Source organism: Biomphalaria glabrata, chromosome 5, assembly GCF_947242115.1.
Source record: "Biomphalaria glabrata chromosome 5, xgBioGlab47.1, whole genome shotgun sequence".
Classification (NCBI taxonomy): domain Eukaryota; kingdom Metazoa; phylum Mollusca; class Gastropoda; family Planorbidae; genus Biomphalaria; species Biomphalaria glabrata.
This window is the reverse complement of record NC_074715.1, coordinates 51,789,388-51,842,038: the sequence shown is the minus strand read 5'-3', so window position 1 is coordinate 51,842,038 and position 52,651 is coordinate 51,789,388. Positions and strand designations below refer to the sequence as shown.

The following is a 52,651-nucleotide window of genomic DNA, read 5'->3' as shown; positions in this document are numbered from 1 at the left end:
CAAAATAGATAATTCTCTACCCTAAGATCCATTATTTTTCTAAATGTCAATTCTAAGTGATTAGGATCAACCTTATTATTTTGTAGGGCTTTGAGCCAGCTAACCCAAACGAGATTCCCGTGCAGACTCTACATTCGTGCATCTGATAATACATTGTTTATCCTGACCCTCTGTAGCCTTTAGGTAGAGGGTAAATAAGTAAATGAAATTGTATTCACTAAAAGCTGATGAGAAAACAGTAAAGAACAATCTTACATCAGTGTTAGGTAAGTTTAGATGTTTGTAGACAGTCTTCGATATAATCTTTACATAATATTTTTTATAGACCTACTATAGCTATTTTTCATTTCCTATCGCATAATTCTCTACACAGAGCTTATCTCCCCTTTCAATGTACAAAATTTCAATAACCATATCCCATACTCTTAAGCGAGCAATTCTTGTATGTATATATAAATTTTAGTTCAAAAACGGCTCTAACGATTTTCTTTAAAATTTCAAGGTATGTGCATATTAGTGAGAAAAAAATTCTCAACTCATTGGCCACATCGGGAAAACTCTTTTGATTTAATTATAAACTTCGGTAAAAAGCTTGGAGTTAGGGCGTGTTGACGGAAGGCCCAGGAGAGATCTGAATGGAGAGATCTGTAAAAGCAGGCCATATCCCTCCACGGGCTGTAGCACCACTGGGATGGATGGATGGATGACAAAAGCCGTTATGAACTTCTTATAGTCCGACAGTCAGGCTGGGCAGGGCACGTATCCCGTATGGGGTACGAACATATTTTTCGGCTTAACAGAGGTGCCCCACGGAAACGTTTCTTTAGAAAACTAATGCAATGATTTAAGTCTATTAAGAAAAAAATTTGCCATTTTACTTTGTCACAAAGTGCCTGTTTTACCCTATAACGTAGAGATTTGCGTCACTTGGTGTTTCGTACTAAAGCCATAATGAATGTATACTAATTCCATAATTAAATGTCTGAACGTAACCATCTGAGAAGTAACACTGCAAAGACTTTCTTCCAAGCCTAGTAGGCCTACAATAGTTTTACTCAAAAGATGGATTGTAAAACTATAAGACGGATGTGATCTGTGGTTGGTCTAGACTATAGGAGGACTTTAGAGACCTTATAACAGAACACTAAAGCAACTCTTCAGATTAGTAGTCTTTATCTGATTGTTCATTTTCGTAATTACAACAATAGCCCAATAGTTTTACGCGAAAGAAGCAATGTAAAACGTTAAGACGTGAGCTGTGGTTTTCTATAGGCCTACTGTTGGGGGGGGACTTTCTATTCTAATCGCCATGTACAATTACATTGAGAACTGACAGAACGAAAAGGCAACTCTTCGGATTGATAGTCTTTACCCGATCGTTCATTTTCGTAATTACAAAAATTATCCCAAAATGACTTCGGGTATATATCCTTCCTTAACAAATAATTCTTCCGAGCGAGGCTCGGTCACCTGATATTATTCTTTATAAAAACAAAATTAATTATTTACAGCTAATCACCATATGTTGTCTTCGAGCATAAGCTTGCACAATTGCATTGATGACGATTGGACGATTAGAAGTTATCAAGATTAAAACATCCAAGAGATCTTCCAATGGAGTTAATATAAATGTCAAATTGAAGATTTCTTTTTAGTTTCTATACTTGCTATTCTATTCATTAATCGCGGTCAATTACCCAATTGACCCATCAAGTGTACGTAGCAGTAGCATCCGTGAGAGTAGACTGGGATATAGACCTTATTTGCCTTCCTTGTTCTGTGTTTATCTCTCAGATTAAACCGTGTCTGAGATTTATAAGCTGTGTGTGTACTGTGTGCTCTTTGTGTGTGCGTGTCTGTGTGAATATGTTATGTGTCAATAGTCTGCATATACACGCCCTTTATAAACTCATTGAATTGCATAGCTATAGCCGCATACTCTGCTATTTGGTATGGAAGAAAAAAAAAGAAGAGAGAGAGAGAGAGAGAGAGAGGAATAGTGTTTGTCTGTATGTGTGAGTGAGAGAGAGAGAGAGAATTTATAAAAGAAAGAGAGAAAGAGAAAAGGAGAGAGAAGAAAAAAAAAAAGAACAGGTCGAGGGCCTTGAAACAGCTCCAGCCTCAAGGAGAAAACTTAATAGAAACTACATCTTTGTCTACCTCGGGAGCATTATAAACAAAGAAGGAGGGGGAGGGGAGAATTAAACCATCGGATCAACAAGGCTAGAGACGTACTTTTACCCCCGATCTGGCGGTCAAAAGCACCGACCATACACAATAAAATCTGAATGTTCAACAAAAATGTGAAGGCAGTTCTTCTGTATGACACAGAGACTTGGAATGATACAGCTTTTTACTAGATGTAAATGTCAATAGCTCTCTAGAAACTACGTTCGTTTTTCTTTAAGCCTAAGTGTCTCTTGATTCAGCTTTAATTACACCAAACACTTAACAACACCATCAAAACACAGAAACTTTATTGCGCTGCATGGCACATATTACAAGCTGGTCTCTTCTTGTCTCTAAACTAACACACTTCCGGTCATTCGCGCATACGTTCTAACTGACATAGATCTGTAAAAATAGATTATACACACACAAAGACATTCATCCGTGACAGAGTGGAACAAGTAACAATTCATGCAAGCTCCAGACATTCACTAACAAAATGTAGAATCATATAATTATTGTCAGATGGTCAAACAAAATCAAAAACACCAAAATAGAACTAGATGAAAATGAGGCTGGTTTGTATACACCTTGTTTCTCCCACATCTATTCTCGGATCTAATTGAAACTTTGCACAATTATTCCTTGGTATAGCAAAGAAATGTATCAATTAAAAAATAATTAAATAATCGTTATCCATAAACCATGAATCACTAGTTATTAGTTATTTGTGTCATACCAACAAGGGAAATTAACCCTTTTGTAAATATGTAGGGTTTGGTTCCCTTACATAATTGTACACTTTATTTCTCCATAACTCAAGTTGAAACTTTAAACATTTTTTTTAAATTGTTCCTAACAAAACATGAAAGAAAAAAAATAATAACCAATTAGTCAATTAAATATTTTGTTTGATATAGAACAAGGGAAAAATTTCTACATTATTGAGAGATAGCCTATAGTTGTGAGTGTGGAGTTTTTCCCATTAGATAAGCTTTTTTTTTTTTTTTTTTTTTTTTTTAAAGAATATCTTATATTTTGCTTGTTCCTCTTGTTTCTTTCTTGTCTCGCTTAGCCTGAGGAAGCGTCTTCGGTCTATTTAAAACGATCCTGTCAAGTTATAACAATTATCTTTTATCTTATCTTATATAATACAGACGTTACTTCAAAAAAGAAGTACTGAAATAATAAGCTAGTAGGTCACCACGTGAATTAATCTCTAAAAAAAAAAATAAGCAAAGTATTCCGCTAAATACGCAGAATGTGCGAATTGTTCCGTGAAGGAAAAAGTTTTGGAAGTTTAGATGTTTATGCAATTTAATGCCAACATCCACAACACCCTTATGTTTTCTACAACGGATCGGTAAGGTACATTAGATTTTATGCCAGAGGTTCCACATATCTGATAGTTCAAAGTAAAGTACAATTCCACAGTCAGACCATGAGATCTATAGACAGATGTTAAGATCATCAGTTTCTTTGACCAACGGTTAACGAGCAGGGTGTCATGTGGTCAGCACAACGACCAACTAATCAGGGACCCATTAGAGTTAGGTGAACTCAAGGGCGCTCTAAAAGTTCAGAAATAAAAAAATCCCAGTCTTCATCGAGATTCGAACCGAGGACCTCAGGTTCGGAAACCAAGCTCCTAACCACTCGGCCAGCGCTTAACGCATGATGTTGGTGATAAAAAAAATCTATCACACGACCTTCTTAGGTTCGGGGCCTAGGGCGATCGCCCCTGTTCTCTTTCCTCTATTACCGCCTCTGTTGATATTTTTGCAACGCAGGTCAACCTCCATGTCTTCACACTCGATGAATTCATGTTTACATTAATGTCCCACATTCGAGGAATCGTTTGGAGGCTATCAGAGCACACCGTCGACACAGTCATCTTTTCAAAGTAAGTGATTTATTAATAACTAAGTTGGCTCCCCTGTTCAGTTCCACACACCACGCTTGCGAGTACATTTCAATACAGTATAGCCGAAGAATCAAACAGCAGACCGGTTTGGGTACATGCTTGATTGAAACTGGTTCAAGCTTCCCGGAACACACTCAGTGCACGACACGTTCCGAGTTAAAGCGGAAACAAAAATATATAACAGCTAACTAACTAGAATGCTATATAGCTAGGGGTGATAAGTAAGTTGTCACTTATCAATCAAGTGCATTCATCTCATTGAAAGTAACGGGTCTACACAGTGGGTTAAATGTTTTGATTCGCAAAGATACGAATCAAACCAATGAGTTTGTAGCAGACGTGATAGTCTCGTGATATTGAAGATTCATAAGACATTATGTTGAAGTAAGTTTTAAAAAATATTTGATTCCTTTATAGGCATACTTTCTTATGAATATGAAGTATATTTGATTTTGTGATGTATTCTTTTATACCAAGTAATCGAGTATTGTTATTTTCATTGATTTATACATCCCTGCAATGAGGCGTGGACTAGTAGGCCTACTGTGTCATCTATTTATAGCTTCATGAATAGTAATAATGAATAGTAATAATTATATGCCTAATAGTTATAATGGACGTTGGTCAACGAAGTGAATTAAGTCTTCTCTAAATTCACCTAGTCGTGCATGTTAATTAGGGACTTAAAATTTTTTGTTACTAAGTTATTGGTTTTCCTAGCCGATTCAGGCAAACCGTTGCATTTTCGAAAGGCAATAGGAAAAAAAAAGAGTACTTATAAGAATTCATCCTAGATTATGGAATAATAAATATGCCTTTATCTTTGTGTTTTTCCGAGTATTTTATTAGTTGTTTCTTTTTTGTATCAGTGTGTTGTGTAGGCTATTACTGATTCTTTTGTAGTCTTCTGCCCTGGAGTGTCTTTAATTTGAGTGAATTTTCTAATGGTGTCACTCAAGTCAAACGTGAATATTCGCTTGTTATAAATCTCATGGCTCTATTTTGTTGCGCCTGTGGTAGTTCCCTTATGTTTCCTTGAGTTGATGGATCCCAAACAGAGGATGCGTATTCTAATTGGCTTAACCAAGATTTAGATCTAGTAATAGCATTTCAGCTTTAATCTTGTTTGATGCTTTCATTGATTAAACAAAAATACTTTCGTCAATGTGGTGACTCAATAATAACTTTTCATTTATTATAAATTATAACACTTATTTTGAGTATTTAGTCTGTAACTGATTCGCTATCAATAAGAAAAATAGTTTTAACTAGTTTTAGTATTTTACTCTTAATGTTCGATTGGTTTGCGAGTCAGCCAGAAAAACCAGTGACTCGGCAGAATTTAAGTCATTGGTTAACATGCATGACTAGATTGACCTAGCAACACGCTTAGGGCGTAATCATCTTCTTTTTTGAAGTAACGTCTGTATGTTATAAGATTTGATTCAAATTTCTGTAATTCTTCTAATTCTCTGTAAAATTTCAGCATCTTGTGTGTATATATATATAATCTGCAAATGCATCTGCGATTGGTCGGTTAGGTAAATCAGAAAGAGTAGAGTGCCCATGACTATTCCTTGAGATACTTCTGAGTTTACTGTCATTATACTAATACCTAATTCTTTTTAAATAGTGACTGAAGGTTTGTTCCATCTTCCTTCACAACATTCAGTAAATTTAACTTCTTGAAATGCAACAAGCTATTTTTAGCTATGACAGGCAACAAGATCATGTTGCAAGAAACTAGGTGTTCCCAGATAACGTTCTTCAATAAATTCTTCCCTCGTATCTACACATCATTTGCACCTGGGACTAAAAGGATCAGTTCGCACTGTACTGGTTTCACCACCTTCATCTGTCCCTTAGTCTGTTGAACCCGTTGGGGCACCACACAATGTCTGCCTGGTCGTGCGGTTTGCACGCTGGACTGTCGTTCGGACTTATCGATGGTCCCGGGTTCTAACCCTGCCCCCCTCCCATCCCGTCGTCCTGCGGGAGGTTTGGACTAGGAAGTAAATTATCTTCAACTCTGAAGGAACACCCGAAATAAGTAAAACATTTTACATTTTACACAAGATCTGTTGATCTTTCTCCATTCCTCCCTGTCTTTGCCTTGGATAGAATTTCTTTCATTGGCATATATATATATATATTCTTTTATATTGTCTTCCTATCACTTTCTCTACATGTCTCTTCTTCTTTTTTCCTGGTACTGTTCCCTGAAGGAAGGTATTTTCGAGGTATGAAGACTTTGTAAAATGGCCCAAGAGTTTTAGTTTGCGTTTTTGACAGTAGTTAGGTCATCTTAGGGTCCAATGGCGGTACTAACCGTCTCTAATCTCTTTGTTTAGGGGGAGTCTTTAGGGGACCAGTGAGGCCGTCCACTCCAAGGTGCAGCATGCTGGACCATCAAAGGTACAACCCCTCATTAGTGCCCCCCTATGCCGGGAGAGATTGTAATTGTTTTTTAAAATTATTCTTATGAAATATGAGACGGGCCGAATTGTAATTTTAACTGAGTCGGAGTTAACCCGCGGGCCATAGTTTACCTATCACTACGCAGTCACATATGACATCAGTGTTTTCACTGAATCTGTTTTTTAAAGTACATTTTTTTTCCTATGTATAGCTTTTGGGTCCAATGCTGTTCAATAGGTTTGAAAAGTTAGTGCGGTTATCGTTCTTGATACAATTAATGAAAGATAGAGAAGCACTTACAAAGTGAATTGGTTTCCCATTGATATATTATTTTTAGAATCTATGTACGCATTTAAAGCTGTGGACAAAACATACGATTGAAACATGAAAGCTAAACAGGAAGATTGATAAAATCTCAAGAAAGAGCTATTCTGTATGCCAAAACGAACTTTCAAGAACTTGCCTGTATACCATCATCCTAATAAATCTAGTTAACATATCCACATTTGGTGAAAAAGTAGTCGGCCTTATAACGGAAAGGCAAAATATTATGTTTTTGAGTCCTGAGATTAAAAAAGAATGCAATATTTCAAGTAATTAGACACATAAGAAGTAATTTCAGTATTTAACTGTTACATCGATGGTTGAACATGAGCCAAAAACTTGAAAACTTTCTTACAATCCTTACATAGGCACATTTTCTTTAGAGAACTTGGCAGAATACATGACGTGTAGGACGTAATCATCTTCTTTTTTGAAGTAACGTCTGTATTTTATAAGATGGGAAGGATAGGAATTTAAGTCATGCTTAGGACGGACGTAATTATCTTTTTTGAAGTAACGTCTGTATTTTATAAGATGGGAAGGATAGGAATTTAAGTCATGCTTAGGACGGACGTAATTATCTTTTTTGAAGTAACGTCTGTATTTTATAAGATGGGAAGGATAGGAATTTAAGTCATGCTTAGGACGGACGTAATTATCTTTTTTGAAGTAACGTCTGTATTTTATAAGGTGAGATAAGAATGCTAAGCGAGCAGTGCTAAATCTGGCCACATTATTTATAATATTGTCTTTAACTTGCACTACTGACTAAATTATAGTACCTTGTATAAGCGCAGTTTGTATTAACTACTATATGCCTACCTGGCATTGATGGCAATAGAGATTGCCCTAAACAAATTTTTTACCATATTGTTTATTACACACATAATAGTGAATACTTAACAGTTAATTTGTTTCAAGTGACTTTTATAAATTACAATTTAACATAGCAAAGGGCTTAGCTGTCTTATTATAAGATACGAATGGGCGTTCACTTTATGAGATCTATACTTTTTAAAAACCTGAGATGCTTAAGCTGCTTGGCTACATATCAAGGGGGCTAGGCTAGCTATCAAAGGGGCTTGGCTACATATCAAGGGGGGCTTGGCTACATATCAAGGGGGCTAGGCTAGCTATCAAATGGGGCTTGGCTACATATCAAGGGGGGCTTGGCTACATATCAAGGGGGCTAGGCTAGCTATCAAAGGTGCTTGGCTACATATCAAGGAGGCTAGGCTAGCTATCAAAGGGGGCTTGGTTACATATCAAGGGGGGCTTGGCTACATATCAAGGGGGCTAGCCTAGCTATCAAAGGGGGCTTGGCTACCTATCAAGGGGGCTTGGCTACATATCAAGGGGGCTAGGCTAGCTATCAAAGGTGCTTGGCTACATATTCAGGAGACTAGGCTAGCTATCAAAGGGGGCTTGGCTACATATCAAGGGGGGCTTGGCTACATATCAAGGGGGCTAGGCTAGCTATCAAAGGGGGCTTGGCTACCTATCAAGGGGGCTTGGCTACATATCAAGGGGGGCGTGGTTACATATCAAGGGGGGCTTGGCTACATATCAAGGGGGGCTTGGCTACATATCAAGGGGGCTAGGCTAGCTATCAAAGGGGGCTTGGCTACATATCAAGGGGGGCTTGGCTACATATCAAGGGGGCTAGGCTAGCTATCAAAGGTGCTTGGCTACATATTAAGGAGACTAGGCTAGCTATCAAAGGGGGCTTGGCTACATATCAAGGGGGGCTTGGCTACATATCAAGGGGGCTAGGCTAGCTATCAAAGGGGGCTTGGCTACCTATCAAGGGGGCTTGGCTACATATCAAGGGGGGCTTGGTTACATATCAAGGGGGGCTTGGCTACATATCAAGGGGGCTAGGCTACATATCAAAGGGGCTAGGCTACATATCAAGGGGGCTAGGCTAGCTATCAAAGGGGCTTGGCAACATATCAAGGGGGCTAGGCTAGCTATCAAAGGGGCTAGGCTACATTATCAATGGAGCTTGGCTACATATCAAGGGGGCTAGGCTACATATCAAAGGGGTTAGGCTACATATCAAGGGGGGCTTGGCTACATATCAAGGGGGCTAGGCTACATATCAAAGGGGCTAGGCTACATATCAAGGGGGCTAGGCTAGCTATCAAAGGGGCTTGGCTACATTATCAAGGGAGCTTGGCTACATATCAAGGGGCAGAATTTTGTTTGCTGAGTTCTAAAGGCAGAACAGAAAACCTTCTCCTAGATAACCCATTCCCCTTCGGGTTTACACATAGCGCACTGAGCATGCTAAAAGCATGAAAGTAGTAAAAAAAAATATTAATGTTTCTGAAACATATTTATAACACGAATTTCAATCTCCGAATGCTTAAATTTCTAAGGTAAAAAAATTACAGTTTTCTTACTGTTCTAAGCAATCGACCATGGTAAGACTTGCAAAGCAGAGATCACAGAAAAAAAATGTACAGACTTTTTTCTTCTTGTCCACAGAAATGTGATAGATGGTGAGATGAACATTCCTCAGCTTTATGACTCCAGTACAAACGAGTTCTTTAGTACAGTAAGATGTTTGATAATGTTGCCAGAAGTAACAAAATAATGAAAGATTTCAAAATGGCTAACATGCGGACAACGTCAGGAACAACTGATAACATTTCTGTGGAGTCCCAGTCACCTAATATTAACCAACTGAAGTCTCTCTTCATGTCACCCACAGAGTTGCAGTCATCCACCTCAAAGAAAACAGCGACAGAAAGTTCTACCTCGGTGCCTGCACAAAACCTGCGAAAAAGTAATACAAAGAAAGTTTCAGAAACTTTCAAACCGAAATTAGAAAGTAATGACTCTACAATTGTCTCTAAGAGTTCTTTGATCAAACCGAAATCAGAAAGCAATGGCTCTACAACTGTCTCTAAGAGTTCTTTGATCAAACCGAAATCAGAAAGCAATGGCTCTACAAATGTCTCTAAGAGTTCTTTGATCAGACCAAAATCAGAAAGCAACGACTCTACGAATGTCTCTAAGAGCACATTGATCAAACCGAAATCAGAAAGCAATGGCTCTACAAATGTCTCTAAGAGTTCTTTGATCAAACCGAAATCAGAAAGCAACGACTCTACAACTGTCTCTAAGAGTTCTTTGATCAGACCAAAATCAGAAAGCAACGACTCTACGAATGTCTCTAAGAACTCTTCGAGCGAAACTCCTGATAGAGGAAGCGTACTCAACATGATTAAGTTATTTAATGTTCAAGATCCCACAGAAAACTCTAATGCTAATCAATCAGAAATCCTGATTGAATTTGGAGACGACATCACGGACACTTCCAAAGTTGGTGTCAGAAAACTTATAGAAGCTACCGAGAGCAAGAATGTAAAACCGTCTAACAATAAAATCAAACAACAAGACAAAAGAAACAATAATTGTTTATCTAAAACTAACCCCAGCCAATCAAATTCAGTTCCAGAAACAAATGTCAAGAAGCCTAAAATCTTAGAGAATTCGCAGAATCCGGTAGAGTCAGGGGACGTAACTACTGAGACCACCATTTTAGACGTACGAAAACTGATAGAGGCTTCAGAGTCCAAGAATGTCAAACCCTTTGATAATAAAAACAAGTCCAAAGATAATAGCAGCAAGAAACAAGTTCAATCCAAAACTGGTTTAAGCAAAACAAATCTGAACTTGGACATAAAGACTGAGACAACTGCTAATGTAGTGAAATCTAATATCAAAAACAACTTCGAGGCGAAAAAAGATTCTACTAAAGAAATGTCTCCGTGCAGTGAGCCAATGATAAACAACAAAGCGTCGCTTCTTTCCAATTCTCAGCTTGAACTTTTCTTGACATCGAAAGACTCTGAAGATTCAACAATTATAAAACCTTCCATGTTAAAAGGTGGGTCACGACCTGCAGCTAGTGAACAAAATGTATCCTTAGAGTCCAATGACGTAACTGTTTTGACATCTGAAGATCAAAAGACTGTCTTTGACAATGAAGTACCAGCAGACACAAACAAACAGACTAAGTTGTCCGTATCGTCTGATGAAAGTTATGATGATTTGACGGATGATGTCCCTTTGACTAAAGCCACTTTGCCGCTGTATATCAACTATCCTCCAAGTGCAGACAAGGGCAGTGTCATGGTACTCTTGTTTCATCAGATGGACCTGGACATTGTCGTCGCAGCCATCAAGAACAAGACGAGGAAACTGGTCAAGGTTGGAGGACAGATCCTAGCGTACAACCCACAGGTAGCTTTATATATCATTAAGTATTTTATATCCGCCTTCATTGGACATACACTAGCTTAAAAACCCACACTTAGCAATATACGTCATTAAATACTTTCTCTAGGACATATCACTTTCGCCTTCGTTTAATCAAGAATCTGCTAAACCGTTTGGGCACCTCACATGATCTTTCGATCGGTATTTCCCCATTCTTCTCTGTCATTTGCCTTTGCCTTGACTAGAATCTCTTTCGATGACATGCCCGCCCATTCTTTGATAGTGTCTTCCCATCGCTTTCTCTGTTTGCATCTTCTACAACAGTGCTTCCAAAACATTCATTAAATGCGTACCCCTTCAATCATTTTCTTAACCCCTCGCCCATAAAAAAGAACAATTATCGAAAATAATAAACAAAAAACGCCTACCCCCTACAAAAGGGTACGCGTAACCCGCTTTGGGAAGCACTGTCCTACGACATATGCTAACTTACTTTTCAGATAGCATGAAACGATATTTATTGATATACATAACTACTTATATCTCTGTCAGTTTTAACTTTCTCATTGACCAAGTCATTGTTTTTTTTTATAGTTTAGTTTTAAAGTTTGAACATTATTCAATATACAAAATAAGGCACTCTAATGACAAAACTAGAATAACCTCCTGATAATACATAACACCACTCTAAATCAAACGTAAGATTGTGACATTTTGTATTTTTGGTGTAATTCAACCTCTCTTTACAAGTTATCAACTCCAACAGTTTCCTATTATCGGTCCCCAACTCTCTGCATTTTATCAACCTTCCAACAATTCAGACACTTCAGTTATAGCATGTGAAAATACTTCTTAAAATGTAAATACAAAAATTAGCCTATAAAATCAAAAGTTATTTCCCTTTCTTACTTTATCTCATTATCTCTTCTCTGCCTGTGGGTCGCATCTGGTGCATGGGCCAGCAACCAGCTTCCTCAAGGTGTCTCGGTTCTGGGCGAGTCTTGCCCCTCTGCTCGGCATGAGCTTCCAAAACGCAACTAGCTCATTATCTCATCTCTGCATGTGGTCCCGTCTGGTGCATGGGCCAGCAACCAGCTTCCTCAAGGCGTCTCGGGTCTGGGCGAGACTAGCCCCTCTGTTCAGCATGTGCTTCCAAATCGCAATTAGCTTATTGACTTCCAAACGTACTTGCCATCGTGATTACCCACGTGATAACATAACAACAAAGTTATGCCACTAATTTACACATTCAGGACGTTCCTTCAGAATTAACTCTTTCTCTCCTAACTGACGATACCAGCGTTGATTCCACCAGAATATGGTAAATAATTACGGAGAGAAAAAGTTAAAGGTTACTACCTTCTAGCCCAAACCTCCCACAGGGCGGCGAGGGTGGCGGCGGGCAGGGTTCCAACCTGAGACTATTAAGAATATAATTCAATAGCCAAACAGTTAGCGACTCGGCTGGGGCAGTCATCCATGGTGAGAAATGACGATTCATCCCAAATTTGCTTTGACCTAAATACATACTATTATTATTTTGAAGTCCTAGTGGCATGACTTAGGGAACCAAATGTGTATTTGTAGAGATAACTCCCTGGACATAAAATAAATTTGTTTCACTATGTTCATTAGCAACATTTATTTAATTCATTTAAAACATGATAGTTATTTCATGTTTTTTTTTGTTTTTTTTTTTACAGTTGTTTATACTTCCGGAGGAGACCGACACCTCCGCCATCTTTATTTACTTCGCGTCCACTGACTCAGGCGTCACTTGGCTCGAGTCAGTAAAGGCTCGTGACTCACAGATCAAAAGTCTCTGCTGGGCCATGATTGGTGAGAACTCGGTCATCCGAGGTCGGCCCGCTCCTCCTTCCGCATACACGGCCTTGAGCATCACCCTGATGAAACGTGACGACACTTTCCAGGCCAGCTCTTCCTACACGGAGAAGTTCCAGAAGCTGAAGGAACAAGTTGTGGCTCCCATGAAAGAAAAGCACGGAGGCCGGACGCTTTTGTCGGCCCGAGGCGTGACGTTCGCAGCTGGAGACTGGTCCAGCCTGGGAGTCCAGGCGAACGAATTAAGCTTCGTGGTGACCCAGTGGCCAAGTCTAGAGAAGAATTTTAAGAAGTTCAGAAAGAGTTTCGAAGCCAATAAAGATTTGAGTCGTTTCTGTTCTCTCCACGAGAAAAGATTTAGAAAGATTTTAACCGCGGAGTTTGATATTGGGCAAATACAATTGGTTCAGTCGGAATAAACCGAATTTAAATGTTTTAGACGGAACAAAGTACATCTATTTCAGATGTTTTAGATGGAACAAAGTACATCTAATTCAAATGTTTTAGACGAAACAAAATATATCTAATTCAGATGTTTTAGACCAAAAACATTATAATTGGATAGTTGTGTGAAGTTCTAGAATTGCTATGAATTTGGTATTAATCTGGATGACTATAAAGGCCCAACATAATCCAACGATGTACTTTTGCTCTTCGATTAAATCAAACTCCTGAAGTGAAGAGTTTTTATGGTATGTGTAACAATTCACGGCCTGGTTCAACGTTTCACAGTTCATGTTGCACACCCTACCATGCGTGGAGGAACTCGCAACTTGATAAAATTTCATGTCTAAGACATCGACAGCCATTATTGACAGTTGTCAAGTCAACGTTGTTGTGAGGTCAATGAGGTTAAAAATATTCGTGTAGGATATCAATTACTTGTGATAAAAAGATAATCAAAATACGTCTTTTCTAGCTGCCACAGAGAGTTACAGGCAACAAGATTTTACAATCATAAGCAGCATAAAAATGCAGAGAAAGTTAAACAGAAAAAGACCTCATGTTTTTTTTTTAAAATTTCAATTTATTTGCAAACACCAAAGTATTTTTAAAGTAAATTTTCTACAATTAGATTTTACTTTTTGTTGTTACTTACAGAATCAATTTTTCTCTCTCTCTCTCTCTCTCCTTCTCTCTCTTTCTCTCTCTCTCTCTCGCTCCCTGTCTCTCTTTTTACAGTAAAGTCGTTTTATTATTATTTATATTATTATATTATTTATTTTAATATTTGTCACATAATCATGTCAGCTTCTTCATTTTTACAACTCTGTGGCCTATGACGTCTTCAGAGACTTCTTGTGTGACTAAGGTGGCCAATCCTGCGAGAGCTGCGAGCAAAGGTCTACAACTCATCTAAAATAAACAATACAAAGGTCTACAACTCATCTAAAATAAACAATAAAAAATCCAGTCTCAAGAAAAAAAAAAACAACTACAAAAATATAAATAACTAGAAAAATAAAGAAATATAAAAATATGCAACCGATAGAAAACGTTAAATAATAATTATACTTTATAATTTCCTTATATTTTATTCAATAAATGCCATCACTTGTAATACACGCAATGGTCACTTTTTCATAAACAAGACCTGTTCAAATTTAAACTGTAAGTACTCTATAACATTGCACACTATATAAGTAACTCACATTCCACACATATTCACTCTCTCAGTACCTCATAGCATTGCTCTACACCAGAACCAGTTTTTTTTATTACAAAGCTTATATCAAGTCACTCTGTCTGTCTGTCTGATCAAAGGTTTATAGACCTTATTTCTTCCACACCCAATCTCGGATCAAGTTGAAATTTCGCACAATTATTTCTTTTACTTGACAACACAAGAATCAATGGAAAAAAAGTTACCTATTGTTAATAAATTATTTTGTTTGGTATCTGGAACAAGGGAATTCCAGATCCCACCTCATCGTGGTTGTCGCGTGAACACCCCATGTGGGGGTGGCCAAGTGGAACTGGTTTTTGATTACAGGTTTTAAAGGCCGGGTGATCAATGTAAAATAAAACAGCCACACGTCTCCGCCCCCCACCGAGTGGGGGAGCATGGCTAACTTAGTAGCCACTGTATTCGGCTCACAAGGCTGAGTACGGGGGTGAAAAGACCGGAGCCCAGCGTGCTACGATACGGCGCGCCATAAACGTTGGGGGACCTCGGGGCCAGTGTTTCCGGAGACACCGGCATCGCACTAAGCCGCCACGCCGACGGCATTGGTAACGAACGTTGAAAGAGACGGTCTCCAAAATTTCCCCTCTCTCGAGGGCAAGCTCGCAGTGCCGACAATGGGTTCAGCGGTCTTGGACACCAGTCCAAGACATTCAGCTACTGTCTCAACGATTGGGACAGCCTATGTGTCTTACATGCAACCAGTCCGCCCCCCCGGGGCAAAATTTCTCTCTATCTATGCAAAAGTCAAGTGTCGAAAACGCGGGTATGAGCATTACCGGTCTAACAGGCTCCGACCACACAACGGCAACGATAGGTTTGTGGTCGAAAAATGTGCTACTATCGGACAAGAAAACGCGGGAGGAAACGGTTTCCTCTGGATGTGAGACAGGTGGCCAGCATCCCTCGGGTACGACGCCCGGGCCCAGCCCACTAACACAGAGCGCCACGATGGCCTCAAGCACATACGGTAGAGTCGTGCCCCACCAAAAGACCGGCAATATCATAGGATGTGAGACAGGTGGCCAGCATCCCTCGGGTACGACACCCGAGCCCAGCCCACTAGCCCAGAGCGCCACGATGGCCTCACGCACAAACGGGGGAGTTGTGCCCCCCACGAAAACCCGAAAGGTGACCGTACTAGGAGGCAAGACTAGAGGACGTGGTACACCCTCATTCACCAGAACCCGAAAGGTGAACGCACCAGGAGGCAAGGCAGGGGGGAGTGGTGCCCCCCCCACCCGGTTACGACCGAAGCAAACAGCTACGGATTATCCACCTCAATCTGAATCGGCAGTTCTCGCTGAAACGGATCGAGGTCTATACGATAGCAGAGCAATACGAGGCAGATGTCCTATTGTGCCAAGAGACTTTACGCTCAGACGAGGGGCCACCTCTTCTTTACGGCTTCACAGCCTACCGGTGTTCCTGCTCGAGGTGCCAGGTACTTGTAACGTTCGTACGTAATACGCTTACAGCCCGAGTAGTGGAATCCAGCGCCCCTGCGGGACCCGGTGGGACTGACACTTTGACAGTGGAGGTGTACAAACATGGTCAGCGATTCACATGCGTAAACCTATACAATCCACCTAAGTCTGAGTTGCAATTCAAACTGCAAGAGCCTTTTGGTACAAGGATGATCGTTGCGGGTGATTTTAACGCTAAGTCCCCAGTGTGGGGATGCGCGGACTCCGATATCCGAGGGCGCCGACTACTTGAGATATGTGACGAAACAAATCTGGTTGTTTTGCAGGGCAAAGACAGCCCCCCGACCTTTCTGCACACCGGGCATGGGGGTATGTCGCGGCCAGACTTGTCCCTGGTGTCAACTGACTTAAGGTCACAGTCAAGAGTGGACGTGCTCAACGACGTCGGGAGTGATCATCTGCCGGTCTTGGTCACAATCGAACTCGGAAAGCTCAGCGTGAGTACCCCATATACAGAACCAAAATGGGTGTATAAACGTGCTAACTGGGATCTGTTTAGGAGTGCATCGGATGTAGCTCTGGACGGATTGGATATCCAAGCAGATTGCATTAACCGGACTTACGGACTCTTTGTCGAAGCCATCTTAGGTGCTGCTCGAAAAGCTATCCCGAGGTCCTACGGGGGGCGCAAGTTTAGTCACTTTTGGTCTCCCGCACTGGCACGCCTAATCCGACTAAGGCGGGCTGCACGCAGGCAGCATAGTCGTCGAAAAACCGATGAAACCAGAAGAGCTTACAACAAGCTAACGGCGGAGGTAAAGGAAGCCATTGCGGAGGGTACGAGACAGAAGTGGGCGAAGACATGTGCTAACCTGGATCTTGCGGACGGACGACAGGCATGGAAACTTCTCAATAACCTAACCAGGGCGAAAGAACCAAAAGCAGCTGCGCCCCTGCAAACGGCTCAAGGCTTGGTGGTCACTGACTCTAAACGGTCGGACGCTCTAAACCATGCCTTTCCGGCCATCTCTAGGACGGGTGAGAGGAGCGAAGTGTCGAAAGCTCTAGACAGCATCAGGAAGGCGAAAGCGAAACGCAGATATGTCTATGGTGAGGATGAGACGAGCACATTCATCAACTCTTTTACCTACGGAGAGCTAGACATTGCACTTCGGAAGTGCAAATTGCGCAAGGCACCGGGGCCAAATGGGATCAGCAACGAAATGCTGAAACATCTCGGTCCCATAGGCAGAAGGAAACTGTTGGATTTGATCAATCGTACTTGGACTAAGGGGGATTTCCCCAAGGCTTGGCGAGTGGCAACGATTGTTCCCCTGCTCAAAAAGGGGAAAATCCCAGATCGTGCAGAAAGCTACCGACCCGTCTCGTTGACGTCCAACGTCGGGAAGGCGGCCGAACGCATGGTCAACAGAAGGCTCACATGGTTTCTAGAAACGAAGGGTCTCATTGCTCCTGAACAGGGCGGGTTCAGGAGGCAACGAAATGCGATCGATCAAGTGACGTTATTTATGCAGAAAGTAGCGGATGGCTTCCAGTGGGGCAACACAAATCGACCTGGTCAGTCGACGCTAGCGGTATTTATCGATCTCAAGCAGGCCTACGACAGAGTATGGAGGCCCGGCTTGTTGTTGAAACTGATGAACTTAGGTGTCGGTTCATATATGCTTAGGTGGATCCAAAATTTCCTCACGGAAAGAACGGTACAGACTCGTGTTGGTAAGCACTTGTCGAGGAAACTTCCACTTGAGCAGGGGGTGCCGCAGGGATCGGCACTCAGCTGTACGCTGTTTTTGGTCTTTATCAACGACTTGCCGGCTCTTTTGAAATGTCAGAAGCTGTTGTTTGCAGATGATATCGTGTTGTGGGAGTCAGGGAGAGACCGTCAACAACTCATTGACACTCTCCAGCAGGCATTAACAACTATATCCTGCTACGCCAGAATGTGGAACCTTGAGGTAAACCACTCGAAGTCGGTTTACTCATGGTTTACGCTGGGCCGTGATATATTGAAGGAACCTGTCGAGCTTAGAATGGATGGCAAGATTCTGGAATGGGATAAAAAGCCCAAGTACCTTGGAGTAATTCTCGATCAGAAACTGACTATGTGCGATCATATCCAGCAGGTAAAAGAAACAGCTTCCGAGAAGCTGAATATCGTAAAGAAACTAGCTGGAACGAAGTGGGGAGCGAGAGCTGACGTGCTGAGAGGACTGTACATGGGTGCAGTACGCTCTCACATGGACTACAGTCTTCCTGTTCAGGTCTGGGCCTCGCAAACGACCTTAGCAAGCCTAGACTCTGTTCAGAACCAAGCCTTAAGACTAATCTGTGGAACCTTTAGGACAACGCCAATTGCCGCTGGCGAGATTATGGCAAACATCCCACCGTTGAAATTGCGCAGAGAACGAGCCGTCATACTAGCTCACGAGAGATATATGCGGCTGGAAGATGGATGCCCACTCAGAAGTCTGGTCGACAACTGGGAGGGTAGGAGACGCCTCAAAAACCGGCCTTGTTTCATGCATGTGGCACGCGGGCTGGTCAGAGAGGCGAATCTGCCGGTGGAGCGGGCTGCTCTTTCCCCGTCCGGTTCTATCTTCCCGATGGAGGCTCTCGGCATGCCGACGATACGGAAGAGCCTACTTGACCCAGTGGTGACGAAGCAGAGTCCAACCACACGGCTACTACAAGCAGCCAGAGAGACTATCGCATCATATCCAGCCGGAGTAACCACCATCTACACAGACGGTTCTGTGCGGACGCTCGAGGGAACTGTGAAAGCTGGGTACGGAGCGGTAGTTCGACTCTCTGGCAATCCCGAAAGTGACGAGCTCAGTGGATCCTGTCAGCAGAAAAGCAGCCTCGAGGCTGAACTCGAAGCAATGTTCCAAGCACTGGACTGGGTGGCTACGATGGTACGTAACGGGACTGCGTCAGCGCACGACATAGTCCTTTTCACGGACTCGGTGGCCGCACTGGAGGCCATAGAACGGCTGGATGAAGGTGCTAGAAGGGTATGGGACGTCCTAACGGTCGGAGGGCGTCTCCTACGATTCGGCGTGAACGTTACTTTGCAATGGGTGCCCGCCCATTGTGGGGTGGTCAGCCACGGTTTGGCTGACCAGCTCGCGAAAACCGCGGTCGCAACGGCGCTCGAAAATGATGAACCGTACTCATATGAAAGTGTACGATCCCTAGTCAACCAGCGCATGTTGACACTTTGGCACGACGGCTGGGATTCTTCGGACAAGGGGCGTGAGCTTTATCGGGCAATGAGGAGACCAGACAGAAGAGATGCATGGTGGCAACTTAATCGTGCGGAACAGGCAGTCCTAGCCCAGTTCCGGGTCGGCCATTGTCCAATTGGTGCTTACCTCGGACGATGGAAGGAGAACTACGACACACGGTGTCGCCACTGCATGGAGGACGATGAAACAATAGAACACATTCTTTACGAATGCAGAGTTCTGCACGAAGGACGATTGGGACAAGCTATAGATAGAGAAAATACTGGTTCATGTACGACACAGAGGCTGTCCTTGTACGGGGACAAGGCAACCTTAAGACTCACTGCTCGCTTCCTCTCACGTGCTCTAAGGGAGTAATTCTCAGCATGTTTTTCGTTGTCAATGGGGTTTCTGACTCGGAACAAGGGAAAGAAATTGTAAATTGACTGAAGTTGTGGTGTAAGCTGAATTAGTTCCCTTTATAGGTCGCCGTCTTAGTGAATACAAACCTGAAAAATAGGTCGACACTAGAGAAAGAATAGATAACTATACCATCTTCATGTTTAAAAGCTCTCCACTAACAGAGTGGTTACCGTGTTGGCTCGAGAATCACGAGAAGGCTTGAACCATGACTTCGAATTAAAAAAGCAGTATAAAAAAATAGTTACAAAAAAACAACAACCTACTTACAAAAAAAAAAAAAAAAAGCAAAATAGAAAAAAAAAACTTAGAAAAAGCGAAATATAAGAAAAACTAACAAAAAAAAAAAGCAGAATAAAAAAAATACTAACAAAAAAACACCAAAATATATAATAAGAAAAAACATCAACCAAAATATAAACAAATAATTTAAAAAAAAAGGAAAATATACAACAAAAAATGCTAATAACAAAGTAGAAAATAAAAAAAAACTTACAACCCCCCCCCCCAAAAAAAATACAAACAAAAAATATTTACAGAAAAAAACAAAACAATAATAATAATTAAAAAAATACTTGCACAAGAAACAAGCAAAGTAAAAAAACAACAACTTATAAAAAAAACAAAACAACTTAAATAAAGGAATGTTCCGCACAGATAACTCCCTTCTTCCTCTAACCAATTTACTACTACTTAACCGTTAGTTCTTCTGCAGTCTGTGTTTTTTTTTTTTTTTAGTTTTTCAACACTGCAGAGTGTTAATTATGTTGGGCTGTAGTGGCAGTCGTCTGTCTGGGGTGTACAAATTAAAGAGGATGTGATTCACACTTTCGTGTCAGGCTGGGCGCGGTGTCTACAGCTGCCTGGGGGACTGTGATTACTTCTGTTGAGGTGATAATTTACAGGTGTACGCCCTCTCTGATGAAATATTATAATTTGACCTTTGCCGGGGGGGGGGGAGAAAATTGTTACTATCCTCGTTTGTGATTACGGGCTATATTGATTCGAGAGGAAGGATGGCTGCCTGGTCTTGCGGTTTGCGCGCAGGACTGTCGTTCGGTTGTCTCGATGGTCCTGAGTTCATACCCTGCCCACTACCAGCACTACCACTACTACCCCTACTGATAGTAAGTGTGTATGTGTTTTGAGTGGGCGGTAGTGCAGTGTGTGTGTGCCTGTGTATGAAATGACCAGTGGACCTTGAGTGTACATGGTTGAGTGAACAGCAGTGTGTCAGGGCTGTGTGTCAAAGGAGGTCAGTTTTAGAGAACAAGTGGCTGGAGTAAAGAACACAATGGACCTCATTCACCAATCGTAAACAAACAACATTTAGTCACGTGATCTTAATGATAAAACAATAAAAAAAAAAACTGTCACGTGACATCATGAGATCGTAAATTATATAGAAGAGATAGAGCACCACGTGGCTAAATGTTGTTTGTATACGATTGGTGAATGAGGTCCATTAGAGACTAATAAATGCATTGGAATTTAAGTCATTGGTTAACATGCATGACTGAATGCATGACGCGCAGGACGTAATCATCTTCTTTTTTGAAGTTACGTAAAGGCACATTCCTCGTCCCATATGCTAGGACAAATCTGTACAAATGCTCCTTCTTCCCTAGTGCTATTAGAGCATGGAATGGGTTGCCTGAGGCAGCCAGGAAAACCAGTGGCTTGGCAGAACTTAAGTCATTGGTTAATATGCATGACTAAATGCATGACGAGTAGGGCGTAATCATCTTTTTTTTTTTTTGAACTAACGTCTGTATTATATAAGATAAGATAACGTCTATATATTATATAAGATAAGATAACGTCTATATTATATAAGATAAGATAACGTCTATATTATATAAGATAAGATAACGTCTATATTATATAAGATAAGATAACGTCTATATTATATAAGATAAGATAACGTCTATATTATATAAGATAAGATAACATTGTGTTCATTGAAGTTCATATTGTTTTAGTGTGTCTACTACAGTAGTCGTGCTGGAGATTCGGGCTAGGAAGTCGAATATCTTGTTCCATAGATGACTTCCGTTTTTGAAAGTCTATCAGCCTTTCCCCCCATAATTCCTAAGCGGCCAGGGACCCGCTGTAATGTGAATGTTATATTAAATTTTGATATTCTTAATGTATTAATGACCACTAGTTGATTAACGAATTGGTTATATTTTTAATTAATGTATGCGTTGTCATCAACTATGCATAAGTATGCTAAATATCAACTTGATCCGAGCATGGGAAATGGGAGAAAAAAATGTATATAAGATTTGTACCAGAGACGAAGTGACTATAAGCTTTGTAAAAAAAAAAAAAATCATTTGATGTGTCGCGTAACATGACCCTAGGTGACGATCAGGTCAAGGTAACCCTACTAACTTTAAAGTTTTTATTTTAGGGCGACAGTTTTGTCGATTTAGGTGGTAACCTGTTGCCTATGTGACGTAGCCACTTCGACGGTCCTTGGTTCGAGTCCTCGGTGAGGCTTATCCAGGTTTCATAATAGTTGTTTCACCTTCCTCTCAATAACTATTGTTGTACCTTGGTGCTGCTACAATATATTCTCTATATGCAACATGTCTTTCACCAAATTTGTTCTATATTCTTAGTTCAATAAGTATTGAAACTTATATCAACAATTCTAGTCGGCTACTACCCTGCGAAGCTAATCCTATATAATTCGCCATCCCTCGTTTCATACTGGTTAGATGTCACTTCAAGGGCGCCAACTCTTACACATGAACAATGAGACCCTCTACAGTCATCACAATGTTCGCTGGCTTGACTGTGAGTTATGCAGCAGTTATAGTGATGATGGGTAAGCTAATTTTGTTAGTCAGGGATTAGATCTAGTTAATATAATATTTAATTGATGGCAAAGCCTACATAATGAAGAAGTGTAACGAACCCATAATAGCCAAATACACAACTTAGCAGGGCGGAACTAGAACCGATGAAAGCGTAGCATTTTATTTCCTCTGCTAGTTACAAATACCTTGTAGGACAACCCTTAAGTCTAACAAGGTTACTGTTACGTTTTGTTATATGATGAGACTCTTTTAACAATGTAACAACATATAACTACAATGTCATTGTTTATAATTAATTTAATCTTTATTAACAAATATATTATTTAGTTTCCTTGTTATATGGCTCAATGATCTATGGCTCTCTAACCTATGGCTCTCTGACCTATGACTGTCTGACCTATGACTATGTACTATGACTCTCTGACCCAGATTTCGGGGCCCTATGCGAAACGGATTGCGCGGGGCCCAATCTGGGTAGGGATAAGGATAATAAGTGAAAATTAAGATTTTGTATTAGAAAATAAATTTGTCTTTGCATTTTATTCATACTTTACTAAGAAAAAACATCACAGTCAAATTAACTCTACGAGCCATCTACAGTAGATAGTAATGTCTTAACAAAAAGCCGATATAAATTTAGATATGCCTTTCAGATTTACTATCGACTAGCAAAATATCGCTTTTGATTTTTTTAAAGAGATCGAGATAGATTTAGATCTATATTTGTATGCCAGTGACTATTAAAGTAAATTGAGTATTTCAACTTTTTGTTTTTGTTAAAATTCGCCTTATTATTACATTTTTATTAATGAAAAGCAGACGATGCCCTTTAGTTTTAAGCGCGAGTAGGATTGGCGTTTTCCATATAGAATGACACCTCGAAATGACAATTTTGTCTGTTTCTCGCACGAGTTTTCAGAAGATTTTAATAAATTCAGGTGATTTTCGTAACTTTTTCGTATATTTTGTAATTTCACGAGAATTCCAGGAACTCTTTAATAATACGTTAAAATGGTTTAATTTAATAATTGACACCTAGAATTCGCGCGGGCCTATGAAAGTGCGGGGCCCACTGCGGCATAGGTTGCAGTGGCCTAAGACCGGCTCTGGTCTTACCTATGACTCTCGGACCTATGAATCTGACCTATGACTCTCTAGACTATAACTCTGACCTATGACTCTCTAGACTATAACTCTGACCTATGACTCTCTGGCAACTATATTCTTTCTTTGTTTCACTGGCAGATCAATGCCAAGATGGCCACAAAAAGGGAGAGACGTGGTATCTAGCAAATTGTGAGCAATGCGTATGCTGGAACGACTACTATTACTGTGAAAGGTAAATTCTAGCATAGGTCTACAGCATTGATAAACACACTAAACATACAAACGTTCTGTATCCAAGTACCGGTATCTTGTTCTGTAGTGAAATAATGTACCCAAGTACCGGTATATCTTCTTCTGTAGTGAAATAATGTACCCAAGTTCCGGTATCTTGTTCTGTAGTGAAATAATGTACCCAAGTACCGCTATATCTTGTTCTGTAGTGAAATAATGTACCCAAGTTCCGGTATCTTGTTCTGTAGTGAAATAATGTACCCAAGTACCGGTATCTTGTTCTGTAGTGAAATAATGTACCCAAGTACCGGTATCTTGTTCTGTAGTGAAATAATGTACCCAAGTACCGGTATATCTTGTTCTGTAGTGAAATAATGTACCCAAGTACCGGTATATCTTCTTCTGTAGTGAAATAATGTACCCAAGTTCCGGTATCTTGTTCTGTAGTGAAATAATGTACCCAAGTACCGCTATATCTTGTTCTGTAGTGAAATAATGTACCCAAGTACCGGTATATCTTGTTCTGTAGTGAAATAATGTACCCAAGTACCGGTATATCTTGTTCTGTAGTGAAATAATGTACCCAAGTACCGGTATATCTTGTTCTGTAGTGAAATAATGTACCCAAGTACCGGTATCTTGTTCTGTAGTGAAATAATGTACCCAAGTTCCGGTATCTTGTACTGTAGTGAAATAATGTAACCAATTTCCGGTATCTTGTTCACTCTCTTATTTCTACAAGTATTTTTCACCCTTCGCTACGGATGGCTGCTTGGTCGTGCGGTTGGCGCGCTGGACTGTCCAGCGGGACAGTAAATCATTTTAATCATTTTACTATCAAACATTTTAAAAACATTAAATAGCAGCGCCGGACTTAACCATTGTGACCAAGAAATCATGAAAAGAGAACAAGTAATCTACTATGCATTTTTACAGGTCACAAAATAGCAGGGCCGGACTTAACCATTGTGGGGCCACTAGCGGATCCAGAACTTTGGAGTGGGGGGGGGCGATTTTTTTCCAAACCTTAACCCTAACGCCCAGTAAACCCTAACCCTATGCATAAACGTGCGTACAGCATATATATATATATTTACTAGTGGGGTTCGGGGCGAAGCCCCGACGCTAAAAGCTTTTTCTTGCATTTTTCACTGAAGAAACGTTTTCTACTGACATCTACAGCTCATTATTAAGTAGTGGGGTTCGGGGCGAAGCCCCGACGCCAAAAACATTTTCCTGCATTCTTCACTGAAAAAAAACGCATTCTCCTGATATAAAGCTCATTATTCATCCAAAAGACCTTTTGAATAATGTTGAAAAAATATTCTTATATGAATTTATAGGCCCTTAATACTTTGCAAATAAAACCGATTTGTTCCTTGAAAAGATAAGATACCCCCAAAGCAAAGTCTTTCTTAAAATAATTATGATAAATTCATGTGAAATTACATAAACTTTGTCTGGAAAGGGGAGGGGTGGTAGAGTGAAAATAATTAATCCTCGCTCCTTTTTATAATTTCTGCTAATGATTGCATTTGGAATTCAAGAATAGGGGTGGGGCGACTCGATAAAAGAGTTAAATGTATAGCAGAGATAAATTATATTAGTGACAGATTTTTCTTATTTTGTAATTACTTAACTATAATGCAAAAGAAAAAGTATTGGTTTGTCCAATGGGGGCAAAGCGATTGCATGTATCGCCCCTCCCACCTGGTACAACAATTTTTTTAATTTTATATTTATTAATCATAAAAATTTGAGTTTAAAGTGTGGTGCGACAAAATAACACAATGGGTTTACATTTGAATATGTAGTATATATTATATAGATATTAAACTAATTTTGTTCACAAACAATGATTTCTCCGTAAAAGTAGGACCGCCTTTCCCCACTCAGAGGGCTAGATTGGGGGGGGGCAGTACATGCAATCGCCCTCCCTTTACACCACCGCATCGGTCAAAATACCAGAAGGGGAGCGACATAAGATAAAATTTATATATTAATTCAACTAATTTTGTCCCAAACTATGATTTCTCCATAGAAATAGGACCGCCCCCCAGCTCAATAACAAGTTTTAATCATGTAGATATTTAATTGGTTCTGTTAGCAAGCTGTGATTTCTACAAATTGGATCGTCCCCCCACTCGAAAGTTTATGTGGGGGGGGGGCGGGATTGATGCCATCGCTCTCTCCCGACCCCACCAAATCGGCCAACATACAAGAGGCGGGGGCGAAATAATCTAAAAACAGGTAGAAATATAAATAATTAGTATATATTATTAACATAAGTAATACATTCGTATGCAAATTGTGTGAATTCTATACTAAATTTCGTCCGCCCCCCCCTTGGGAGGGAGGAGGGTTGCGTTCGGCCGAGGGGGAGCGATCGCCCCTACCGCCCCCCTGGATCCGCCAGTGTGTGTGGCCCTATGCGAAACGGATTTCGCGGGGCCAAGTTTGGGTAAGGAAGCGGATAATAAGTGAAATTTAAAAGTTTGTATTAGAAAATAAATTCGTCTATGCACTTTATTCATTCTTTACTACGTACAGAATTACTTTACGAGCCTTGCGTGTAGCAAAGTCATACAGTATATCATAATAATTCTGTTTCCTACATAGATCACGATCAATAGCAAGAATTACCAAACTGTTTCAATATATCTTTGAGAATAGATGACCTGAAGTAATTCTTCATTAGTTTGAGGCGCGAGAAGCTTCTTTCACCAGATGACACAATTACGGCTAATGCATTATTCCGTATTAATTTATCGCGCGTAGAATTGGGGTTTTCCAAATTGAATGGCACCCCAAAATGACACTTTTTGTCTAAATAATTTAATGACTTTTTCTTATATTTTGCAATTTCGGGAGATTTCAAGGAGCTCCTGGAGGGTGCGGGAAATCTGTTTTAAGTTATAAAATGGTTTAATGTAAAAATTTATACACCTTGAAGTAGCGCGGGTTCTATGAAAGTGCGGGGCCCTTGAAAGTGCGGGGCCCACTGCGGTCGAATAGGTTGCAGTGGCCTGCAAAATAGCGCCGCATGCTACGCCGCCGGTCGACTAGTTCTCATTATTTCTCCCACACTCAATCTCGGATAAAGTTGACATTTTAAAAAATAATTTATTGTGCCTAAAAAAAACATGAATCAATTAAAAAATTAAGCAATTATTCAATTAATTATTGATAATTTTTTTTTGATAGATATAAAAAGGGAAAAAAAAACTATACATAATTAAGAGATATAAATGTCAGTACGGAGTTCTTCACTTAGCTTTTTTTTTAAAGATTTTTTTTTAAATTTTGCTTTTTTTCGTAAGTTATGGTTCATTGTTTAGGTATAACTGCTAACTTCCTCTTTTATCTTTTGTCATGAAGGTTCTCTAAATTGAGAGACTTTGCCAATGCTGTTACTCTAGAACAGTGTTTCCCAAACTTTGGACTTATTTGTACCCCTTCTAGAATTTTCGTAACATTGATTTCCCTCCCCCCCCCCAAATCGATTTAATTAATAACACTGCTCTAGAAAGTAAAAGATTAAATATGAATATTTGTTTTAAATATCACGACTCTATTTTGCTTTTAGTTATGTTTTCGTGAGTTGAAAGTCGTAAAAAGAGGAAGCTAATTCTAATAGTGCCCTAAAGCTTTAAAGCAGTGATTCCCAAAGTGGTCTATATAGACTCCCAGGGGTCTACGAGACAAAAAAGTTTGGGAACCACTGCTTTAAAGGCATCTTACTTTAGAAAATACATGTAGTCACAGAGATAGTCTCCACCGCTGATGTTAAAAAGTCAACACATGGCCTCGTTCAGTCGCCTCGCTACTATGGATCATCTCGGTGAGATGAATGCCTGGGCATTAGTTGTGGTCGGAACGATGTCGCCCACACATCAGTTCCCCCCCCCCCTTTCCACGCTGCTGATGTATCCAAAGGAACGGCAGTGCCGATACAGTTTGGGGTCAGCGGCATCGCAGGTTTTGCCAGAGTGTAGCGCTGGGTGCTGCAAACTGCCTTAGGGTCGCCAGCTCCTGATTTTTCCTCAGGGTTGACTCCCAAAGCATTTCCCATGATTAAATAACAATATCCGATTTATTCACCTTTATTCCCCTTTTCATTTTAAAGCGTCATAATGTCCGTCTGCCAATCCAAGTTCAAGGATACATATTAATGTGTATAAAAAACAAACACTTCCGGCTGACATTTTATTTTTCTATTAAAAAGTATTGACCTCCAACAGCTTGCATGGCTGTCGCTGTATTAATTACAAATGTACAGAAAGCGTGTTTGTATTGGTTCTCATATTAAATTAAGAACAATTCCTGATTGATATATCAGTTAAAATAGAGTTTTGTTAAGATCTGAATATTACAACAAAAGTATAACACTATTTGCCACAAGCTGTATTATTATTCTGTTATCTTATAAATGCACATTCCTCGTTCCATATGCTAGGACAAATTTGTACAAATACTCCTTCTTCACTAGGGCTATTAGAGCATGGAATGGGTTGCCTGAGCTAGCCAGGAAAACAAGTGACTTGGCAGAGTTTAGGTCATTGGTTAATATGCATGACTGAATGCATGACGCGTAGGACGTAATCATCTTCTTTTTTAAAGTAACGTCTGTATCATATAAGATAAGATAAGAAAAGATAAATTACAGACGTTACATGAAATGAAAAGATAATTATGTCCTACGAATATTTGAACAAGCAGCTACCAAACACATATTGCCCCAATACTTAATCCTATCTTATCTATTACAGACGTTACTTCAATAAAAAAATAAAGTAATAACAAAAAATAATTTCATCCTACACATTTCATGTGCCAATCTAGTCATGTATGTTAATCAATGACTTAAACTTTGCCAAGTCGTTGGTTTTCCTGGTGGATTCAGGCAACCCTTTCTCCAACGCCCTGTAGATCTATACTGAACTAATGTGTTTTGGAGAGGCAATGTACAAACAACGCTTATATAGCAACTAACATGAGGAATACGATATCACAAAAGATGAACAAAATATTACACTGACAATTTATTTTTTTGCCTACAGTCAATCTAAAGAAATAACACGCAAACTATAAAAAATCCTTTAAGAAAAAAAAACAACTAAATCTAAAGGGGAAGAACTCCGCCGTTTCAATTACATCTATCAATAATGTACAAGTTATTTCCCTTTTTTGATATTACACAAAATAATAAATTACTGTGACATAATGGAGGATTTAATTATTCTTGAGCTATTGTAAAGACACGAGTAAATCCCCTTAGAAAGTTTATATAAGGGTCTGCGACGTGTATTTCGTTGCTACTTGCTCCTGAGTTACCAGTTCGACCACTTGACCTTTTGATCGTCTTTGAAGGCTCTTCGAGCTCTAAGTTTGAAAAAAAAACCTGCTTGGACGCCAAACAGTAAAAAAAAAAAACCTGTGAGAACACAGTTCTGTTTGAGAGAGACCCGAGTCAATGCCTATGTTAAGCATTGCTGTTTCCAATGCCTATGGCCCCGGACGCATGCTTGGCTGAACATGGCCGAAGGTCGAGGACACCGGGAACCTCCGCCATTTTCCTTCGTTATACCAAGCTAACCGTGGGGGACTCGCCATTTATGTAACGGTCCCTTTAGGAACAGCGCATGGATGTGTGACAGGTTTATGGGGACTCTTTTGCAACTCCGCCCGTGCAAGAGGTGGATTCTCGTCTACCCGTGGGCATCCCACGGGAGTTATGTTTCGCTATTCATTTCGCCTAGTTACCCCCTCAAGTAACCGTTTCCACCCGGGTGCCACGATGAGGCAGAACAGCGTACCCGGGGACTACTGGTCCTGTGTTATGTACTGTATATATTTTTTTTCTGTTAGTTAGTGGTCGTGTGTCTTGGGATACTCGGCAAAAGTGTGCCCTGCTCTGGAGATCTTTGGGCTAAGTATATCTTTAGTCAATATTGTATTTTATATAATGTGATTAATTAGTAGATATAGCCTCAAATGATTTCCAGGGGCAATATATTGTAACCACGTTGTGGCATTTTTCTAGCCTTGTCTCTGAAGGATTCAACTCTGTATTGAATCATCAGATAGGCTTTACCGAACGGATAAGTGGATTCTATGAAGCTTATAGGCTCATAGGTTTTCCTAAAGCTTATAGTTCATCGTGACCCCCTTTTTTTATGGCTAAAAGTGAGTGTGTTGGCCTGAAGCCTGTGACCTTGTAGGATGGCTGCCTGGTCGTGCGGTTTGCGCGCTGGACTGTTGTTCGTATTTATCGACGGTCGAGGGTTCAAACCCTGCCCGCTCCCATCCCCCGTCGTCCTGCGGGAGGTTTTGGACTAGGAAGTAAACTATCTTCAACTCCGAAGGAACATCCGAAACATGTAAAACATTTTACAAACAAACATTTACCCCGGAGTGGCCAAAAGTGGTCGTGTTTTGACCTGAGACCTGTGACCTTCATTTTGATTTTCACTGATGTGTGATTTCCCGGATTTGACAACAGATTGTATATTTAGTTGTAACATATGACTAGGGCGGTTTGCCATACTCTTTTTGAATGTGTTAACTTTTGTTTATTTTTGAAGGCCTGTGATTTGATGGCGGTTTAGTTACACATTTATTTTACTCTTCATGTAAATAAACTTTGTATATATGATTACCTGCGACTTTGTTAAATTTTGTTTTGCATACTTTAGTTTAATTGTATAACAAGAGGTTATACTTAACAACCTGGTGGGAAGCGTGGTCGAGAGGCTTGGCTTGGCTACCTAGAAGGGGGCTCGAGGTTCGACACCCGACTCGGGCAGAGTTGTGTTTACTGAGCGCCTAAAGGCAGCACGGAAAACCAACTCCTAGATACCCCCTCCCCTCCCCTCACCGGTCCACAAATGAGATTGGACCAAAAGCGCTCTGAGCATGCTATAAGCATGAAAGTAGCGCTATACAAAAGCTAGAATAACCTAGGAAATACAAGTAGGGCCAATATGCCAATGGACAAACGTGCCAGCACACCTTTAACACTGATCTGTTGATCTAAAACACCTAAATGTAGCTATAATTCTAATTGAATCTTTTTAGCTATAGGTCAATTAACTGATCAAAATTGTGTTATGTAGAATGGGGTGCTCTTTTAGAATCAATCCCCATTATTATGTAACCTGGGGATACTCTTACAAGCAACCTCATTCCATATGTAACAATTACCAACAATTAATTGGCTAATTGATTAACACAAACCTAGTGCAATGTACCCATTAGAGCTGGGTGGACCTCAAAATTTCTGAATTAGAAATCTCAGCTTGGACTCTGAACCCCTCGGTTCGCAAGCCAAGTGTTTTACTACTTGGCCAGCACACGACTTATAGAAAATTCAGATAATATTTGATTTCTTGAGGCTGGCAAAAAAGAGATGGCGTACACATTGCATCTAATTTAGAGAATCATTGTTACATCATGCACCGAGAATCATTGTTACAATTTGCACCGAGAATCATTGTTACATCATGCACCGAGAATCATTGTTACATCATGCACCGATAATCATTGTTACATCATGCACCGAGAATCATTGTTACATCATTTTTGAATGTGTTAACTTTTGTTTATTTTGTGTTGAGAAGGCCTGTGATTTGATGGCCGTTTAGTTACACATTTATTTTACTCTTCATGTAAATAAATTTCGTATATATGATTACCTGCGACTTTGTTAAATTTTGTTTTGCATACTTTAGTTTAATTGTATAACAAGAGGTTATACTAAACAACCTGGTGGGAAGCGTGGTCGAGAGGCTTGGCTTGGCTACCTAGAAGGGGGCTCGAGGTTCGACACCCGACTTGGGCAGAGTTGTGTTTACTGAGCGCCTAAAGGCAGCACGGAAAACCAACTCCTAGATACCCCCTCCCCTCCCCTCACCGGTCCACAAATGAGATTGGACCAAAAGCGCTCTGAGCATGCTATAAGCATGAAAGTAGCGCTATATAAAAGCTATAACAACCTAGGAAATACAAGTAGGGGCCAATATGCCACTGGACAAACGTGCCAGCACATATTTAGCGCTGATGTGTTGATCTAAAATACCTAAATCTAGCTATAAGTCTAATTGAATCTTTTTAGCTATACCCGCGAATAGGTCAATTAACTGATCAAAGTTTTGTTATGTAGAATGGGGTGCTCTTTTAGAATCAATCCCCATTATTATGTAACCTGGGGATACTCTTACAAGCAACCTCATTCCATATGTAACAATTACCAACAATTAATTGGCTAATTGATTAACACAAACCTAGTGCAATGTACCCATTAGAGCTGGGTGGACCTCAAAATTTCTGAATTAGAAATCTCAGCTTGGACTCTGAACCCCTCGGTTCGCAAGCCAAGTGTTTTACTACTTGGCCACCACAGAATAGAAAATTCAGATAATATTTGATTTCTTGAGGCTGGCAAAAAAGAGATGGCGTACACATTGCATCTAATTTAGAGAATCATTGTTACATCATGCACCGAGAATCATTGTTACAATTTGCACCGAGAATCATTGTTACATCATGCACCGAGAATCAATGTTACACCATGCACCGAGAATCATTGTTACATCATGCACCGAGAATCATTGTTACATCATGCACCGAGAATCATTGTTACATCATGCACCGAGAATCATTGTTACATCATGCACCGAGAATCATTGTTACATCATGCACCGTTCACATACGAATTTCTTAGAAAACCTCTGTTGAAAACCATTTTACTTTGGACGTAGCCAGGATTTTTTTCGGTTGGGGGGGGGTTTGTTTTACTATACCCTAGAATAAGTTTTTCTTGGAGTTAGTGGAAAATTTGTAGACTCTCCGCCCTTACCAGTAATGGGGTCTCAAAACCCCTTTGGCTACGCTCATAGCATTTTCAGTGTGTGAGTGTGTGTGGGGAGGGTTATAGTAAATTTCAGAGGGGGTTTTAAAATCAAAATCTTCCTCAGCTATGCTCTTGGAATTTGGGGATTGTCGTTTGCATTTTTTGTTTGTTTGTTTTGTTTTATAGAAGAGGGGAATTTAACTGCAAAACCCCCTGGTAGGGCTTTTAAACTCAAAACCCCCTTGGATGCGCTGGGGCAAATGATGGTTTAGTATTCAAATCTCACCTAAAAAAAAAAACGAAATCAAAGCAAAAAATCAGTCACTAAAGTCTGTCTCTCTTCCCTCTGCAGGGAGGGGATTTCATTTCGGGAAGGGGGGGGGGGTTGACTTTGGAGTCAGTCCGTGACCATTAGCTCATAGCCTCCTGTTAATGTTACTTAACACTACATCTTTTTATTCATTATGATTTGAGGTGTAAACAGACAAAGTACACCTAAAGCTTTCTCTTTTATTTCGCAGCTGCGGTGTTCAAACTATGGTCTACGACCACACTACATGTTACACTAAGACCAACGACACTGCCAACTACCCAGAATGTTGCACACCACATCTGTACTGCGAGGGAGATACGGACTTTAACCCAGCCAATTTAAATTTAGAAAATCCAGCTCAGTGGGAACGCATTTCAGCCCATTAACCCTTAAAACGCGTGTGGTAGTTTAGCCTCTAAACATCAGAATTGTAATTCCGTTTTGTATGCACTCATTTTAACGCAGCTCAGCACTTTAAGGGTTAAAAGATACTCTGTTAATTATAGATTTTTAAAATAAAAAAAAAATTATTCACATAAATGTCTTGTTGTTTTTAAACAATTTGATATTTAATTTGATTCTACACTCCTTATTTGGAAATACTGCGTTACACATTAATCTTCGGACTCGAAGACAAGTCTTATCATTATTATTATTATTATGTTAGAAATGAACGAGTAGTCATTCTCTGGCGCTGGTCGAGTTTCGCTAAAGAGAAACAAAATTCATCGTAGTTCCTATTAACAGTTTCCACTGAGGAATTTTCTGGTGATGTGACAGGTCTGCAGCAGTACCGCCCTCTGACAGGCAACGAAGATGTTCCTAGGAATGTTAAGGGCCTTGAAGGTGTCTGTGAGGTCAGTTGTTATTATCCCCTCGGTTGATATAACAATAGGGTATATTGTTATTTTGGACAATTTCCATAGACGCTTAATCTCCAAGCCTAGGTTCCCATATTTTCTTTGTTTTTCTATCTCAGTTTTTCTTAAATTATGAGACAGTGGTACGGCGATATCGATAATGGTAGCGGTTTTTTCTTTTTTATCGATGAACAGCAGATCCGGGCGATTGAAATCTACCGTTTTGTCGGTCAGAATAGGCCTATCCCAGTACAGCGGATGTTCAGTAGACTCGAGAACCTCTTGCGGAGAGTATTTATAATAAGGGGGTGTCCTTACCGTAGTTATTATTATTATTATTATTATTATAAGAATTGCGGAGAAATAATTATATGGCTTTGAAAAGTACAGTTTATCCACACTTCCGTAATCTGTATACAGGATTTTAAAAAAGATGAATATGAATGAATGAATGAATGGGTCCTACCTGCGGAAATACCCGAAGGCGTAGTCTGTATCCGGATTAAAAAAAAAGATGAATATGAATAAATGGGTCCTACCTACGGAAATACCCGAAGGCGTAGTCTGTACAAGATGAAGATTTTCTAGCCCTCTAGCCAAATTTAATATTTTTACAAAGCTTATATCAAGTCTGTCTGTTTGTATAGTAAAAAGTTTGTACACGTTATTTCTCCTACACTCTATTTCGGATCAAGCTGAAATTTAGCACAATTATTTCTTTTGCCTGACAACTTAAGCATCAACAACAAAAATTAACCAAAATAATTAATTAACTGTTAGTAATTAATTGTATTTTTTGGTATCAAACAAGGGAAAGTAATTGTACTTGACTGATGTGATGGTATAAATTGAATTAACCCCCTTTATACTTTGTAGGTCGCTGCTTTAAAGTTTGAAGCTAGCCTTCGATTTTCATTAGCGATTCGCTGGTACAATGGTTAGTGTGTCGAATATAGGTCTTTCATTTTTTTTTTTAATAAGCATTTAAAAAGCGATTACGGTAACATTAACTTAGATACCCTCTTCTTATTTCCATGTCCCCTCATTTCCCAACTGATCCAGATATATGATAAGTGATACCGTAGTGAGAAAGCTAAAAGCATGAAATTGCAGTAGATAAAACGTTCTCTAATCGCAAAGACTTTTATTGTTAGTCTAGATCTATTACACATTTAATTACATCTCTGATCTAAACTAATTGATAAAACTTGGCTTAATATAAGCTTTTTTAAAAAAAGTATTTTTATATTTTCTTCTTTTATATTTTGAACAATAAAAATAAAAAAAAAACATATCTCATCTTATGAAATATAGACGTTACTTCAAAAAGAAGATGATTACGTCCATATATATGTAGGCCTATATATGTTAATATACTCATAAATACAAGTAGAAATAGATAAACGACAAGGCCGATTTACAAAACACACACACAGGCTTTACTCCACCATATTAGATAACGAAGAGCGACATACACTTCCTAATCCGCTAACATTACATCATATATAAACACCGTACAAATTGGCAATAGGTAAAACTGACAGTACAAATATTTTACTGTCTTTAACTGTACCACCGTATCAACTCTTGCACCGCCGTATCAACTCTTGCACCGCCGTATCAACTCTTGCACCAGCGTATCAACTCTTGCATCGCCGTATCAACTCTTGCATCGCCGTCGTATCAACTCTTGCACCGCCGTATCAACTCTTGGACCTCCGTATCAACTCTTGCACCTCCGTATCAACTCTTGCACCGCCGTATCAACTCTTGGACCTCCGTATCAACTCTTGGACCTCCGTATCAACTCTTGGACCGCCGTATCAACTCTTACTCCGCCGTATCAACTCTTGGGCCACCGTATCAACTCTTGGACGGCCGTATCAACTCTTACTCCGCGTATCAACTTTTGGACCGCCGTATCAACTCTTACTCCGCCGTATCAACTCTTGCACCTCCGTATCAACTCTTACTCCGCCGTATCAACTCTTGGACCGCCGTATCAACTCTTGGACCTCCATATCAACTCTTGCATCTCCGTATTAACTCTTGGACCTCCGTATCAACTCTTGGACCTCCGTATCAACTCTTGGACCGCCGTATCAACTCTTACTCCGCCGTATCAACTCTTGGACCTCCGTATCAACTCTTGGACCGCCGTATCAACTCTTACTCCGCCGTATCAACTCTTGCACCTCCGTATCAACTCTTACTCCGCCGTATCAACTCTTGGACCGCCGTATCAACTCTTGGACCTCCGTATCAACTCTTGCATCTCCGTATTAACTCTTGGACCTCCGTATCAACTCTTGGACCTCCGTATCAACTCTTGGACCGCCGTATCAACTCTTACTCCGCCGTATCAACTCTTGGACCTCCGTATCAACTCTTGGACCGCCGTATCAACTCTTACTCCGCCGTATCAACTCTTGGACCGCCGTATCAACTCTTGGACCGCCGTATCAACTCTTACTCCGCCGTATCAACTCTTACTCCGCCGTATCAACTCTTGGACCGCCGTATCAACTCTTACTCCGCCGTATCAACTCTTGCACCTCCGTATCAACTCTTACTCCGCCGTATCAACTCTTACTCCGCCGTATCAACTCTTGGACCTCCGTATCAACTCTTGCACCTCCGTATCAACTCATGCACCATCGAATCAACTCTTGCACCGCCGTATCAACTCTTGGACCACCGAATCAACTCTTGCACAGCTGTATTAATTAACTACACTGGCCTCTCCGCTTCGTCCCGGACTTGCACTGGGTTCAAGAGTTACGGACTGACATCACACACTGGGCTCGTTGTGTCGGACTTGATCGTCTAGATCAGAAATTCCAAAACTTCCGGCATGTGTGTACCCCTTCAATAATGTTAGTATCCCCCCCCCAACCCAAAAAAAAAAAAAAAGAACAATTATCTATCTATATATATAATTCCGTTCATGGCTTAAGAGTTTGGTCAAGAAGTAAAGTAAAGATCACTCTTTTATTTCTGCCTAGGTCAATCTTACGTATAACTACAGGACAGATCCAAATTGATACAGTTGCACCTAATATAAGCTTTGTTTTATTTATTTTTTTAAAGTATGTTTTTTTTAAAATTGTATTTTAAATTTTTATTGTATTTAAAATATGTTTAGAGCGTGGCACTAATCTAATTGAAATAGCTTTGATGAAATCACTTCAGGAGTCCAGATTCTGACTTTGAAATCCTTCTATTGATAAAGTGTCACAGTAAGTTATGCTAAGCTTATTTGAGCCAGTCCAGCTTCAACAATGAAAGTTGTCAATCAATCACAACGTTGTATTTACATTTTGTAATTCAGATTTCATAGTGATAAGCCAAGCTTTAGATTTGATAATACGTGACAACCCTAAGCGTAGCCATTAACTGAAAGAGATGAATAGGCAGCACCACAATCACGCAGAAGAATCATAAACGGAAAATAAATTTAGAGGATTGAGGCGATTGGGTAGAGCTAAAGCCTAAGTATGGAATACAAGCAGCGTCAAAACCGGCCCTGGTATCAGTGGCGTAGATAGGGTGGGGGGAGGAGGGGGGAGAATTTGAAAATCCCCCCGGGCCCCCACATGAGGGGGCCCCAAATGAGTGTTTTTTTACATTAAAAATTTAATATTACGTAAAATGCAGGGGCCCTCAAAGAGGTCAAGCCCCCCGGGCCCCCAGACGATGGAAAATTCCTAGCTACGCCCCTGCCTGGTATTACATTACGATCCAGCACAATACTTGCTTGGAATAGGATAGGAATCTGTTATCTGCCCTCATAATAGTTCTAGTTTGATAATGCAACGAAAATTGAACACAGGCCTAAACAAGCAGCAGCAGAGTTAGTGGTTATAAAACTGAACACAGGCCTATACAAGTAGCATCAGAGTTAGTGGTTATAAAACTGAACACAGGCCTAAACAAGTAACATCAGAGTTAGTGGTTATAAAATTGAACACAGGCCTAAACAAGCAACATCAGAGTTAGTGGTTATAAAACTGAACACAGGCCTAAACAAGCAACATCAGAGTTAGTGGTTATAAAACTTTCAATTTGACCTAGTTTACTGGATTAACTAACATTTAAAGTGACCTCTTGACCTTGATCATTCACCTATCCGTTAGTCTGTTGGACTGTCGGGGCACCACACAAGATTTTGTCGACCGTCTTTCTCCATTCCTCTTCTTTGCCTTGGATAAAACCTCCGCCAATGACAGGCTCATTCATTCTTTTACGTTGTCTTCCCATGGCAGGCAACTGGGCCCCACGAGGACCTGCTGTCTGACTGACTGACCGCTAAAAAAAAAACGCAAACTAAACTTTATGACCACATTACAAAGTCCTCACGACTGCCAAAGACTTTCTGTCTGGGACCTGTATCAGGAAAGAGCAAAGAAATTGATGAGTCTGTCATTAGAGGCTATCATGTTCCTAACGGACACTGCAACATTGTTGTTTCTGCATTTAAAGCCTCAAACACTAACGTTTGAGGCATACAATGGGGAGAAGAGGTTGACTTATTCTCCAGGTGTGTATGTGTTTCACATCTTAAAACTTAATAATAATAAAGTTTTTCTTCGAGTCGAAGATTAATGAAGAATGCAGTTTTTTCCCCCCGTGGCTACGCAGCCCCAGCTGCGACCTACATACTTTTCCACATCCACAGACATAACAATTTTACGTCGATGGTCGAGTTAAATATGTTTTTCGCCGTCTACGTCTCTCATCGGCAGTCGATTTTCTTTTGATCTCAATGGTGTATTCCGCGACCTTTGAAAGTGATCTCCAGCTGTCTCGTTCCGAAGCCGCTTTCAGCCAGGTGTTTTCTTCTTTATCAGTTAGAGCAAGTTGGCGCTTAAGCTGGTCTTTAAAGTGTTTCCTTGGGGAACTGAGACGTAATGTACGCAATTTCCGCCGCAAAATAGAAACTGTGGGTGACAGAGACATATAGAGGTGCAGATCTTAGAGAGAAAGTGGAGATGGATTGGTCAAACCTGCCCTTAGCCACTGCAATTTATGCGCCCGCAGTGGCTGCCGCACTTTCATAGGCCCCGCGTTAATTCTGGGTGTAAATTATTACACTATACCATTATAACCGAGGCCTCCTGATTTACCAGGATCTCATGGAAATCACCTAAAATTATTAAAATATCCCTTAAAATCATAAAAATCTCGTTAAAAATAGAAAAATTGTCATTTTGGGTAGTGGCGTAGCTAGGGTGGGGGAGAGAATTTGAAAATCCCCCTTGCCCCCACTTGAGGAGGCCCCAAATTAGTGTTTTTTTACATTAAAAATTAAATATTACGCAAAATGCAGGGGACCCCAAAAAGGTCAAGCCCCCCGGGGCCCCCAAACGCTGGAAAATTTCTAGCTACGACCCTGATTTTGGGGTGTCATTCAATATGGAAAACACCAATCATACGCGCGATTAAAAAATACCCACAAAAGAGAAAAAAAAAAGCGGCATTGTCAGCTTTCATTATAACAAAAGACGAGCTTATTTTATAATCCAAAATCTTAATTTTCACTTATTATTCACTTATTATCCTTATCTCTACCCAGACCCGTTTCGCATACGGCCCTCAATTATTAGTGCAGGCCCTGCACCTTTAGATACTAACAACAAAGCTAGACAGGCCTTAGAGTGGAACCGCCCAATGCACACACGCAAAAGAAAACAAATAGAACGTGCTGGCGCAGTGTACTAGAGGAAGCCAAGAGGACAGGAAAGAACAGGGAAGCCATTAAAAAACTAGCAAGAGACCGTGGAGAGTGGATTGTTTTTACTGAGGCCCTATGTTCCACGAGGAACGTGTTTTTACTGAGGCCCTATGTTCCATGAGAAACGTGTTTTTACTGAGGCCCTATGTTCCACGAGGAACGTGTTTTTACTGAGGCCCTATGTTCCACGAGGAACGTGTTTTTACTGAGGCCCTATGTTCCACGAGGAACGTGTTTTTACTGAGGCCCTATGTTCCACGAGGAACGTGTTTTTACTGAGGCCCTATGTTCCATGAGGAATGTGTTTTACTAGGCCCTATGTTCCACAAGGTCGAGAGAGGGATCATGACGCATGGGCCACCCATGACCCCTTTATCCAAGGCCCAGGAATGCGCCCCGGAGAGGAAACTCTGGTGCTGCTGCAAAGCGGCTAAAACAACACTGGAGACAACAGTTACGGGTTATAAGTCCAACTTGATTGGCGTAATGTATGGACGCCACGGGTTGTCTCTGACGGTGGGAGAGGTCTTCGCGCCTCACTGATCAGCTACCGCCCGCCTCAACCTGGGCAGCCCCCAGTCAGGTGCTGATCCGCCACAGCCATACATGTTCCACAAGGAACGTGTTTTTGCTGAGACCCTATGTTCATGAGGAACGTGTTTTTACTGAGACCCTATGTTCCACTAGGAACGTGTTCTTACTGAAGCCCTATGTTCCATGAGAAACGTGTTTTTACTGAGGTCCTATGTTCCACTAGGAACGTGTTTTTACTGAGGCCCTATGTTCCACTAGGAACGTGTTTTTACTGAGGCCCTATGTTCCACGAGGAACGCAAAAGAGTGATGATGATGATGACTTCCAACTTGTCTAAATCTAGGTTGTAATGGTTTTATGTCCATGACACTATTGCCTATAAGTTACAGCAATGAACCTGAAAACTTAAACTTAAATGCTAATAGCTACTATATCCAGTGACGTCACCGGGGTCGCGGCGTGGGGTCCTACCCTAGTGACGCCACTGACTATATCTAAAGCTTACTTCATAAGATAACCGCTCAAATCAAAACTATATCTAAAGCTTACTTCATAAGATAACTGCTCAAATCAAATTAAAACTATTTCTTCCTATTTTTTTTTGTTTACAAACTTTTTATAGTGTGCATTCCATTTTTTTTTTTTAAACTATCGTTAGCGTCCTAATATTTGTCAAATACCTACAGTCGTGACTAACGCGCTCCTAACGCTCCATTTCCTAGCTTTATTTGTTGTTGTTTTTAATACAAAGAGAGTAGAAAGAATTTCCAGCTCGATACCAAATGTCACTTCAAATAAAATTAAAGCACTTCTCGCGCTATTGATTTTGACAGGTAAACAATGTGAACTAGCTGAGCCCAGGTTTGTATCGGAAACTTGAGTAGGTCTCTATATAAATTGCGTTCCCTCATCTCGGTTTGGTCAAGAGTTCTCTTTAGCCGTGCTAACACTTAGACCATTAACAATGCAGCTCATTACAGTCATCACACTGTTCGCTTCCTTGACTGTGAGTTATGCAGCGATTGTTCGTGGCAGAGGTAGGTTCATTTGTTTAGTCAGAGATTTGACTTAGTTAATAGAAGATTAAGCTGTAGTGGTAGCAAGGCCTACTTAATTAAGAAGTGCAACGAACCTAACAAATGTAGCTTACAAGGGCGGATCCAGAGCTGATGAGAGCTAGGCGGTTCTGTTTTTTTTTTTTGTTATTTAAAATTATTTTCTTGGATAACTTTTAAATGTGCAATACGTACTCTTGACTAATTAAAATGTTTTTAAATTTGTAAAGTGTGTTAGAAATGTTTTTAGTAACCCCTTAAAAGTGGGGAAAATCCGCCCTTGGTTTTGTGCAATCTGTCCGTCTGTTATTTTAAAATCGCAAAAAAAAAAAAAAAATAAAATTAAAAAAAAAAAAAAAACAAGCCAAATTAAAAAAAAAACAAAAAAACTGTAAAAATAAACCCCAACAAAAAAAAAAAACGCTTCTATTAATTTCTTAACTTTCAGTTCCCTGCCCAGATGGACACAAAGATGGAGATGTGTTGTATCTACCAAACTGTGTGCGTTTTATCTGCAGGTCCACCGAGTACACCTATGAGAGGTAACTTGTAACATATTTCCACACCAGAGACGAACACGCTAAACGCACTAAACTCAAAGACCTTCTGTACCCACATTCCACCATTTTGTTCTCTTGTCAACTAATCCAAACCCCTCCCCCGTTGTTATAACATCTAGCCCGTTTTAAAGGGCTGAAAGATGACCCCAGAATGACGATAACTTCTACCTATGTTTTCTTAACATACTTAACTTACAGGAGGCACGGAGGCCGAGTGGTTAAGCGCTCGGCTTCCGACTCGGGGGTCCCAGGTTCAAATCCTGGTGAAGACTGGGATTTTTAATTTCTGGATCTTTGGGCGCCTCTGTGTCCGCCCAGCTCTAATGGATACCTGATATTAGTTGGGGGGGGGGGAGGAAAAGTAAAAGCGGTTGGTCGTTGTGCTGGCCACATGATACCCTCGTTAACCGTTGGTCACTAAAACATATGACCTTCACGTCGTCTGCCCTAGAGATTGCAAGGTCTGAAAAGGGTACTTTAATTAACCCACAGACGTTCCTTCAAAAGATAAGACGTAATTACGTCCTAAGCGTATTCACGTGTTAATCTAGATCAGTAGGTTTTAATTATAGATTCAATCTACACTTTGCTATTTTTTTTTAAATATTTTCCTGGCTGATTCAGGCAACCCGTTCCATGCTCTAATGGTACTAGATAAAGAAGGAGCACTTGTACAAGTCTGTCCTAGCATTTAGAATAAGAAATGTGCCTTTATCTTTGTGTCTGGGTCTTTTATTCGGTTTTGCGTATGTATTTTGAAGTCATGGCTCAGTAGTTTACGTCGAATAGCAATTTTACGCATTGATCGTCTGTTCTGGAGAGTGCCTAGATTTAGTGATTTGACTAATGATGTTACTCAAATAAGAATATTCGTTTGTTATAAGCCTAAAGGCTCTATTTTGTTTCTATTTTCTATACATTTTAATGTTTATAGGTCCCAAACAGATAAAGCATATAACTTATCTTATATAATACAGACGATACCTCAAGAAAGAAAATATTTAGGTCCTATGCGTCATGCATTTAGTCATGGACTTAAATTCTGTCAAGTCATTGGTTTTCCTGGCTAGCTCAGGCAACCCATTCCATGCTCTAATAGCACTAGGGAAGAAGGAACATTTTGTACATTTGCATATCAGTTGTTGCTCTACTAAAGCTTATCAAGCTAGAAATTCTTTTTCCAACGATATACATATACTGTCAAATTTGTCGAAATATTGTTTGAGCCGTTTTCGAGTACCGTAATCTACTCAGGTTTTGTCAATGAGTTTGCGACTCGAATATATTGTAATAGAAATTGCTCAAGACAATACACGAAGTCCCATAGTTGGTCACCATAATCTTGTAATAAATATATACTGTAAAAATTACAATAATGTATACTTTTGATCTGCACAGTGGTCCATATTTATAATGCGACTCAAGGGAAACAAGTTCGTGGTAAAAAACATTTGACTTATTCCCCTTTTCAATTTCACAGCGACATCAGTTTTGTTGAGGCTTCATGCTTAAGACCAACTATAAAAGGGTTAAAAACTGAACTCAATCCATTGTCATTTGGTATTGAACTGTCTATTTTATTTTTCTATAAAAAGTATTGACCCCGAACAGCTTGCCCGGCTATTGCTGTATTAATTACAAACCTAAATAGTTTTTTTTTTTCAAAGTTATGAAAACATCATAATTGATGTATTTTTTTTTTTTACAAAGCTTATATCAACTCCTCTCTGTTTGTCTGTTTGTCTGTCTGTCTGGCAAATTTTCCTTACATGTTATTTTTCACACTTCCCTACAGTATTGATAGGCATTGGTTTAAATGTGGAGTTCTTCCCCCCCCCCCCCCCCGAAAAAAAGTTTTTATTTTCTAGTTTTAAAAATGATTTTTGTTACGATTTGAATTATTACAAATACAAGTGTTGTAATAGTGGCTACATGATGCGATATATATATATATATATATATATATATATATATATATATATATATATGTTACATAATATGTAAGCGTTTATTGGAACAAGCCTCGAGTCTACAATGAACTTTCGTTACATTACACTCTAAGACTATGTGATAATAAATATGAATGAACGAAATAACAAAAGCCACTACGAAAGATACACATAATGTTACGCGTATCAATTAGCTTTGGATCAGTCATGTAATTCAATTTGTAATAGATCCAGACTAGCAGTGAATCTGCGCTATTAGAAATGTTTTTTTTTACCAATTGTTTTTTGTTTAGCGCAATTTCATGCTTTTAGCTTTCTCAATACGCTGAGATCTTATCCCTTGTCTGAACCAGTTGGAAAGGGGTAGAAAAAAGAAAGAACGGGGTATCTGGGTAATCGCTTTTTAAATTATTTTTTTTTCAAAGGTGAACAAGCTAACGTGGAGGACACTCTGCTAGCGAAAAATCTATTAACACTGATGATTGTATAGTTATCTATTGTTCCTATTTAATGTTTGTGTTCACTAAGCCTCAGACGACGATTTATAAGGGAACTAATTCAGTTTATACCACCCCTTCAGTCAAGTACAATTTCTTTCCCTTGTTCGAGATATAAAACAAAATAATGTATTACCAATAGATAAATAACTAATTTTTTTAAAAAAAATTGATTTTTGTGTTGTCAGGTAAAAGAACTACTATTCTTATTTAGTTTAAAGCTATTGAGTCAGTATAGGAAAAAAATAGCCGCTGAGCTGTTTGTCAGAGTTTCAAGGTGGTCTTCCCATGGGAGTTTGTTATCAATGATGACGCCTAGATATTTATATGAATTCACTTGTTCTATCGATGTAGTGTTTATCTGCAGTTCGTGTTTCATTTTTTTATTCTTTCTGAAATCTATTATAAGATTATTATTAGTATTAATTGCCATATAATAAAGAGTACATAAATCATCCATATATTGATAAATTATTTTTAAAAAATCAAACAAAACATCAGTGCTTCTTAAACAAAATTTTATTTAAGCTTACTAAGGCCACAATAAGAACATGCATCCTATGTTTAGGACCCGTCGACCCAAGAAAACATTTAAAAAAACTAGGGCAAATACAAAATAGAGCAGTGAGATTTAAGATAAAAATTACTATTCCAATATGATCAGCGTAGGACGTAATCATCTTTTTTGAAGTAACGTCTGTATTATATAAAAAAAGACATAAAGATAAAGGAACATTCCTCGTCCAATATGCTAGGACAAATTTGTACAAATACTCCTTCTTCCCTAGTGCTATTAGAGCATGGAATGGGTTGTCTGAGCTAGCCAGGAAAACCAGTGACTTGGCAGAATTTAAGTCATTGGTTAATATGCATGACTGAATGCATAACGCGTAGGACGTAATCATCTTCTTTTTTGAAGTAACGTCTGTATTATATAAGATAAGATAAGATAGATAAGATAAGAGTAACAGAATGAGTAATATCACTAAACCTGAAGACTCTTCAAGACAGAAGAGTAAAAAGGAAAGGTGGTGCACATAAACCCGAACCATATTTTGCAACCATAAAATACATCAAAAGACACAAAGATAGAGGCACATTTATTATTCCGATGGCTAGGATACATTTCTACAAGTGCTCCTTTTCTCTAGTGCCAGTAGTGCATGGGATGAAGTACCTGTATCAGACAGGAAAATCAAAGATTTTTTTTTAAAAAACAGATTTTAAGTCACTGATCAACATGTGAAACTAGATTGATACATGAAATGCGTAGTTGGAAATTATCTTTGCTTTTGAAGTAACGTCTGTAAATTTATAAGATAAGATACCAAACAGTAGAGCCATTATTATGTGTCAATATTGTTTTAAAGTAATAAAATAAAAGATTTTGGTACAAAGTATTATTTTTTTGCAATAATAAAAAAGCTGGTTATATGTATGACACTATTCTGTTCATGTTCACATTGACATTCATGTTTTCGTTCACATTCATGTTTACATTCATGTTTACGTTTACGTGCATGTTATCTTTTACGTTCTTGTATTGTTCATGTTCACGTTATCTTTCATGTTCACGTTATCGTTCATGTTCACGTTATTTTTCATGTTCACGTTATTGTTCATGTTCACATTATCTTTCATGTTCGCGTTATGTTCACATTATTGTTCATGTTCACGTTATTGGTCATGTTCATGTTATTATTCATGTTTACGTTCATGTTCACGTTCATGTTCACGTCATTGTTTATGTTCATGTTTACGTTCATGTTCACGTTCATGTTCACGTCATTGTTTATGTTCATGTTCACGTTCATGTTCACGTCATTGTTTATGTTCATGTTTACGTTCATTCTCACGTTCATGTTCACGTTATTGTTCATGTTTACGTTATTGTTCATGTTTACGTTCATGTTTACGTTCATGTTTACGTTATCGTTCATGTTTAAGTTCATGTTTACCTTCATGTTTACGTTATCGTTCATGTTCACGTTATCGTTCATGTTCACGTTAGCGTTCATGTTTACCTTCATGTTTACGTTATTGTTCATGTTTACGTTATTGTTCATGTTTACGTTATTGTTCATGTTTACGTTCATGTTTACGTTCATGTTTACGTTAATGTTTACGTTATCGTTCATGTTCACGTTATTGTTCATGTTTACTTTCATGTTTACGTTATTGTTCATGTTTACGTTATTGTTCATGTTTACGTTCATGTTTACGTTCATGTTTACGTTCATGTTTACGTTATCGTTCATGTTCACGTTATCGTTCATGTTCACGTTATTGTTCATGTTTACCTTCATGTTTACGTTATTGTTCATGTTTACGTTATTGTTCATGTTTACGTTATTGTTCATGTTTACGTTATTGTTCATGTTTACGTTCATGTTTACGTTCATGTTTACGTTAATGTTTACGTTATCGTTCATGTTCACGTTTTCGTTCATGTTCACGTTATCGTTCATGTTCACGTTATCGTTCATGTTCATGTTATCGTTCATGATCACGTTATCATTCATGGTCATATTATTGTTCATGTTCATGTTATCGTTCTTGTTCACGTTATTGTTCATGTTCACGTTATCGGTCATGTTCACGTTATTGTTCATGTTCACGTTATCGGTCATGTTCACGTTATTGTTCATGTTCACGTTATCGGTCATGTTCACGTTATCGGTCATGTTCACGTTATCGGTCATGTTCACGTTATTGTTCATGTTCATGTTATTGTTTTTGTTCATTTTATCGTTCATGTTCATGTTATCCTTCATGTTTATGTCATCATTCAAGCTCGTCATGGTCACGATCCACCTGTTTCTATTTTCTTAGTGTTAATGCATTCGTCCCATTCAAGCCACAGAGCCACCGATACACTGGACACCGTCCACACATCAATTACTTATTGTTCCTTTACCGAAAACCATTTGACTAGCCAAGAGAAATTCCGATTGATATTGCTTAATAATCCTCTTTATCCTATACTTTTAAGTGAACAATTCTTGCATGTATGTATGTATGTAAATTACTATATAAATATTTATAGTTCGTTCATCGTGGTTCGATGATGACCACTTTTGTCATCCAGGGGGGCTAAGGGCTTTGCACTGGGGTTTTGTGCCTCCTCATGTGTCTGGTGAGACCTATGTGAGCCCGGAATGTTCGGCTGCACACTGGGCAGGTTATTCCAGCTGGAGCTTTTCTTCTCGGGCGCTTTTCATATATATATGTTTACTTACAAAAATATTCCCAAAAGGGGACTTAGGGTATATATCCTGCCTTAAGAAGAAATTATTTAACCGAGCGAGACTCGGTCACCAGGTACTTACTTTTTAAATACGATTCGTATTTAGAAGGAAAAAAAAACTACAACCAACACAAATCTTTTATTTACAGCTGCGGCGCTTTGGGCTACGATAAAACAACATGCTACTCCGTTAAGACCAACGCCACTGCCAACTACCCAGAGTGCTGCAAAGCAAAATTGTACTGCTTGGGAGATGCTGACTTTGACCCAGCCTATTTAGACTATCCAGCTCAGTAATAACACATTCCAGCCTATTTATTTGTACCTACTATATAATAGGTTATCATAGTAAAGGTTCTTCACATTAATCTGCGCTTGTTTGCGTTTTGATTTTCATTTGGAATCCACATTTCTTAAATTGCACAAAATATTACTATATGCTTTTAAAAATGTATAAATGTATCTATACTGCCATAGTGTTGTGACATGGTCACTGTGTGTGGTCAACCATGACACACGGTCAAGAATTGGGTATCGAGAGTTAGGGGACTTGCGGGAAGTGACGAGTGTGTAAACAAGAAGAGAGGAAGTCAGCTAGTGACGTTGGGTATCTGTATATAACGTTGCCGTATATATATATGTTATGTTGAAATATTTCACAATTAAAAACGCACTTTAAACGTAAAGGGACTTGTTTCTTCACACATAGTCTGTACACCAGATTCACCAACGTACTTTCTATCTATTGACTTACTATATTATAAACAAGAAAAACATTAAACATTATACAGCTTAAAATATAATCAAATAAGAATGAATTTTAAAATAAATTGCTCAAACCAGGTATCGAACGATTCTATGAATTAAGCCAGCTGGCATTGTATAAGACTTAAAGAAAGCCATTATTAGCGGCCCCCGAAAGGGGAAAAGACGCTATTAGTTTTGCGTGGATTGTCTGTCCGTCCGTCAGTCCGTCCCGTTTAGATTTCAGAAACTAGAAGAGAAAATGAAATTCGGACATGATGATATTTTAGATCATTCAAAGTTCTGATGCAAATGCTACTTTTTTCTTTTCCGAAAATGAACTATTTAATATAAAAAATTATCTCTGCAAAAAATACACCACTTCTACAACTATTCACCATTAACAGTAACAGACACGAGAGGCTCTTTAGTAGGGGACACAACTATACATTATATTTTCAACACATTTATGAAAACGATTTTAGATTTTTTGTCAAACTTTTTTTTTTACTTTTATTAACTCATATTAATAAAAATAAAATTTTACTCATATTTACTGCAGCGCCATAGGAATCTAAATTAAAAGAATATTTTTTTTTACGTAAATTTATTTTTCTTCAGGCATTGAATAAGAAATTGACCCTTTACAAAACTATTCGATCAATTAGATTATTATTATATGACATTAGTTAGGGAAGGTTCACATATAACTGCACCTTCTCTTTCACCTATCCCTTGGTCTGCTGGTCCGTTGGGGCACCACACAAGATCTGTCCACCTTCTTTCTCCAATCTTCTCTGTCATTTTCCTTTGATATAATTTCATTCTAATATTCTTTCTGAAAATGTTGAAACCTGCCTTATTACCTGCCTGGGTGGACCACTTCGGGGGCCTATTTTGAGTTTGTGTTTCCACACAAATAAATAATTTAATCTATGGTTTCTAATGGATAGAATTTGTCAGAATGTATTAAAAAACACACAAGGTGACTAATGGAACCAGAGGGTTGCAGGTTGGCCTGTATGAGATTTTTGCTAAAACCTCAAGAGCAAATAAAAATTTTATTCAGATAATTTAAAGACCTTGGCAAAGCGAAATTATAAAATCAAAAACCCTAGCTAACAATTTCACATCAAATCTTATTTGACCGAGACCAACTTTGATGTGCGGGACAGGTAGTCCGCGTGCCAGATAGTCGCCTTCACAAACGACTTCTGTACGGGGAGTTGTGTGCAGGAAAACGCTCACAGGGAGGTCAATACGAACATTACAAAGACATTCTCAACAGCTCCTTTAAGGAGTGCGATATCGACATTCACAGCTGAGCAGCACTAGCTCTTGATCGCTCCCTACGGCGTGCAGCTGTGATTCTCGGAGCCTGGAAATTTGAAGCAAGAAGAGTGGCCAGGGCGAAAGAGCGCCGAACCAACAGAAAGCTGAGAGAAGAAGCAGGCCCATCTGCAACTGACCTAACCCCACCGATGCCACGTATGCGGCCGGCTTTTTAAAGCGAGGATTGGACTTTGCAGTCATCTTCGAGTCCATAGGATTTTAGAAATGTGCTCATCTTCGATCACGAAGGAGGTGCTATATATTATAGTTTGAACCATTGCACACCCCTGTCCCCAGCCGACCTACGAGAGCTTCCGTATGTAATAATGTTTGAATCAGCAAAAACCTAAGAAACATTTAAAACATTCGAAACATTTAAAACATCCGAAACATTTCAAACATCCGAAACATTTCAAACATCCGAAACATTTCAAACATCCGAAACATTTCAAACATCCGAAACATTTCAAACATCCGAAACATTTAAAAATATCTGAAACAAGTAAAAAAAAACAATTAAGACTTAACGATGGTAGAATGTGCAAAAGTGTGACCCAGAGTGTAGTGTTTTACGTTTAAACAATATTTTCTAGCTTTCTTAACAATTAGCGATTCAGTTAATTAAATTTAGTATTCTAAAATTTGACTCGAAATATCAGTTCAAAAGGAAAACGATAGACACGAACCAAAAATAGAAAGAAAAAAAACATTTTCTGGACATAGGAAGCCTGTCAGGACTGAGTTCTGATCAGCCTGGGTCTCCTGTTTACTGTAGAGGAGAAGGGGGGCAATTCAGGTTGTTGACTTCAAATCTGTTATTGTTTTGGATTGTTTTACTTGATGAGATGTTTTTGTTGAATATAATGTAACTCATAATAAGGAAGTGTGGTTTTTGTTCCTAGTCCAGGAAAGTTGGACTTTTGGATATAGATATAGTCGAAGTGTAGACTCTAATTAATTCTCTGTGTTGTCACTATTCAGTCTATGGAATATTAAGCTGTTATATTTTTAATTGATACTGGATATTTCAAATGTCTGAACTGATTCTGTATTATAGTACAGATAATGGAAAAAACGTGTTATATGTCTGTGAATTGGCATTCTGAATCTTTACTATGTCGTTGTCTGTGTCGTTATGGTATTGCCCAGGACTTGGGTACATTTAGTAATACACTAGAGAGGAAATGAGTCTTGACAAAGCCTACTCCCGGGAAACGCGTAAAAATAATTGAACATTTTAAAAACAAATACAGTATCTACAAACGTCACAATCACGTGACCAAAACATGCTACGTTGGCGTTTTATTTCCATCTAGACAAGAAAACAGAACAAGAACTGTGTTTGCTCAACACCAGATGTCACTGTTAAGTACACCAAAACTATTTCACTATTTCACGCACCATTGATTTTTAGAAAGAAAACAAAATAGTTTGCATCTAGCTAATATCCCATTGAGTTCGGTTATATAAGTGAGTGTCTTTCTTTGTGCTGGGCACATTGTAGGGAGGTTACTGTGGCGTAAGCTATGTCTTACTTTGTAGCTCTTGTTCTGTTGGGCTGCCTGGCCGTGAGTTACGCAGCAGTAGTGCAAGGCGAAGGTAAGATAAAAAATGTTTTGTTTGTTTGTTTGACATGTTTCCGATGTTCCTTCAGAGGTGAAGATAGTTTACTTCCTAGTCCAAACCCCCCGCAGGACGACGGGGGATGGGAGCGGGCAGGATTTGAACCCTCGACCATCGATAAATCCGAACGACAGTCCAGCGCACAAACCGCACGACCAGGCAGCCATCTATAGAACACACACCTGCTGGAGTGACCTTTTGCTACACAAAACTGCGAGATTTCATAGTTCAGTAAGCCAGTAACTAATTTTGATGTAGATAAAATTGTAATGTGAAACTAGGAACATTTAAAAAAGCACTCACACGAGTAGCGAAACATATATTTCGTAATTATGAGAGTTTAACGCAATTTTGTTTTCTGATGAGCATCTATGGGAAAAGGTTATACTGTTTGATATATAAACTTTTCAAATGACTAACTTTTTGTATCAGCGCTTCATAATGTGGACACAATGGAATGGATTTCGAACTTGGCTTAATGGCATCCCCTGCTGTCCTGCAAGAAGTCTAAAATAGAAGAGCATCACTTTCAGACCTTTCAATCCATTCATAACAAACGAATATTCACATTTGACTAGAGTAACGTACCTTTAGTAAAATCACTAAATTTAGAAAGCCTTCAGGACAGAAGACTCAAAAGTAAAGTAGCAATTATACATAAAACATTGAACCATAATCTTCAAATACAAAATTTTATAAAATACTCAGAAAGACACAAAGATAAAGGCACATTCCCCACTCCATATTCTAGGACAAATCTGTACAAATGCTCCTTCTTCCCTAGCGCTATTCAAGCATGGAATGAGTTGCCTGAGCTAGCCAGGAAAACTAGTGACTTGGCAGAATTTAGGTCATTGGTTAATATGCATGACTAAATGCATGACGCGTAGGACGTAATCATCTCCTTTTTTGAAGTAACGTCTGTATTATATAAGATAAGATAAGATAATAAATTCAGAGTCAAGGACTCAACATATAAGGATTATGAGGTGTTTATCTCGCCATTTAAATAAAGCCCTGGTCAGTGCCTTTTAGGCTAATATACACAAATCTGAGCCTTGTAATTTTACCTACATCAAAATTAGTTACTGGATTACTGGACTATGAAATCTCGCAGTTTTGTGTAGCAAAAGGTCACTACAGCAGGTGTGTGTTCTATAGTCCACCCTCCTAATTGCTTTTTATCTCCAAGTAATCAAACTCTGTACTCGTATAGAGGCTTGTTTTGTAATCCAGTCCTGTGTTTGAGATTTTTTTCTCCAAGTAAACAAACTCATTACCTGGTTATCCATGTAGAGGTGTGGATTGAAGTCCAGCCCTATAATTAATATTTACTTCCATGCAAACAAACTCAGTTCCCTCGTAAGGTGTGGCCTCTAGAGAGTGTCAATATGTTGACTTAAAGCCTACGTCCCTCGTATTTTGATCAGTGTGATCAGTGCGAATTCTATGGAGACAGCCTGCCTCCTAATGAGCCTAACAGCGTTGGATAAACTAAGT

General features: G+C 39.3%; 4 protein-coding genes across 5 annotated transcripts in view; all 4 read left to right on the top strand.

The window, feature by feature from the left end:
* The first annotated feature begins 4,136 nt into the window (after positions 1–4,136).
* LOC129926441 (probable replication factor C subunit 1) lies at positions 4,137–13,981 on the top strand. Of its 2 annotated transcripts, none has more exons than XM_056030508.1 (3): positions 4,137–4,477; positions 9,326–11,089; positions 12,769–13,981. In XM_056030508.1, the coding sequence occupies exons 2-3, from the start codon at positions 9,401–9,403 to the stop codon at positions 13,324–13,326; spliced, it is 2,247 nt and encodes a 748-aa protein (XP_055886483.1). In that variant the 5' UTR covers positions 4,137–4,477; positions 9,326–9,400; the 3' UTR covers positions 13,327–13,981. The 2 variants fall into 2 exon arrangements, with proteins under 2 accessions (XP_055886483.1, XP_055886484.1); XM_056030509.1 differs by lacking the exon at positions 4,137–4,477 and adding an exon at positions 6,440–6,508.
* Positions 13,982–21,676: 7,695 nt separating this feature from the next.
* Positions 21,677–33,505, top strand: LOC129926446 (uncharacterized). Its single transcript, XM_056030538.1, has 3 exons — positions 21,677–22,522; positions 23,760–23,853; positions 33,225–33,505. Exons 1-3 carry the CDS (start codon positions 22,450–22,452, stop codon positions 33,400–33,402), a joined length of 345 nt encoding a protein of 114 aa, XP_055886513.1. The 5' UTR covers positions 21,677–22,449; the 3' UTR covers positions 33,403–33,505.
* Positions 33,506–40,970: 7,465 nt separating this feature from the next.
* On the top strand, positions 40,971–47,820 carry LOC106070193 (uncharacterized). Its single transcript, XM_056030376.1, has 3 exons — positions 40,971–41,181; positions 41,648–41,741; positions 47,602–47,820. The coding sequence occupies exons 1-3, from the start codon at positions 41,109–41,111 to the stop codon at positions 47,747–47,749; spliced, it is 315 nt and encodes a 104-aa protein (XP_055886351.1). The 5' UTR covers positions 40,971–41,108; the 3' UTR covers positions 47,750–47,820.
* Positions 47,821–50,873: 3,053 nt separating this feature from the next.
* LOC129926430 (uncharacterized) overlaps positions 50,874–52,651 on the top strand; it is a 9,468-nt gene continuing 7,690 nt past the window's right edge. The window contains exon 1 of the mRNA XM_056030375.1: positions 50,874–51,127. Coding sequence (XP_055886350.1) covers positions 51,055–51,127 — 73 coding nt within the window. The 5' untranslated portion in view covers positions 50,874–51,054. The remainder of the gene's footprint in view (positions 51,128–52,651) is intronic.

Bases quoted from the DNA above. Each gene is read 5' to 3' on its own strand.
- LOC106070193 (XM_056030376.1), top strand. From the start codon at position 41,109: ATGCAGCTCATTACAGTCATCACACTGTTCGCTTCCTTGACTGTGAGT. The intron at 41,182-41,647 runs GTAGGTTCATTT...CTTAACTTTCAG, and splicing joins AGCGATTGTTCGTGGCAGAG to TTCCCTGCCCAGATGGACAC. The intron at 41,742-47,601 runs GTAACTTGTAAC...TTTTATTTACAG, and splicing joins ACCGAGTACACCTATGAGAG to CTGCGGCGCTTTGGGCTACG.
- LOC129926441 (XM_056030508.1), top strand. From the start codon at position 9,401: ATGTTTGATAATGTTGCCAGAAGTAACAAAATAATGAAAGATTTCAAA. The intron at 11,090-12,768 runs GTAGCTTTATAT...TTTTTTTTACAG, and splicing joins TCCTAGCGTACAACCCACAG to TTGTTTATACTTCCGGAGGA.
- LOC129926446 (XM_056030538.1), top strand. From the start codon at position 22,450: ATGAGACCCTCTACAGTCATCACAATGTTCGCTGGCTTGACTGTGAGT. The intron at 22,523-23,759 runs GTAAGCTAATTT...TTTCACTGGCAG, and splicing joins AGCAGTTATAGTGATGATGG to ATCAATGCCAAGATGGCCAC. The intron at 23,854-33,224 runs GTAAATTCTAGC...TTTATTTCGCAG, and splicing joins GACTACTATTACTGTGAAAG to CTGCGGTGTTCAAACTATGG.